Source organism: Aplidium turbinatum, chromosome 14, assembly GCF_918807975.1.
Source record: "Aplidium turbinatum chromosome 14, kaAplTurb1.1, whole genome shotgun sequence".
NCBI lineage: Eukaryota > Metazoa > Chordata > Ascidiacea > Aplousobranchia > Polyclinidae > Aplidium > Aplidium turbinatum.
Window position 1 is genome coordinate 12,185,501 of NC_137485.1, and position 72,089 is coordinate 12,257,589.

At 39.0% G+C, this 72,089-nt stretch overlaps 4 protein-coding genes across 4 annotated transcripts; 2 read left to right on the plus strand and 2 right to left on the minus strand.

Annotated features, from left to right (window-relative positions):
- The first annotated feature begins 231 nt into the window (after positions 1-231).
- Positions 232-8,761, plus strand: LOC145783377 (uncharacterized). Its single transcript, XM_082595233.1, has 5 exons — positions 232-688; positions 1,244-1,345; positions 4,579-4,783; positions 5,927-6,027; positions 6,532-8,761. The coding sequence occupies exons 1-5, from the start codon at positions 355-357 to the stop codon at positions 7,671-7,673; spliced, it is 1,884 nt and encodes a 627-aa protein (XP_082451359.1). The 5' UTR covers positions 232-354; the 3' UTR covers positions 7,674-8,761.
- A 23,799-nt stretch (positions 8,762-32,560) lies between these two features.
- LOC145783355 (carbohydrate sulfotransferase 11-like) lies at positions 32,561-51,624 on the plus strand. Its single transcript, XM_082595206.1, has 7 exons — positions 32,561-32,724; positions 33,473-33,600; positions 37,893-38,059; positions 40,195-40,319; positions 40,668-40,874; positions 47,359-47,484; positions 49,185-51,624. Exons 1-7 carry the CDS (start codon positions 32,582-32,584, stop codon positions 49,531-49,533), a joined length of 1,245 nt encoding a protein of 414 aa, XP_082451332.1. The 5' UTR covers positions 32,561-32,581; the 3' UTR covers positions 49,534-51,624.
- A 2,052-nt stretch (positions 51,625-53,676) lies between these two features.
- Positions 53,677-54,300, minus strand: LOC145782904 (uncharacterized). The gene has a single exon (XM_082594666.1). The coding sequence runs from the start codon at positions 54,298-54,300 to the stop codon at positions 53,677-53,679; it is 624 nt and encodes a 207-aa protein (XP_082450792.1).
- A 6-nt stretch (positions 54,301-54,306) lies between these two features.
- LOC145782905 (uncharacterized) lies at positions 54,307-55,176 on the minus strand. The gene has a single exon (XM_082594667.1). The coding sequence runs from the start codon at positions 55,174-55,176 to the stop codon at positions 54,307-54,309; it is 870 nt and encodes a 289-aa protein (XP_082450793.1).
- Between the last annotated feature and the right edge of the window lie 16,913 nt (positions 55,177-72,089).

A 72,089-nucleotide genomic window follows, 5' to 3' on the forward strand; every position in this document is an offset into this window, starting at 1 on the left:
AGAGGATAATTTAGGCCCAGAGCCAATATGTAGCCTACCACCTTCCCAAAAAAGACACGTCAGAAAAAGATGCATTAAATAGATGCAAGCGCATTGTTTTACTACTGAGCTTCACGTAATAAGTTGCACAATGTTTTCTTTCAACTCTATGGCGCCCTGAAATTTCCGAACATCTGAAATCCAAAAGTGCCCTTGGTTAAATGAAGCCTATCTCATTGCAGGGATAAAAAAATGTAGAGACAAAAATGCTCAGTTTTCAAAGTGTAACTACAGGCTTGATAGGTAACAATGAGTTCAATGTAAAAAAGCTGTTTTAGTCTCAATGTATTCATGTTTGATTGAAGAATTAATTTGATGGAATTAAAAACTTTTATTTTGCTGATAAGCTGTGCGCTGATATACAAAGTAATAGCGGCGCCAGTAGCAACATTGCCATACGGTGGAGACTATGATGAAATCGACTATACAACCGCAGTAGACCCATTAGAAGACAATGATTTAGTAGAAAATAGGCCAGTATACACAACTGTTTCCGTGACAACAACAGAACAACATACCAGTACATTAGCAGTATGGTTGATGGACAACAAATTTGCAAAATATTTTACATCACCTGGTCAGAAGGACACTTTCGTTGAAAATTCGAAGCAAACTTTAAAACCTGATTTAACCACAAATAGCGTTAAAGGTGAGCTGACGTAATTGGCATTGTTTAAAGTTGCTAAGATTCACTGCTTGGAAACAATAAAGTATTATTTCATAATACCGCATTAAAAATAACAAACAGACAAAGCAGTTGTAATTTTGTGTATTAAAGTAAGCAGTATTGACCGAGTGCAGCGAGCTATAATTTTTTTCCAAAATAGACAAAAGTGCATTTTTTATGGTTTTTGTTTGAGCGAATTGACCAAATGTACTTTCTAGGCTACCATCCTGTCCCTTTTTCTGGCCATTCACAACTGGCCATCGCTTTAAGGTCTGCGCACACGTTTTGTTTTCCGTAAGGTAATGATGAAACTTAGTTACGCTGCAAAAGCTTTATAGGTAGTGGGTTGATTGTTTATCGATTGTATATCTAAACCTCCATTTTGCTCTGTTTCAGGACAGTGAGCAAAGTAGGCTACAACCACACTAAAAAATACAGTGCAGGCTGAAGCAAATAGGCCTACAGCAATCTTAAGCCAAATACTTCTGTGCAATTTAATTTCGATTCTTTCAATAAAATTCTTTCCTGCGTTTTTAGATCTGATTGATTTTGGACAAAACGGAGATGATGAAAAAAAGACAAGCAGCGTTTGGAATTTTCTTGATGATATTCGTGTGAAAGAGGAAACACAAGAAGAAGGTTTGTGATTGAACAGTCTTATCAGTTATCAATAGGACAACGTACCACGATTGTGTATAATATGTTGTTATTGCAAGAGCTCCAAAATATATATAAAGCCAACTGTAAAAGACTTTTATTGCTGAAGCCGATACAAGTCCACAAAAAATAAATCGTACTATGTGGTCCTACGAAAAAACTAAGCTAAAGAAAGTTATGTAGGCTAACTGCCAGTAAGAGTGAATTGATAAGGGAGAGTGAGGTAGGCCTAAAGCACAACGTGGCAAACCAATATTCGAATTTCTCAAGGATTGCAAGAAACAGCACCATCATTTTCAACGACGTTAAAGATCGTCATACCATAGATTTTCAAGTCTCATCATCATCATTAAGTTCCTTCCTCTCGTCGAGGGTTGGAGGCAATGAGACGCCAAGTTTCTCTGTTGTAAGATTTTTCTACCGCAGTTTTGTAGTTAAGTCCTGACCAGTGTTCAATATCATTAGTCCAAATTCTTGGTGGTCTGCCCCTATTTCGTTTGCCGTTCATTTTTCCTTCTAGTAGTTGCCTTTGAATAGAATTATTGCTAATCATGTGGCCAAAATATTTCAATTTTCTTGATTTAATTGTTTGTAGAACTTCCATGTTGGTGTGTATTCTGGATAGTACATCTTTGTTTGTGATTTTATCCTTCCATGAAATTTTAAGCATTCTTCTATAAATCCACATTTCAAATGCCTCAAGTCGTTTAACCATCTGTGATGACAGTGTCCATGTTTCTGCATTGTAGAGTAGAGTAGTCCATATATAGCATTTCGCAATTCGTTTTCGAGTGTTGATGTTAACTTTGCGTGTTGTTACTGTCTTTTTCATTTTTACGAAGTTGTTTCTTGCTATTTCTATTCGTCTCAATATTTCCGTATCGCATCTGCCATTTTCAGTTATTGTGTGTCCCAGATAGGTAAAGCTTTTGACTTGCTCGACCAGCATTCCGTCAATAGTAATATTTAAACTTGGTACATTTTCTTTTCTTGTAATAATCATCGTTTTCGTCTTGTTTGTGTTGATTTTCATGTTATATTTCTTTCCAATATTGTTCACTTTTTCTATTATTGTTTGGAGAGCTTCTGCTGATTCCGCCAATTTCAAGTCTAAATTTGGAAAATTGTAAGATTAGGTTGCTGAGTTTGGATTGTTTGATGAGCTCAGTGCAGCTCTATATAAATATTTCAACCCTGTAGCTAAGATATTCTGTTTATGATTGATTTTGAGCTGCATTTAAGGAATAATTCAAACTCAAGTTAAGTTATTTTTATATTTTAATAGTCTCGTAATCTCTCTAAAACGTTTCGTAAACGTCTCATCATTTTGGTACAGAAGTCTCGTTTGAGGTAACAATACAAAGAATGCTTGCTTATTGGCTTTAAGACGAGTCGCGGTTTCAGAAAACGGGCAGGCCTAAGATTTGCAGCCGCACTCAGCTATCAACTATTCTTAGTTACCAATAATAGCTCAAATTGATTTGTTATTTCTATTGAATGAAAACGTTTTTGGAGACCCTGGTGTAGTGGTATAGGTCTAATCCAGCAAGAAATCAAACCAAAAACTATAAAGTATAATTAAAGAATAGATTAACTTCAAAGCTTCAGCAAAGTCAAGCTCAATCTATTTGCATGTTTCAAAACAATCAAATAACTTTAAAGCAAAACAAAAAATTTGCTCCGCTTTATCCCAGCCGTGGGGCAAAGTGGAACGAAAATTTTGTTTTTTTTAAATATGTTGTGTAATTAATTGTAGAAGAGACAGTGCTGAAAGAAGAGAGCTAGAAATCTGAAGAGCATCTTGTAACATTTGAAACACGGACACATTTGTTATATTTTCAAATAAAACCTTGAATTTAGTATTGATTTAAGATTTAACACTCAAGCTTTAGAAATTTACTTTCTCAAAGCTTTTAAGTTATTTTAAAGAGCTATAAAGTACATTTAGCCTACAGTTTAAATTCAAAATTTTGTCAGTTTTTATTCATTATTAGCCTTTTAACTGTTTGCATAACGGCAAGACTTGTGCATAGGCCAATAGCTATAAGTTTACTATACTGTATAGTAGTGGTTCTCAACCTTTTTGTCTTGGTGGACCCCTTTTGGTGCTTTCGAAGCGGTCGCAGACCCCTAAAAATTTCTATTTGAAATTTTGGTATATTGCGTCTCCTTATGAAATCATATGTTACATAAGTTTCGAAGCAACACACTTAGAAGAATTTGCTGAATTCGCAACGCACTTGACGTTTGATGAGATTGACGAAATTATGTTATAAGTTAACTTATGAGGTGTATGTTGGCACACAGGATCAAACATCAGTAATTTATATGCTCATTTGATGTTTTTCTATACATTTTATCAAAAGGTAATAGAATACTTGCGACCGTTATAAAGAATTTCTCCCTTTTTTCGTTTGTAATCAATATTTATTCGTTATAATCGCAGTCACATTGCAAAACTGTGAGTGGTTATAGACTGCTGACTCACGTTTGCATTTCTAAGATTGATTAACAACCTGCTGTCTCAAAAGAATTAAGTTGAACTTAGCCGACATAGCCTTAGAAAGGTTTAGAAAGAAAGTCATTTATATGATAAGTTATTTTAGTTAAGAAACCAAACCTTTGTGCCATGTCCTTTGCAATTTCAAACGACGCGCCAGTGCGTTGCGACTTCTGAAGGCTTATAGGCCTACATAAACAAAGCAAAAACAATTTTTAAATTTTGTAATTTATCAATCATGCTGAAAACTCGGAAACTTTCATGGACCCCCTGAAATCGCTTCACGGACCCCTTGGAGTCCGCGGACCCCCGGTTGAGAACCACTGCTGTATAGTATATGCTTAAGAGTATGCGGTAATGTCTTTAGCACGACACTGAATAGCACGCTGGAAGGTGGACACAAAGATTGACTTTCTTGCCTTTCGTCCACTTAATCTAAACCAGCTTCAAATATCGAGAGGATTAGGCTATAGCCTACATAAAAAACAACAAAACTGAATTTCATTCAAATAAAAATCTAAGTTGCAACTTGCAAGCAAAACCCTTTAAAGCTCTATTATAATATAAACTACGGTACGATAATTCTATCATTAGGCTAATTAACATATTTATAGTCCTAACACCTGAAAGCAAAGTTACACTTCTCTATTTGCCTTAAATAAACTGTAGACTAAACTGCATTTTTATATTGATCAATCATTGTATTTTTTGGTAGATCTGTTAGGAGTTCATCAAGTCAGTTGGGATTCTGATGTTACTGAGGTTTCAGTAGTCTTACTCACTCCATGGACTCTAATACAGATCTTTTTTGCCGACAATTGGCTTTGGATTTTCTTGGTTCTTTTATTTATTCTTCTTTGTTTCTGCATCCCGGGAATGGTTATCCAGGTTTATTGCAACAAGTACTATCATTCTTACAGGTAGGCTTCTATCAACACTATTTATCTTTTCTCACTATCTTGCTGGTGTTTGTTCTTAAAATTAATATTATTACTTTAGATCACTTTAGTAATAGGCAACGACAAAGCGCGTCTAATAAAACGTTTTTATAAGCCTACATACAGTAGACTTAAATGGCCCTTTATCAAAACCTTGTCACTTCATTGACCACGACCTGATTTTATTGTTCCATTGGTAAATAGCCTTCATCTCGATCCAATGTAGTGATTGTGAGGTTATACGTTATCAAGAAAATATCAGCAAGGATTTTAGTTCGTCGATTGACGCAAGAGGCGTTAACAGGTTGAAATTCTATAGGCCTGCTAGTTTTTGCTTAAACAGTTTCTAGGTCGATGATACTATATTTTCTTTTTTAAATGTATTTCTTTCAAGAACAGCAAAAAAACATGTCAGTTTTCAAAAAGCCCTGGCGTCAATTAAACTGTTTGATCCTTCTAGGTACATTCTCAAATCATTTGTGTTTGGCTTTACAGCGCATAAAGGCATCACTATGGCTTTGTTTACATCTGCACTATTTTGCATGTTAACTTTTTTTGTGTTGCAAGATTTTGTAAGTCAATTATCATAACGTTTTTCGACATATTCTTTGATCAGCTGATCTTACCCCATTAGATAGTCTTGATCAATACTTTATATGCTTATGGTCTCTACTTTCAAAAAATATCTTTTATTTAAAGAAAATAGGATAAGCTATGTGCATCAGGCAATATGTTTGTTCTTTCTGCTGACATTATATTTAAAACATAACAAATCAAAGATACAATGTATACTTTTTGTTTAATTCTAACCAATGGGAGATGACTTCAATAGCAAGATTTCAGATTTCATCCAGCAAGTAACTTAGTTTTAGAGGGGATAATTTCAACAAAACACAATGATGTCTAGGTCCATATGAATCCAATCTTGTAAAAACACTGTGAATATAGTTACTTTTCTGTGGTGTAGAGGGGTTCGCCCCCTTGGGTCCGCCACTGGATTCTATCAGTTCAACATAATTAAACGCTTCTCCGTGTTTTCTCCACGTTACGTTACAACTAGGGACTAACTACAACTAAGATTAGTGGTTCGATTGGTCACATTACCTTGTTCAACACACAATGCAGGAGAGAAAAGCAACAAGATGAGAAGCCAATTCCAATTGAAAAGAACAACATTTCTACAACTAACCAGAACGATCACGAAGTTGATTATCAAGAAGAAAATGGTATGAAATATAACATGTCCATTCTTTCAAAACCACATGTGTTAATTTAAAAGATGTTATTTTCTTAATTTTAGCTGCTCTCTGCGTTGGGTTCTCATTCTTCAAAACTCTACAGTGTCAGTTCACCAAGCAAAGCGCTAATCAATCTTTTTCAGCTTGTTCTCAAAAGTCTTGCGCAAACCGAATTTTAAAATTATCAAAAATAAATAAATTGGTTGTTGGATTTGAACAAAATTGTCTTATACCACTCTAGTCTATGTAAAGTTCTTAGGCTATATTCCGTATAGAATCGATTTAAGGAAGTTTAGGATCATGCATTTGATAACATTACAAGCCAGCACATTTTCGTCTTAATTGGAAAAATATTATTTAGTACTTGTGTTTACCTAATGAGTTACAGTCAAAAAAATGAAAGAGTTAATACACAAAGCAAACTCATTTCAATGAAGGCTATAGATTAGCCCAGCATACTTGTTTAATTTAAGTGAACTTGTTTTCATGTAGATTCCGCGTCGTCATTTTCACAACTAGACGAGCAAGAAAATACAGTAAAAGAGGAAAATGACAAAGATATTAACTCAACAAGATCTATATTGAATTCTGCTCAACTAATACCCGAAGAAATCATTTCTGTGATTTCGACTTGTGAATCACAGCCGGAAGAATCGCCGGCTCTCCATAAAACGGAAAAACCGTTGACACTCAACGAAACGGAAAAATCGCCGCTACCTCACTACCGGATAGATGTATATTCCGGACCGCAGGTACCAATATATGAAACGCCCCCTGCATTGATATTGCAAGAAGAGTCACCTAAAGCTCCTTCATCACTTTTTGAAACTCCTTCTGTACCATCACCTGCAACATTTCCGTCTAATTCTGGTGTGGAATACAAGCCAGTAGAAGTTTATCCCTTGCACAAGCCAAAACTTGAAAACTCAGAAAAAGACCAAAACACGCAAAATGAGAAAGCAGCTGCTATTGGAAGAGAACAAATAGTGGAAAGTAACGCTGCTTATAGTCTAGAAACAAGGCCGCCCCAGCGACAACCCAAAGAAAAAGTCAAATCCAAACCGCCGACACGTCCACCAAAGCCAAAGCAATACAAAATTCGCCCATTCACTCCTGTCGACATGCCTAAAGTAGATCACAATGACTCCTCATCAGAAGATAAGCAGCACAAACCGCGTCGGAGAAAACAAAGAAAACATCGCGAAACACAAAAACCTACTCGACAGAATCCAAAAAAACCAAAAGAAAATCAGCAAACACGAAATCGTCAGCATAAGCACAGTACAAAAGAACAAAGCAAACCATCTCCAAACAGCAAGAATCCGGAGCTCGAAAACAGTCAAATGAAACAAATCAAACGCCGAAAAGAACTACTTCGACAAATTATCCAAGGTTTGAACGAAGCCGAAATGTTGCAATGTAAACTTGAACGAACAAGAAAGTGGACACGAGATCAAAAAATACAAACCAAGAAAGACAATCAGTCTCGTAACAACAGAAATCATGAATTACACGATTTAAATAAGTCTAAACGGAGTCATAGTGAAAATAAAAGACAGCATTCTCTCAGTCACAAAAACAATGCATCTGCACCTGAAGAAACTATGAAGCCGAAGAAAGACAATAAAGCTTAAAATTGAAAAACACTAATTCGTGTCAATTTGCTTATCAAATGCTTAAGCTGTGACATGCAATGATAAAACTTTAACATTTTAATTTAACTCGCAAACTTGTTTGATGAGCTTTTCCATTGCCTCTCTTTCAACTACAAATCCCAGACAGCAAAATGCATCGTTTTTTCATTGATTTAACCTCTGCAGACGTTGATTCAATGTAAAAATGACGAATTTTGCTGTCTGGGATGTTTGTGGCCGTTCTAGAACAAAGACATGGACAAGTTACAGAGACAGTATAACAGTAGCCTATAGGCTACAATGCGTAAACAAAATGGATAGGCGTAGGCTATAGGCCTAAGTTGTATTTAATATTGTTAAAGACCCTAAGAAATCATTATTTGGGGCAGTGGATTTTAGTAGTAGCTGGTGTAGATAATGGCGCACTAGCAACGTTTGAAATCAAATCTGAGTTTCAATTGAATGTCGAAGTAAAAGTGGCTCTATCGAAAGCATGCGGCAAGCGTATAGGTGTCATGCGGCCCTTAAACAATTTGTATGCCAAAGATTCCCGGACAAAATCGGTTAGCATTTAAATGCATCTACGTTTTATAAATGCATTGCATTGCCCTAGTCAAGCCGTAAATAAATATGTTGTAGATCTACAACGTCCAAGTGCAGGTCAAATGCATTACTATTGCTAACTTGTAACAGTTGTAAGTATAGGCTGTAAGACAGTGGTTCCCAACTGTGGTAGGCCTACGCGGAAGTCCTCCAAGTGGTAGGCGAGAAATTCACTGAAGTTGATAATTAATAGTTAGTGTCATAATCAATTTTATTCTAAAGGGATTCAAGCGTTTATCATGCAACACCTAGGTCAGTGACTCTCAAACTTTTTTCGCTGCAACGCTTTTGGAAAAGTTTGTTGGACTCGCGACTCACCCAGCGATAGGAATTTCATTCGTTTTTATTCATTTGTTTATGTTTTGAGTCTTCATTTGTGTGTTGGAAAAGTGAATTATAATTACGCCATGTCATTGTTAAACCATAATCAATTGCTACGGTTTCGTAATAATGAGTTCTTATCTATTGTTGTCTAATGAGTTCACTCCTACTCGATGGAATCAAACTAAAAAAAAAGTCTTGGTAAAATACTCTGCTTTTGAAATAATTACTTTGCCTTAATTGACGACATATAATTGCCTGCTTGATGAGGTTTTAATAGGCCTAGCCTACTGCGGTAAAATTCCTTAGAATTTTTGCATGCAAAATTAGAAAACGAGTAGAAAAAAAAGTTAGGCAGCCAATAGCGTTGAGAAGGGTTTGAACCCAAGTTGAATTTAGAGGCCTGTAGGCCTAACCTTTCCACAGTGCCAGGCAACTTGAAGAAACCACCGCTTAATTTTTTGCATAGCGTATAGTGCATTTTTTTTCGGAGGTGTTTTGATATGGGCCCCCAGGATCACATTGATACCAAATTATAATCTTAACTGCCCTGGCCACAGTAGCAGCAATGAAGTTTTTTATTGTAGTCTACAACAGGGCTACTCAACTGGCGGACCGCGGTCCAAGTCTGGACCTTCTGGGTGTTGATGGTGGACCTCAGGCTTATGGAAGAATAAACTCATTGTCACGTTTTAGGGCCTCTTTTAAAAACAGATTTCTAGTGGGAAAAAGTTATTTTTCTGTGATTATCCTAGTAACTGGGGAGCTTCGCCCCACAGACCACCCAACTTTCTGTCAAAAATCCAACTCGAGTTACATTTTACCTTAAAAAAATGGTTCAGTAGCACTGATAGTTTTACTTACGTGGTTGCGTGTGAAATAACTTGTTCACCGGACCGCTAAAAACATTCAACTTGTCAAACTGGACCTTTGTTAACATTAGTTGAGTAACCCTGGTCTACAAGGATTAGATTGTTTCAAAAACTCAATGCTTGTTAACTATATTTTCATTAAAACCGATAGTTAGCTTAACTTTTAAAGCATATAGCCTAAAACAAAAAGAATTTATAACATCCTATCTTAAATCACTGTTTGAAAGCTTCAGATATTTTATCATTTGGTTGTGACAATATAGATCAGAGGTGACGAACCTGCGGGCCGCATGCGGCCCGTCAAAGAATTTTGTGCGGCCCGCAAAACAATCTGACAATCGCTCATGCATTAAAGACATCTCAAAGCTTGTTTTATGCCTTTAAATGAACGGGCGCCACAGTGCTCCGCACCTAAATATCCAGACACCACAGTGTGCGCGCCTATTTGACCAGCTCCTAACTGTCTGCGCCTAAAAGACTTGCTCCCACGATTAAGAAGTTGTGTGGATCAATAACTCATGTGTAATCGACAAAGTGGCCCGCGACCGCAAAAAGGTTCGTCACCCCTGATATAGATAGATAGTTGTTTATTGGCCGCTGCGAAAAAGATGTACAATAAATTAAAACACAATGTAGCCTACAGTAAAACTGTTGAAAAGATTACAATAAAAAAATGATGATAGCATCACAGCAGCGGGAGGCTGCGAAGTGACCGTTCAAGGTCTTCAAGTCAAGCAGCCACCCTTTAACTCATCAATGATAATTATAATTGAGACAAAGAAATAATAATAAATAAATAACGGTGAAGCTGTCCAAGATGATAACAAATTAAAAAAAAACAGTATCAAATATCAAAATAAATTCCCAAGCTTCTGACAAGGAATTCAGAAGAACGGGAATTCAACTTGGTAATGTCGACTTCCAAGAAGATGTTTAAAAAAAGTTGCCATTTTTTTTCAATTTGAAGTAGAGATGATACTTTGAGAAGTTTAAACGATGGTCATTGTCCATACAAAACTAGCCAAAAACTTGGGATTAAATGAAATTGGTTTATAACGTTTTGTGATCAACTTATCTTGCAATGGCATTTGTAGCCTAAACTTTTACGTTCTAAAACGAAACCACAGGCAGTGGCGCCGCCAGACCTTCAACATTGGGGGGGCAAAATATTGACAGTGCAAGACAGTAGCATAGTCAAAAATTTTGAAAGGGGGGGTGCTGACAGCCTGCGGGCGAAGCCCGATGGCGTGTTCGCCGAAGGCGACATGTAGCGGCGGGGGGTCTGGGGGGTCTCCCCCAGAAAATTTTGAAAAATTTCTTTCAGTTTGGTGCATTCTGAGAGCATTTTCAACAAAATTGTGGGTATGAATATTTCTGTAAAATGGTGCTGTCCGGTGGCATAGCAAAAGGATAAGATAATGTTTTCTTCGGCATTTTTCGAAAATAAAGCTAAGTCTCTATGTTTTCTTGTTGCTAATTCCAGACTGAGATATTTGAATGTTTGGTACTGGCAAAACTCGCTCTTTTAATGCAGTTTCGTTTAAAATTAGGCAAACTTTGTTTTAGAGACATAGGTTGATTGCTTTTTTTTGCGAGATTATTACAGTTTTAGTAGGTCAATTTTCTCCTTGGTTGATTCAAAAAACGATCTTATTCCGGTAAGTCACTAACTTTTATGCTCTGAAGTCAACCCAAAGTTTAGAAAATGTAGCGTCATAGAGGTCATACATCTTGATGAGTGTCAAACAAAAAGCTTTGAGACAATGAAGTTACTTTAGGCTATTTCTGATATATTCAAGTTTTGTATAACGAATAGCTGTTTAGATGTTAATCTAGATCGAACAAGCGATCTCAGCAGTTGCAGATGGCTTGCATCCTTGCACAGTTTGACGAGAAACTACATCATAGGCTACAACTTTTCTTGTAAACAATGTATTAACATCCGTAAATTCAATTTGAAAGGTTGAAACCCCCGAACCCCCTTCCCTTGGCTACGCCACTGGTGCAAGACATGCAAGACAGTGGTATATTATTTAATTTCTCTTGTTTTCTACCAGAGCTGGAAAAAATGTTTAACTTCCCGGGAATCTGTTTTTTAGAGAAAAAATTTCCCGCGGTTTACAATCACGATAATGAGAACCTTATATTTTACTGATCTCCGGAGCTGACGTAAACCTTAAAAGTCATGTCGACATATTCTTGATGCCCCCCTTATCGAAAATTGTTCTTTGTAATACCGCTTTGAAGGAGGATTACGACTATGAACAAAAGAATAAATTTTAAACTTCATTTTGAATTGAAAAGACATGACGTAATGTCTTCCAACCTTAGTTATATATTTTTTCATTACGTAACGTCTTGTAGGAATAAATTGAAAATCAGTATGATCACTCAAAATGAAAGCAATGGGACTACGAATCCTCACTAAACCAATCAATCAATGGTCTTGTTGCACTGAAGATGACAACCTTATATTTCATTGATCCCCGGAACTGACGTAAACCAGGCATAGATCTGTTGACTCAATGCAAACCCTTTGAAGGTTGGGGGGGGGGGGGGCTGTCAATTCAACTTTTTTGTATCAACAGTTGTATCTCTAAAACCACTGAGGCTGCAACTACGAAATTTCTTGACTTTTCCTAACTTTTATTCACTTCTATTGAGCTGAAATTTTGAGCGAATAAAGGTTATAAATTGAAAGATATAAGGCATTTCTCAGCACATCCTCTGAAATATTTCATATTCTATTGTGAAACATTTTCCCACCAGCTGGATGAAAGTAGCCTAATTAATTTGGCCCATGTCTCGTTAATCCTAACTGTTTCACAGCGTGAAGGGCATTGGCTGTATGTAAAATAATGTAAAAAAAATTAATCACAACATTACTATGCACGTTCTTCATTACTCTACCAAAAAATAATGTGTAAACTCACGCTACAAATTACACTCATAAGTGACCTCAACATTTCAACGTATATGAGCAGTTTTAAAATTCACATAGTTTTAATTTTCGGATATGCTCAGCGTGAATAATTTTACAAAGTGAATCACAAATTTTGAAACCATGCCAAAATAACAGAGATATCACTCCTAAAGCATAAGAAGAATTGACAGCCCCCCCCCCAAACTGAGCAAGATTCCAGGAGCCCAACCTTCTAAGGGTTAAAAGTCATGTCGACTTATTCTTGATGCCCCCCTTATCGAAAATTGTTCTTTGTAGTACCGCTTCGAAGGTGGATTACGACTATGAACAAAAGAATAAATTTTAAACTTCGTATTTGTATTGAAAATACATGACGTAATGTCTTCCAACCTTATCACATTTTTTTCATTACGTAATATTTACCACCACCAAACCACTTTTGACGATCGAATTTGTTAATTTATTATTCGGTAAAATGTTTAGATGATGTCACGTCATTACGCTGATTTGAGATATAATTTCATTCATGACGTCGTATGGATGAAAAACTTTTACAAGTTTTATACTCTGCTGAGATTAAAGAAGAAACATAAATGATAAATATTGGAGAAATTGAGTCTCCTTTACAACTTAAGAATCGAACAACGCAAAACTGCTGAAACAAAACGTTTTGTTTAAGTGAAAGAATCACTGCAAGCAACCAATGCCAAAATGCGCGCGGAAGAAGTCATGGGAGTGTGAGGGATCAAAATTTTAACAGGTTGTTATTTTTCTACATCAATGTGACGTTAGTTAAAACTTTAAAAAGTCTACATCTTTGCTTCTGTAGAAAATCTTTTAATCTACTGTACAATTTAGTCATCAAGATTTTCCATACTTTTTTTAAAGAAAGAGCTTTTACCCCCCCCCCCCCCCCCCCCCCCTTGCAACTTGAGTTGACTTACTTGAGGTTGGGATCCAAATATTAAAAAAAAATATTAATATGTATTAATAAAAAAAAAAAATTAAAAAGATGATGCCCAAAACATTGGGGGGGCAGCTGCCCGCCTGCCCCCCCCCTGCCGGCGCCACTGACCACAGGTTTGAAAAATGTTTAACTCAGCCTTTGCAGCTAAAAAATTCTGAAAATGAAAACTACGCCTTGGAGATATAAAGCATCATTCATACGTCAAGGGCGATACCCATGGAAACAGATGACCCATGTTGAATTGTTGATGCGCAATCTGCTTCAAGCGGAGATGCTGATTGAATATACTGTATATCAAAAGATAAATTTTGCAATTTTTTTGTTGTAAGTTCTATGTAACTTAAGTTTGTAAACATTATCGCACTTTAATGTGTTTGAATAAGATGATAAAAAATTGCTGTAAACTAGTTTTGGAATCGTTTTCAATGGGATAAGCCATGGGTTGCCACTTTCCGCCCCGTTAGCTCAGTGGTTACGGGCCCGGCTCAAGATCACGCGGCGCTGGTTTGACTCTCGGGGTGTGCGCAGTTGAGCAACGCATTTCAGGACTGCTCTCCATTCAGCGGCAGTGAATGGAATAATTACCCGGCAACATGACTTCAACAATCGGAAAATTTCACTCTGCCAATCTCGGTAACCGGCCCTGTGTCAAGAGGCTCTACTAGTATGCGAAACTACCAGGAATAACCTACCAAGGCTTTGTCAGTCCGAGGATAAAAATTCAAAACCAACCAAACCGTTGGTGGTGGGTGCTGGCGTTGGGGATAAGGCGCTCTCTTTTCAATCATGCGATCCTGGTTAGACACCCAGCTGAACTAGTTCTTGAAAAACTGTGCAGAGTGCAATCGTGCAGAGTAGAGTAGCCTACCTGCGCAGAGTGCAATCAATTGGGTGGGCGTATGGCTGCTGAAAAAAAGGTGGCCAAGGCTCTCACCCCCACTCTCGCCTATGCCGAGTATGTTACAAACCTTATCTTTTCATCAGCCGATTCTTGGATTAAATACGGGACTATACCTTTACCTTTTTTGTACAGTAACTGCAAAGTAACACTTCACCGGAAAGTTTGAGTAAGAACATCTGGCAGCACTTAAATTTAACACATCCTCTTCTTGGAAGGTGGTTGAACATCTGCACTGGTTTTTATGTTCGTGTGATTTGTCCATGATCTTGTCACGTTCTTGCGTTTGATGTTCAACCTTTCAAACTTAGCTTTGAAACCCATCGTGACATATTTCCATCAGCGATGCACATTTTTTCCAAAAAGTAGGCGAGCCTAAAGAGATTTGATTGGTTGGTTTTGAATCTTTATCTTCGGACAGACAAAGCCTCTGATGAGTAATTCTGGTAGTTTCGCATACTTGTAGAGGTTTGTGTGATATAGCTTATGTTACATTTTCTGCTATGGTACATTGAATTGAATGTAGAGCTAAGTAGGCTATTTCGAAAATAAATTTGACTAATTGATTTACAGAGACTGTTACCGAGACTGAAGTTTCCGTTAGTTGTTGTCGGGGAATTATTCTATTCACTTGGTGCCGCTGAATAAAGAGCAGTCTTGAAATGCGCTCAAGCGTATACCCCAAGAGCCGAACCAGCGCCACTTGATCATAAGTCGGGCACAAACCAGTGAGTTCAGTTGTTTTTATTTTTGACCATCCCAACGAAAACAATACACATCAGCATAGCAAAGGTCTAAAAAAATGTAGAAGCGGCAAAGGTCAATAGCACCCCAGAGAGTTCCGTAAGAACCAAAAAATTCAGAACATTAGAGAAAAGTTGCAACGGAATCTTGGAAGGAGCACCAGAAACCTTGCTAAAGACGCATGAGTTAGCCGCTCAACAGTCCACAGGGTGCTGATAAGAGATCTTAAGGTCAAGCTCCACCAAATTTCCAAACGACAACTTCTTTCTGATGCCACAAAGAAGAGGTTTAAAAGTACAAAGCTTCTTTTAAATAAGCTTCTTGATGGCACGCAGCCACAAGTTATAAGGACTGATGAGAAATTATTTACCGTTCAAGCTATATGCAACAGCCAAAATGATCGAAATTTGGATTAAATCTAAAGATTCACTGCCTGTTGAACGTCGAACTTCATTTCACGAAGCAAAATCCAGCTTCGGTAATGGTGTGGGCAAGAGAGCAGAGTTTGGGATGGAATGGAATGGAAGACTTTTTCTCCATTTTTTATCCTGGGATTTTCTTCCATCCCATCTTCAATTTTATCTCAAAAATGTCTTTCATCTTCCATCTGAAAATTTTGTTATTCCTGTATTGTAGCCTATATATCACAAGTAGCCTAAGCCCACGAACTAAAAGGTAAATTTGAGTTGAACATTTAACAGTAGGCTAGTATTTTTCTCAGGATTAGGCTACGTAGCTTACAGTCCGGTGTTAGAAGTTAAACTAAAAGACATGCAGTGTATACACAGTGTATACAGCAAGGGTGTCAAAACTCCGGCCAGCAGGCCAAATCCGCCCGCGATTCCTTTTTGGTATGGTCCACGCCTGTTGTTACACAAAGTGTTATTTCTGGCATGCTGACGCACAGAAATCATGCCAATTCAACGTGCGTTTTTAAGAAGATTGGAGAAGACAATACAGTACTTTTTACAGACAAAAGCCAGGCGAGAAAAGTTAGAATCATTGTTTCGTCATAATTGCAAAATCAACAATTATTGCCTGAAGAGCAGGGCCGTAGCCAGACCACAGAGCTAGGGGGGCCAACTTTTTTTAGGGGAAGGCGAAAAAATTAAATCATTATAATTGTAGCTGTTGCTCGAGAATGTTGGAATTTTGCCAGGGGGGAAGAAATTTTTTTCAGGGGGGGCGAAGCCCCCCCTGGACCCCGACTGGCTACGGGCCTGCTGAAGAGTATAGTAAAGAGTGATACGATTAAGCAGTCAATCATTTTCTTGCTAGCAATTCCAACGACCGCTTTCGAGATTGTGCCGCATTTGTAAAGGGCTTAGGTCTATTGCTATTCACCTCATTCTGCTTGAACCCTGATGAGGCTCCTCCAGCTCACCTACAGGTAATTGAGCTTCTCTGCGACGCCGAAGCCGACAGCAACATCTTTCTGTCGTGCCTTTTTACCCGCAGCAAGATAAATACAAATTTCCAGCGATGCAAAAGTTTCCTTAGAAAATCATGAGCTTTTGGCACAGAGTATTTGTGTGAGCAGACGTTCTCGGTTATGAACTTGAACAAGAGACACTTGAGATCAAAGCTGAGCGACTACTTGGTATTTTACGCTTGTCTTCCACTAACTTCGAACCAGACTTGACCTATTAGGTACTGTATAGAAATCAAGACGTCAGTTTCATCCTTCACATTAACACAGCTGTGCTTTGCAAGTTTCTGGTAGAAAACAGACAACTGATACAGCCTTACTAATGACATCCGGTGATATGTAGCCTATATAACAAAATACCTAAACCTGTATAGTGCTTTACTGTATGAAAATGACATTAAGTGTAGATAGACAATGAAACATCATCGATACTGGTTAGGCTATATGTACACTAGCGTACCTAGGGTAGGCTATGGACCGTATGGTAGGCATGGCTCGAGCCACATTGATAGGAGCGCAAACATCGCTTGGTAAAAGTTAAAATGTGTGACTTACACGTTCTTCAAAATCTAATTAGCGTACAGTAAAATGCAAAGATCAAAAAGGAGTCTTTCTTTTACTGTAGCCATTGTTAATTTGTTAAACAATGGAATTGTGACGTTGCAAAAGCAACATTGTGTCTCTCCTTGTTCATTTTGCTTTCAGTCAGCAACAATTGGAAGTTTAGTAAAGTCGCTAAGCAGCGTTTAGTTGAAGCTTAGAAGTAGTAAGCCTACCAGAACTTAGCCTACTTATTCATTTTCATAAGAATTTATAAATATAATCTGTTGTATGACTTCAATTTGGCCTGACCAGAGCACTCAGTCTGTTGTAGGAAGAAATCAGCATTAAAGTATTATTGAGCCTATACGCGTGATTAGCCATATGAAATTTTGAAACCAAGAATTGGGCTAGGTATGATTTATTTTTACGTGCTGTGCTGGCGCTGCCTATAGCACTTAGCAGTCTGACGTTTTGAAGTTTATTCACAACTTCACAAGCTGTGCTTTATGAATACATTCTAGACAGCAAATTGCTAGTATTGTACCGACTGCTGTCTTATATTCGTCACCAGCCGGTATTTTGCGGTGCAGTTCAACGTTCTCATAATTCTGTATCGTTTAGTCTACTTTCAAGTTTTAATATTTTTAGCATTGCGTCTGGCAGCACTCGCCAAGGGTGACTGATTTCGCCTATAAAACAGACTGGTGTGGTAATCTTCTTCCTTTTTCAATCAACACACTTCTGATGGAATGACGTGACGTTTCTGAATCCGCCTTGATCGCTTCAACACGTGGCGTAATACAAGATATACTTCCTGAATTCTCAAATTTAGTGTTGCTTTCAAGTCATCCAACCCAGAAACGTTACAGTATCAAGTCGTGCCAGCTTCAAATTATCACGTGCTGAAGACCTCCTGACATTCATAGTTGAATAAGGGGGTGAATGCGTCTTTCCAAATCTTCGAATTGCTTTGCAAATAATACTGACGATGGCAGTATCTATTGCAACCTGCGAGCGACCTTTCAGTAAACTAAAACTGATCCTGACATACTTCCGAGCATCATTGAGTCAGGACAGATTGTGTGATCTAGCTTTGATGAGTAGGTTATAGAAAAGGAAGAAAGCGAACACTGACTTTGATGAAATCATGGACAAATTTGCTTCGATAAAGGCACGGAAAGTGTTTTTTTTTAATTAGCATGCAAGTTGTGTTGTTTAAACAATAGCTGGATTTAATGATGTTGACAAAATTCAATGGAACAGCGTCTTTCGAGCGCCAGTAACTATCGTAATATACCACATGCAACAAATAATTTCATGTAACATACGGTACCTTCCAAACTAATTGTGTTTCATTTACAAAGAAATTGTCGTTTGCCGTTTCAATATGTTGTATGATTTTTTTGTAAGATTGTCAATTTGGCTGGCCACTACTACCGTATGATAATGTGCCTATTTGTAGATGTTATGGTCCTTGTGAATATTTTATACAATGATTTCCTTTGCTCAGAAGTTTTGCTTATTTTGTTGTTTAAACGTAATACATTTTATTGCGGTCACGGTCAATCAAGGGTTAAACCACAGTAGGCTTCCACCCTTTGTGTGGGGACAAGTAGATTGACGTGCTTTAGTTGTAGTCCGGGGCTGAAAGTGGGTTTTTGAAGTCAACCTATACTGGAATACTGAGTGGAACTTTTTTGTAGAAATAGTTACAGGGGTCCTATAGGAACAATTTTAGAAATGTTGCCACCTTCCAAACCCTGGGCAACATCCCGATTTCGTTCGGTTTCCAAAGTCAGTAAAATCGGGAAAATCTGCCAAGACAAAATTTGGAAAAAATTTCAATTGATCCAAACATAGGCATGTTACATATCATTTTAAAGGATTTTTTGTCCAGATTAATAGTATTGAGGTCTTAAAAGTTCTAATCACTTTGAATTTAAGTTATTTAAATTAACAATTCACAATTTTTTTTATAAAAAATCGTAAGAAAAAGAGGGATTTGGAGAAGCATTATTTTGAAAAACTGCTGAACTCTTCTTTTTATTTAACAAAATACATAGTCATTCTTTAGCAGATAAAAGTTCTTCGTCGCTGTCACTCTCACTCGGACTATTGCCAACATTCCATTCATTTGCGCAATCGCTGCATATACAAAAATCGGTGCAGCCAATTTTCGATTTCGAAGAGGAACATGCTTTTGTGTTACATTTCGAAGCTGAAAAAAGAAAAGAGTTTGTCTTAGAGTTTTTCATGGTCGTGATAATCCTTGTCTTTTTACAACTAAACATGGCTGTCAATCCATTCTTCTAAAAATGGATGGAGCAGCCAAACTGAAGGGTAAAACAATGAATTCCTGTATCATGTGACGTGACTATCGATCGAAAACCATCAGGTAATGAATGAAGGCATTTGTTTTTTACCAATCTCTACCGATTTATTGACATTTACTTTAGTACCAGACAGCTGACCAGTATAAATGTTGCAAAGAGCACTTTTTGGATGGTTTGAAAAATCGAGAGGATGGAGGCATGTTTCAAGAAAGTTTTGGAGCTTTACCTTGTCTGTAAGATCTGCTTTCATCCTCTTCTTTTTCTTCCTTGTGGGTTGACATTGTACATTCTTGATTCCCTCTGATGGCATCCAAAGATTGGAGTACTTCATTGCATGAGTGTTGACTTTTAGCCCAGATTTGCAAGGTTCTTGGCTTTGTTGTCTTTCCGATGATTCCATTAGGACCTTGGCCGAACTTCATGTAGGAGGTTTCAATCATCATGTCAGACCAAATACCATTCCATATGCCTTCTCTTTGGCGCAGAATATGTTCTCCCTTCAAAAACTGGTCGAGGATTGTTGGTGGTAACCTTGACATTGTCAGCAGATAACATAACCCAAACCTTGCATAATTGATATGTCCAGCAGCAAAGAAGTAAGGAATCATTTGGTGACATGCATAAAGATGTAGGGGAATTCTCCTTCTCGTTCTGCTCGTACAAACAACATCATAAGCAGAACTGACCGTATCAGATTGTTAACCCAATGCTCAGTAATCATACTCTTCTGTGCTAAAAATTCCATTCTTTTCTCCAGATCTTCAAAGGAATATACATCATCTATGAAACTCTTAAGCAATTCCATGACAGCAAAACGTAGTGCGCGCATGTTCATAGGGAACTTTTTACCAGTCATCATTTTCGGTACACTTGCAAAAGCAGATTGTAACCAAGGGACAAGACCACTGTTTTCCATTAGAACTCCAACACATCCTATGAAACTCATTAACCAGTGCACACCACCAAGTCTTGGAATTATGTGGTTCCATCGTAAAGCATCAGACCAGATAACATCTAAAGCTCCTCTGTAAAGTTGCTGATCCAATGTGAAAACAGTAAATCCTTGCCCTGATTGAACAGTGATTCTTTTAGCCTCATGCATCACAGTCAAAATTGTTGAGGGATCAGATGATGTTTTATCGATGAGTGGTAAGAAAGTTACCTTGGATTTTGGTTTTAACGAGATGCCAGATTCTCGCAGCTGCCTGCAATTATATCCATTGAAGTCAGGAGATAGGTCTGATGCATGATACTTCTTAATAAATGAAAGATCCTCGCATCTACTTCTATTCAAACTCAAAGCTTGATGACACAATATCTTCAGTGGCAGTATTTGGTATTAGCAAAATGATTCTGGCATAGGGGGTTCTTTTGCCCCTTGAAATACTTCATTTCAGTTTCTTTCAGTTCAACAATTTTTAAGATCTCTTGTTTCAGTCTCGGAATGGGTGTCTTCGACGGTTCAGATTTTGGTTTGGTTGGGCAACAATTGTTGCCATATTGTGCGTTTGTTTTAAGCCATTTTGGGAATGAATATGTGCATCGAAGTTGTCTGCAATTATTTGGATAAGACCATCTCTCGACCTAACTTCATTATCGTTGTTGTCACTTGATGCTGCTGCCGATATTTTGAAGCTTCGGAATTCTTGATTATGTAGATGTGATCCCGTACTCATGCAAGTGTTCAATCAATTTCCTGTCATTTGCTAGAAGTGAAAGTGCCAATTGTAATTTTGTGAAACGTTTTGTTACCACAGCGGTCAATATATATGTCTAATCACAGCAGCAGGTAAACTTCTTTCGAAAGTCGGAGATATATTTGACAAGAAAGTCATCAGAGTCTCGCTGCATTCATCCATGAGATTTTCGGGTTCAATAAAACTGTATTCATTCTTGGAATGTGGCAGCTTACGAATCTCTTCCTTTATTTTTTTGAAAGGACACTCATTGACGAATCAGCGTCATCGTTGTCGGTTTCAGAAACAGCCTTTACCAAATGGGACGCTTTTCGCTTCAACATCATAATGCTTGCTACTCCTGGACAAGAAAATACATAGATTTCTTCATTATTGTGATCCTTCAATTTAGTGATAAATCTTGATCGGTTTTCTTCTATCCCTCCTTGGGCCCTATACATCTCGTGAAGCTCCAAAGATGACCATGATTTGTCTGGAAGGTTTCTAATTGACCTCGAAACGTACTTGAAAGCAGAGATCTCTGGTGAATTGATAGAATTATCACGCTTTGCTGATGCGATCTCTTTGGGGTTCTGGAACAACTTTAAACATTTTTCATGATACCTGTATAAATTAAATAAACAGAGCAATGGGCAATTAAAGGCAGTTGCTTCATGTTATAAAGAAGGAATATTGCACCACACAGACAAAAACAAAGTTCAGAGAAGATCACTGTGCTACCTACCAAAAAAATGCTGTACGTTGGTAGATACCCCTATATTTCAAAAACTATAATGACTCATTAATAATAGTAACACTGATACCGCGCCTCTGCTGCATGCAAGTCGCTACATGCACCTTCTATTCTGATTCTAACTAAATCTCCAGTTGCATCACCACGTTCCAAACATTACTAAAAGAAATATTATCCAATTTTAAATATGCAAATATCTAATACTAATCACTAAATACTACTCTTTAATCTCTAATTGAACCATGGCCAAATCCCAAAGAATTAAAAAAAGTACACTCGGAGTTCATTGACTTTGTATAAAGCAAGATTTGTTTTGTAACTTGACAAAACTTTTTCCAGACAACACAAAATTCAAATGCAATTACCCATACTTGAAGAAGTAGGCTACGTCTTTAGGATAGCTTTCCCTTTCCATGATCAGCAGTTCTGCACAAGAAGCTTTTGTTCTTTTCCTATCTTTCTGGATGCTTTTATCCTTCTCAATGTCACATGCTTCCCCACATATTAGACAAATTTTCTAGAAATCAAAAAATGTACTTGAAGATCGTTTGCTATACGTTTCACATATGACGTTTCTTGATTTTTGTTCTTCCTTTTCAGATATCTCCCGATATGATTGTTTGATGTATAAGTAAGATAACAGTTTTGATGGTAATATAAGGCATTGCTTGAATCCAATGTTTCATGAAAGTGATCACCTCTTCTTTCGTTGCATTGTTTTACTTTTTCTTTACGTGTCATTGTCAATTGTGCCTCCACTAGCTTATGCGTATCAGAACAATCCAATATACTTTGAAACATACAAAGGGATTCCATACTCTGCATATTTAGACAATTTACTTTTTATTTTCTGAAAAAACGAAAAGAAATAAAATGAGAAAACAAACTCAATGCAAATATTCCAAACAAGGTTAATGAAGACATGCCATAGCAGTTTAGAATGAACTTCACAATGCAATACCATGTATTCATGTTCTATTTTTACACAATTTGCCAACAACATGAACAAATACTAATGGGAGAAAATGTGATAAACTGATCAGAGTTTTTTGTAAATAACTTAAGACCTCAATATTATTAATCTGGACAAAAAAATCCTTTAAAAATAATATATAACATGCCCAGTGGCGTACGCAGGATTTTGTCAAGGGGGGGGGGCTATTGACAGTTGCGTAGCCAGGGATTTGTAAAGGGAGGGGTTTGACAACGGCGGGCGAAGCCCGACAGCGTTTTTGCCTGAGAGGACACCCAGCGGCGAGGGGTCTGGGGGGCCTCCCCCAGTAAATTTTGAAAATTACTTTGAATTTGGTGCATTCTGAGAGCATTTTCAACAAAAATGTGGGTATAAATATTCCTGTAAAATGGTGCTGTCAGGTGGCATAGCAAAAGGATAAGATCATGTTTTCTTCTGCATTTTTCGGAAATAAAGCTAAGTCTCTATGTTTTCTTGTTGCTAATTCCTGGCTGAGATGTTTGAATGTTTGGTATTGGCAAAACTCGCTCTTTTAATGCAGTTTTGTTTAAAATTAGGCAAGTTTTTTTTAGATTGAAAGCATCATTCCCAAGCATAAAGAGACTGAATGCATGATTTTCAATATCGTGATGTCACACGCGTGCCAAAGAGGGGGTTGTAACCCCCAAACCCCCCTGGCTACGCCACTGGCCATTGATATCCCAGACATCTTCATGATATCCCAGTATGGTTTTAGTTTAGACTTTATCCATTTTTTTCTCACTATAATAGGCTTACAGAACACTACGCTACATTCGCATACCTGGGTTGGGGTTGGTGGATTGGGCTATGTATTTCGTATTAGCTTAGTCTATAGAACAACATTGTTAATTGCTCTGACAGTGCAATCCAAAACATATTAAATGCCTTAATCTACGTCGTTAACTACTAAAACATTTTTAAGGGGAAGGGGGGGCCATGGCCCAATGCCCCCCCCCCCCTGCGTACGCTAGTGAACATGCCTATGTTTGGACCAATTGAGATTTTTTCCAAATTTTGCCTTGGCAAATTTTCCGGATTTTACGGACTTCAGAAACCGAACGAAATCGGGATGTTGCCCAGGGTTTGGAAGGTGGCAACATTTCTAAAATTGTTCCTATAGGACCCCTGTAACTATTTCTACAAAAAAGTTCCACTCAGTATTCCAGTACAGGTCAACCTCACCAGCCCCGGACTATTGGTTTGTAGCGGTAGAGCCTAATCTGTATTTAAAACAAGACCAGTATGAGACACTAGCAAACAATCGACATTAACGATACATACGACAAACCAACGATATTAGCAAACAGTAGTAACTAGAACGTCATAACAAAATTATGTCCAATAATTCACTTGGTAGTGGGCTACAGTAGGCCTACAAGCTACACCGCGTCAGATGAAAAAGAAATGGGAAGCCGCGTTAGCTAGTTTTTATGTGGGAAATAACTTGGAAAGAAGGCACAAAGCACAGCATTCTTATCAAATTGATTTGCTCCGCAGAGAGAACAAAACTTGCACGACGAAACAATTTTACGTGACTGCCTTTGAACATAATAAAACGGCAATAACACATTTGTTTTCTTCGTGATGATGATGATGGCGTATGAGCGATCTTTCCAGGCTAGATTGGATGGCAGGAAATCTTCAGCCACTCAGCAGTCTCGTCATCCAGGACCCTCAAACCATGCGCACCGTGTGGAGGCCGGTGGGTTAGGCAGTGGTGGATGACATGGTCTGCGGTCTGTTCCGTGGCACCACACTCGCATTCCGATGAAGAAGCCAGGCCCCATTTGTGCATGTCCGAATGAAAGCAGCCGACGCCAGTTCGCAGGCAGTTAAGCCTGACCCACGCAAGCCTTGCGAGGGACATCCCTGGTGGACGGGGATCGGCGTCGGGTATGAAGTCACGGAGCATGGAGATGTGATTTTGCCACTCCGTGTTTTCCACATGTGGTTCGTCCAGTGTGCCGCACTTAAACCAAGTTCTTCTGCGTTCTTAAGGAGTTGTTGTGCGGCAGGTACAAAGGGGCGTCTTGATTTCAGCCGCTGCTTTATAGGGGTGGTCTCTTGAATGTTGCATGGAGAAGATGGTCCGGGTCCAAAGCGCGGCGAGCGAGAGAAATCGTGGCTCTTTTACGGCGTAGCTCAGCGGGTTGGATGCCTGCTAGGATGGGTAGGCAGTCCGTTGGAGTGGGATGCAGGCATCCAGTCACAGTACGCAGTGCGTCGTTGATGGCGGTATCAATCTGGTGGGTGTGAGAACTACGACACCAGACCGGCGCGCAGTACTGGAATGAACAAGGGCTAGGGTAGCTGTACGAAGAGTTTTAGCATCAGCTCCCCAGCCGAAACCCGCCAATCGCCTCAAAAGTGCGACGCGTGTAGATAGTTTTTTGCGCAGTGACTTCAAGTGCCGGCGATACGTGAGTGACCTGTCCAGGGTTATGCCGAGGTATGTTGGTTCGGCACAGTAGGGCAGGCGCTCCCCATCAATCTTGATGTTTATCTCACGCTGTGCCTTCCGGTTGTTAAGGTGGAAGGCCGCCGACACTGTCTTTGACTTGCTGAGCTGTAGCTTCCATTTCTGGAGGTATGCTGATAGTGTTTGCATGTCTTGGCTGAGGTTCCTCTCCACTGACTGCCAGTTTCCTGCTGAGTGCAAGAGTGCCAGGTCGTCTGCGTAAGCATATTTCCTGGAGATGGTGGGGGGCAAGTCGTAGGTGTATATGTTGAACAGGAGAGGAGCCAAGACTGAGCCCTGTGGGACGCCGTTTTTAAGTCGGCGTAGTCTGCTTCGACGACCGCTACCGGTTGTAAGGGTAAAACTGCGGTTTTGCACAAGTTCCATCATCATATGGACCATGTGTCTGTCAGGGAGCAGACGGAGTAACTTGCAGGTAAGGCTGCTATGCCATACGGTATCATAGGCAGCCGTGAGATCAACAAACACGGCGCCAGCCTTCTTCTTAACCTAGAAGCTGTCCTCAATGTCTTGGGTCGTAAGTGTGACCTGATCTACGGTTGATCGTCCGTGTCGGAAACCAGCTTGTTCACGGGGGAGCTGCGGATCTATTATTGGTTCGACACGGGCGTAGATGAGTCTCTCGAGGATCTTGAAGGGGATGCAGAGCAGTGAGATTGGACGGTAACTCTTCGGGTCCTCTGGGGGCTTTTTCGGCTTAGGGACTGCAACCACAAGGGCTCTTCTCGAGATTCTGGGAATTCTCAGGTGGCGCAAACAGCAGGAAAGGAAGTCTTTTAACCAGGAATTTAAGGAGGCAGCAGCATGGAGTATCAGCTCCGGGCATAGGTGGTCAGGGCCCGGGGCTTTACCTGGCTTTATGTGCTAGAGGGCGGCGGAAAATTCTTCCGGGGTGAACTCACCCGAGATGTTGTCCCCGTCTGGGGTTGTTACCCTCCAGAGGTCCGTCATTTCTTGCAAGACGGATCTATCTGATTTACGGTCTCTCGATTTGTATTTCCCGTTCTCCACAAGTTGTGAGGCGATGGAATTTGCTGAAACGGGACATTGTTGACTAGAGGCACGTGATCTGCCAGTTAGGTTGTTCAGTGTACTCCATGCTATGCGGCTGGAGTGCGTGAAGTCGATTGATTCAACGGCTTCTGTCCAGCGCTCCTCCCTCTTTAAGTCCAGCCTTGCCAGCAGAGCTGTGGCTGAGCTGTTGGTGTCATTGCCCTGAGGGGCGTGGAGGAAGTCGGAGTAGAGGCTTTCGCACTCCTTATCCCAGCACGGTATGTAGGTCTTTCGTCGGCCGCAGGGGATGGATTGTTTTGCCGCTAATGTTATTGCATCACAAAAGTCCTGGTAGGCTTCTTCCACGTTGTTGGTGTGAGGGAATGGGAGATACTGTGTGGCTTCATTGGTGAGGAGGCTATAGTACTCCCAGTTAGCCATTCTGAAGTTCCATCGCTTAACAGGCTTGCTCGGGACAGGCATTATAAGCGTTGGAGCCGTGATAATCGAGGGTCGATGTTGGGACCTGGGGAACTTCTCTAGCACACGTCTGTCCGGTTGGCAATTATCGGGGTCATCACTTGCGAAAGCCAGATCGGGGTTTGTAACAGTGTTTCAACGTCCGGAGAAGAAGCTCGCTGCACCCTTGGGATCGTGCAGTAGGGTGAGGTTATTATTGGCTGACCATGAGGCCAGGCTTTCTCCGTCGGTGTTGGTGGTGTTGTAGCCCCAGTCAACGTGGTGGCAATTAAAATCGCCAGCATAGAGGCTGGGTTGGGAGAACACTGGGATGGCTGTTGGTGTTAAGCGTGAGGGTTTGTCATGGCCCTGATGGGAGCCATTTTGCATACGTAGGCTACGCCACTGTATGTGTAACAGAAAATATTAGGCTAACTATTTTTCTCCACTCTTTGTCGTCGTGTGAGCCTCTGAGGCCGAGGTTTTAATCGTTTCCACCCCAGATTTGCAATGTTCGCTAGAGGGCAGCCAGGTTTGGGTTTCATCATCCTAGACACGCATGCAGACCTTCCACTCCGTTAGGTGGCTTGAAGAAGGTACAATAGTTGACGTGGTCAGCGGTTTGTTCCTTCATCAATGGACTACAGATGTTTGGGCAGTATTATTAAAAAACTAGCAAAGCAATCGATTTTTGAAGGTGGAATGCTTTTAATATTTGGGCGTTTGCAGAGATTTGCAATGATTTTTAATTTCGCAAAATCCTGTTTCCACATACTCAACGCATGAAGCAACCACTCATGGTGCTTCATGAGGTTGTTTTTTTATACCCTCTCCAGCAAGCAAAACATGCCCCATAGATCTAGCGACTTTCGTTTCGCCCACGAGGCTTGTCAGTAGGATCGTCAGTATCGCACCACTAATTCATCCCACAAGGGTATTCGACCGCCGCTTTTACCAGTCTGTTTAACTCTTATCATTGTGGGAAAAAAGAGCCAACAAGCGCCAGGGGAGGATATTGTGAAGAAGGGAGCGTTATTCATAGCTAGAGCCGCCGTGGTTCTCAACTTTTTCTGTCTTGGTGAACCCCGTTTGGTGCCCTCGAAGCGGTCGCGAACCTCTAACAAAAAAATTATCTGAAGCTTTAGTATATCGCGTCTTAGTATATAGGCTATATTTTAGTATAAATGCTGCACTGAGGAGGTCGGAAGGCCGAAACAGTGTGCACTGTCTGCAGTTATTTTAGTATAAACAAATGTTTCATAAGTTTCGAAGCAGCACATTTAAAAAAATTTGCTGAATTCGCGATGCACTTAAGAAGATTGATGGCATTGACGAAGTTATGTATGAGTAGGGCAAGTTTTTATGACCTAAAATCGAAAAATATGACTTTATTTTTTGAAATATGACAATACTGTATATAACGTAATATTTTAAACATCAAATTTATGCTAATCTCGCAACGTAATTTATGCCAGTCAATTAACACTCGCATGTACCGGTAAGTTTTCACATGTATTTTGAACAATGACATAACCGAACAACGAACAAAACAATTATTTCACTTCATAATCATTACAAGAATTCAAATGTCTAGTCTAGTGTATCGAATCAATAAGCTCAAGTACTACAATGTTTGTGTCTGCAAAATTTCTGTTTGGACGAAGCATTGATTTCAAAAGGGAAAATAATCGCTCCACATAACTTATGCTGAAGTATAGCCTGGTATTTTAGCAATTTTGATTGCAATGCTGGAGAAATATCTGGTCTACTCAGCTTTACAATTGCTTTAACATCAATTTTTTCTAATGGTTTCCCCATGTATTTTCATACTTGCACAGGGTCGTTTCCCAAATCAATGGAATTAATATCATAATAGGCCTCTTGTAGCCTAGGCTACTGTGTAGGCGTGTGTACAACTTTTTATGAATTAAGTTTTTCAGCCCACCACTGTAGCATTGGTTGATTTCTGTAAACTGACTGGCCAGCTTTTGATCATTCGCTATAGTTTTCATCTTTCTCAAAGATATAGGCTAGCCTAAGTCTTCTATTGACAAACTTTTCTTCAGCTTTTTAATAGCTGACAAGTCTGTCAGTCGGCTGCATGTACAAAAATATTTTGGATTGGGCAACTGCCCCCATTTCCCCTTGACTACACCCCTGTCCACAAATTATTAAGTTTCAATGTCTGCAGCAGTTGTTTGAACTACAACCGCAAAGATACTAGGGTTCAATCTTTACATTTTAAAGTAATAATTTAAAGTCATATTTTATAATCTAAAACAGAAAATTCAACTTTATATATACAGCTCATAACAATGTGGCTTCTTCACTATTCAGTTTCACAACTTTCTATACTACAAAAAATACGACTTTAAAATTGGACTTTAATGACTTTTACTGGTTCTAGTTATGAGCTAAATATTTGCACACAGAATCAAAAATCAGTAATCTATTATATAAGTTTTGTCGAAAAAGTAATATAATTTTTATGACTTTTTCACTTTTACCATTTATAATCAGTCATGACAAAACTGTAACTGCTATTGGAATGCTGGCTCACGTTTGTATGTCTAAATTAAGCATTGGTCAACAATCTGTTGCCTCAAAAAAATCCAGCTGAACATACATGGCCTTATAAGATTTGGCTTTTGCAAAAACTGTTATTAGTTAAAAAATCAAACTTTTGTGTGACGCCGGTGCTGCAAATTCGAAAACTTTCAAGGACCCCCAGAAAAGGCTTCGTAGATCCCTTGGGGTCCGCGGACCCCAGGTTGAGAAACGCTGCACTAGAGCACTCACTAGTTCACGAAGTTGCAGGTCATACGGATGAAGAAATGTTCTGTATTTCAACGCCGACTATTGACATGACTGAATTTGAAAATGAGTGTAAGCTATGGAGGAAATTTATTGGAAAGATGTTTGCCGTTGTTTCAAAGTGAAATTGCATACTCAAACCAAACGATCCATCAAAAATTAACAGGGTCTATTGTTTGCCCAAAGTAAATATGTGTGTGTTTATGAGCGTTGTACACTACAGCCACATAATTCATGATGACAGAGAGTTCAGTTAGCTAACAAGTATTTTTAAGTGTTGTTTTGTCGCAGCAACAACTCGGCCTGCTTCACTATTGAGTCTGCATAGACCCAAAGACCATCATAACCAGAGCGCTGTATCGCATTTAATAATTCGCTCAGCTGGTGATCACATGAAGAACACAAAGGAATCTACTAAGCCGTATACAAGGTTAGAAATGGAAGCAATCTTAAAAAACGACTTTAGACAGAAAATCTAATCGGCAACTTTGAGATGAGTTCTCTATATATTAAGCTTAGATGCTGCAAGATATTCATAAGGCAAATAACTCAGCAAAGATCACCATATGCAATTGTTGGGCTGCACTACAGAAATGATAGACCTTGCGACCATGATTATGACTCAACGGGCAGGGAATGGTTAATTTGTAGAGATCATGAGATTACAGGCAGCCCAGACGTGTTTCATTTACTGGCAGGCTTAAATTGTTTTCACTTGGTTTTAGGTGGCTTGCTTTTATAAATGTCAAATAGAAATAGTTTGCTGGCTAAGAGTAAACGTTGTTTCATCGTTACCACCAGACCTGAAATAACCTTAGATCTACGATTCCAGTTTGCGCTGTTTCTACGTTGTGAAAGGTCTGTTCTGCTTTGAACGCTTCTCAATTTAAACTTGATGACGGCTTCCCTTATAGCAGTGGTTCTCAACCTTTTTGTTTTGGAGGACCCCTTTTGGTACCTTCGAAGCGGTCGCGGACCCCCAAAAAAATTTTATCTGAAATTTTGGTATATCGATTTTTCTATAACTATAATGGAATCAAATGTTTTATGAGTTTCGAAACGACACACTTAAAAGAATTTGGTGAACTCGCGACACACTTATGACTATTGATGACATTAGAGAAATTATGTTATGAGCTTTATGTTGGCACATCAAAAATCAGTAGGCTATATAATCTATAATTATGTTGATTTGATGTTTTTCTATAAATTTTATCAAAAACCAATAGAATTTTGCGACCGTTACAAACAATTTCTTCCTTTTTTCGTTTCTAATCAATATTAATTCGTTATAATCTTTGTCATCGCAAAACTGTGAGTGGTGATAGACTGCTGACCAACGTTTGTATTTCTAAGTTAAGCATTGACCAATAGACTACTGTCTCAAAAAAATTAAGTTGAACATAGCCTTATAAAAAAATTAATTCATTTATATGATATTTTTTTAGTTAGAAACCAAACCTTTGAACTTTCAAAGGACATCGCACCGGTTCGTTGGGAAGTACAGTTTGAAAATCACGGTAGCCTAATACACAAATAAAGCACAACCAACCAATTTTTACATTTCGTAATTTATCAATCATGTTGCAAACTCGCAAGCTTTCACGGACCCCCTGAAATCGCTTCGCGGACCCCCAGTTGAGAACCACTGCCTTATAGCCTACGTGTAGGCCTACTGTAGCCTACTTCCTGTTTACATAATCATATTTTCTACGTTTATAAAACGTTAAGCAAAAACATTTGGAAACAGTTCGTTTTGCTTCAAAGTAATATTCTATGTTTTATCACGTTTAGTTTGAAATTGTTTTTTTCGCAAAGAATTTTGGTTTGTTTTATTGTGCACCGCAATATTTCGAGAAGTAGCCTAAGTCGTTCCGTTTTGAAGAGTCTTACCTCTCATTAACCGTATTTCGTGTTGTTTCGAAACATGCGATTGTGCGAAAACTGGTTTTGCGAAGGCTTCAAAGTGGTGTTAAAAAGCAAAAACTTTAAGAATCACTTGCTCTAAAATAAACGAAAGCTTTTTGAGGTTGCATTTTTATTTCTTTTACATATTTATGTGCATCAAACTCAATGGTATGCCCCTACAATTAAGTTTGATATTTAACTGCTAAAAGCAATAGTTCTGCAAATCTTTTAAGAATTCATAGGCAAATTTTCTTGCTATCGCATTTAAAAACCGTGTTGCACAATCTATCATATTTTGATTGGCACTTGGCAGAACACAGTAAAATCAGAAATATCGTATATGCTGTTTTCGATCTGTCTGGAATAATTGGAAAAATCACTAACGCGAATCGAATTTTCTCTTCATCGAGTGGATGCCTGTCAGTTATGCTATAGCAGCAGGGCTACTCAACTGGTGGACCGCGGTCCGAATTCGGACCTTCTGGATGTTGATGGTAGACTTTGAGCTTTTGAAAGAATGACCTCATTGCCACCTTTCAGGGCTTCTTTAAACAGATTTCTACTGGGAGGAAGCAATTTCTATTGTGATTATCCTAGTTGCTGGGGGAGATTCGCCCCCCAGACTCCCCAACACTTTCTCAAAAATCCAAGTCGAGTTACATTTTACCTAAGAAAGTGGTTTGGCACAGATAGTTTAATTTTCGTGGTTGCGTGTGAAATAACTTATTCATCGGACCGCTAAAAATATTCAGCTTGTCAAACTGGACCTTTGTTAACATTAGTTGAGTAACCCTGTGCTATAGGTTAGTTGTGCGGTTGTGCCAAGCAAGCAGATAGATGAGTTCAAGATAGACGCTTTGTAGCACTTGAAGAAAGGTTTATGTAGCACAAGTCAATGTAGGAATGAGAGTGAGACAAGGTAGTTTTATGTTCCTTGGTTTTATGTAGCTGGTGTTGCGCTCCTTTCAACGCAATAAAAAAATTGTTCATTAATGGTGTGGTAGCTCAGTCAACATGCATGGCTTTTACAATAGGCCTAACCTAATTCATCATGTCTTTCTGTCATGCAAATTTAGCGCTCATAAAGAGCAGTTTATGCAATGCTATGTTATGTTAGATTTTGGAACAAAGCAATAAGTAAATAAACATGTGGAATTTGTTTTATAGAAAATATATAGGCTAATTCTTACACGCCCATATGGTTGGGAACTTGAAAAGTGGCATTTATGCTTTGTGTGGACTGACTGTCGTAGCAATAGTAATCTATAGCTACAACTATGAATCATGGAGCACCTTCAGTACATCAGCTGCAGTAAACGCATTCTCGTTATCGAGCGGAAGGTACGGTATAACTGTTGACAATAATTCACTCATCTTCGAACTAAATGAAGCGACTGTGGTCATTTGTTTCGCACTGTGTTAGCAATTCCCCAAACAACAAATTTATTACAATTGAGATATTGCCAGTTACTGTAGGTGTTGAAGTTTTACAATGTGGTTAAATATTTTTTAATAATTTGTCTTTTAAGCTTTTGCTTTTGATCAAAACATGCCAAATTAAGTATGTATTGAAGTAGGCCCAACTTAGTTGTGATTCTAATGCCACCTTTGGTGTTAGTTTTACTAGAAAGACATCCCACGTCCAAGGCATGCATTTGTAATATTTGCTTATGTATCATTCATAAATAGGACTAAAGGCAATTTGTGTCAGGAAGCACCACCATCTGATAAAATACTGACGGTTTGACATACCGTACCTACTTCAGACCAGTAGCAGACCAGTAGCAGACCAGGAAAGGGCCGATTGCTCTCCCTCCCCTTAAAACACGAAAAAAGAACTTTATTTATTGCGTATTAGCAAGGCCGGGTTAATGTAAACCTACCGTACACATCATAATGTTTTGTTGAAATCCCCTCCCTCCCCTCTTAGACTTCTTGCTGAATCTGCGTCTGATGCAAATGCTGCGGTTTTTCAGTTAATTTCATCTGCACCTCTGACATCTTGAAGAACTCAGATGCTCATGGACTTAGATGCACAATAAGTTTGTGTTTTTTAGAGCGTCAAGGCTTGACTACTTATTTTTTCCAGAAATTTATCAAATGAAATACCTTTCGCTGAAGATCATCTTAGTCAGTTGTACGTCCATGAACCTTACAAGTTCGGTGAAAAAAAGAAGCAATTTCTCTTCCTCACTGACAAGGGAGCAAGTTTTTTCGGTGAGTCTCTTTTCAAGCAGGCTGTGGAGTGAGACTGAAAATAGCTTACCTGACGGCGACTTGACAGTTTTTCAAAATTCCAATCAAAGTCTAAACCATTACAAAATGTTTTTTTTTTTCATTTTAACAGTATTTCCATGACTCAATTAACAGCATGCTATCTTTTGAAGCAGGCTACAGGCTTGCATTACTGAAAGACGTAGCCTATATTTAAATACAGGGCCTTCCTTTCATAAAGTTTCACTTTCAGTTTTTTTTTTCACGCTACGTCTCCCTCCACGTAGCATGATTATTGAACAAGTTGCGTTGAAAAAAAAATTAAAAGATGGCCTAAGCCAGTGGTTCCCAACCGGGGGGAATTCCCCACTAGGGGGGGAATTTTGCAATTTTTAGGGGGGAATTTGGTTTTAGGATTGTAATCCTTTTTAAGCCTAGTAAGTTGGCCTACACTATAGCGTTAAAAAGGAAATTATTATTAGATTAACTCCCGCTTATAGCAACTGTGCACTGACATGGATGCAGGCCAGCAGGTAGGCCTACTTCTTTTTCATTCAAATACTCGATGGCTTTTAGGCTAAGAGGAAACGAAACCAAGCTAGCGTTTGAGCTCAGAAACGAGCTTAACTTATTTTTTGACCTTTAAATAAAATTGAAATTTGTTTCATTGCTGAATGATAACGGATGGATTAGATTCCTTGCTTCTTTGTTTGGTCCAATGAATAAACTAAATCTGAAAATGCAAGGGAAAAACACCAATATCCAATCGCCATCTCCGTTCAAAGCAGATTGCACATCAACATGGGTTATCTGTATTTATGAGCCATTGACATATTGATAGCCTACCATGTGAATTTACAAGCTGTAGGTTACTGCTTCCATGCTGGCTGAAGGCAGGTTGGAAGAGAGTGATTGATTAACGTCACTGTTATTAGAAGATTATCTTAAAGTAAGTTACTATAGAAGGCTCTGCTGTCCTGATCGTGGTGGGATTACGCTTTGTCTGGCCTCTACCTTTCGACCAGCCTGGCTTGGGTGCCCTTCAAGAAGCAGATGCCATACCGCTCAGCATTTAAAGATGCTTTGGAAGTTTTCACCAGCAAGCCTGATAATTGAAAAAGAAAAGTTAAAATGAACAATTGTAGGGGAGAGTGGGGCTAGTCGGAAAGATTTTTTTTTAAAGTGAAATTTAAAACAATTGGTGCATAACCTGACAACTTGAATCGGCTTAAATTATCATCTATGATGTCCTCTATCATACAACCAAAAATAAGTATTGAATCAATTCAGCTTTTAATGAAAATTTAAAATAAACAAACATAGCCTACAATTGATTTTTCAACTAACCCCATGCGTGGGGTTAGTTGAAAAACGTCAGTTTAATGCCCACTAATGAACTGGATAGGCCTACTCTTTTTTCAACCAACAAACATTTACATGGGGTTGTAAGCAAATATGTTTACTTGCTTTAAAATTAAAATGCAATGAATTCTACATCTAGCCTAATCATCGGAAAAACATTTTTTTAATAAACGCATTGTTAAAACTTGTGATGCCGCATATATAGCACTTTCCAAGTTATTCAAATTAAAATTTTACAATGTATGTCTGCTTAAAACAAGTAAGCCTACATTGGAACTTATACTACTTATTATCATACCACGACGATATACTCGTATCATACTACATAGTTATGCTGTTATTAAAACATTTTCCAACTAACCCCACCCACTATTTTCCAACTAGCCCCATTAGCATATGACAAACTATTTTCCTAAAATATTCAAGCATGGTGCATTAAACTAAAATTTGTTTATTTCTTAGTGTTGTAGAACACCTACAGCTGACACACACCAAAAAACTTCTTCCTATCTTTATCGATATCGACGCATGAGATGTTTTTATATACGCTAAAAAATTTACTTCGAAAGTAAGAAAACACAAAATTGTCAGCCAAACAAACATACCTTGACTCAACAAATCGAAACTAACATGTATTGTGTGTTTTTATAAACTACTTCACATGTTTGCAGTAAATATTTAAAAAAGTTATGGAGAGTTAAAAAAATGATCATTTTTCAACTAACCCCGCCTTCCAAGTAACTCCACTCTCCCCTACATGTTATCATGTTTAAGGAATTATCATCGGTGCTGGTTGTTGACGGCAAAGAACAAGTTCTTCCAGAGTTGGAAAAAGAATTGATTTTGTAACATCTCACGCTCATTAGAACTAGAATTCATTTGATACTTTCCTGAAGTTTATGACAATAAGCTTGATTTAATACGAAATTCATTCACATTGTTGATGGAAAACCTTCCCGATAAATTGCAGGATGAATTTTTGGAACTCAAAATGGATTCTTGCGCAAGAGACTTATTCAGAAAAAAATCAATCACTGGATTTTGGCCATTAATGTGTAATTCCTATCCCAAAGTGACAGAGAAAGCTATTCGAAATATCCTCCCGTTTGCTTTCACTTATCTATGCGCAGATTAGATGTGGAGAATGATATTCGTTATGCTCTTTCCAATACTCTTCCACCACAGTCATGAGTTGTCAAAACAAAAAATCATAAGCTTCACACAGACTGTTAAATGCATTGACTTTTATATTTTGATTGAGTGTATTCTTTGAATAAAATACGTTTCAGCACTGTTCTTCGTTAATTAAATTATTTTAGTATGAAAAGGAATATTACAGGCTAAAAAGCTTATTAGCCTACTAGCGAAAGTTTAGTTTATTTTCCAAGACTTAGATTAAAATATTAATGTAAACGAGTTTTTAACAAAATAAATTTATAGGGGGGAATTTAGATTTGAATAACTACTAAAAGGGTCCACCGGATAAAAAAGGTTGGGAACCACTGGCCTAAGCAAAAAAGCCGAGTTTTCTCAAATTTGTTCACAAAAGTTGATTGAGAAACAATAAGACCAGCGAATTAGTCCTGCAGACGCTGGATCAATGCAAATAAACAGTGCTTTTACCAGGCTGGGAATATCGAATTCTGCGTTGCTCTTCAAAAGTGTTGCCAGATGCTACTTAACTTAACATTAAGTTATAGTTTAAAGTTGTCTAATCTTGCATTTTCGTAACTATATAAAGCTGATGTTTGTGAATTATTGTTACTGTTATGATAGTTTCACATCTTACATCACATATAATGCTTTATTAAATTTTAAAACAAACATTAGCCCTATTTAACTGAACTGGCAACTTTAATATTGACCCTTCCCTGAGCAAAGCTACTAGAGGTGATTTAGTTCGGGCACTGAAAATGAAACATGACAAAGAGAAAAACGATCTTGAGAGAACGTCTGCTAAAATTCCCTCTATTGTGTCTATTCTCTTGTAATTTATTCATTTGCATACAGCCAGGCTAATAAAAGTTTTTCGAACTAAAGACACGAGATTTATCAAAATTAAATCTTCAAAGTTCTTAGAAAAAGGATATTTAATATACTGTATTGAGTGTATAATATACTGTAGTTGGCAATTTTTTACTTCTTCAAACAGATTTTTTGCGAGCTCGTGCCATTGTTGTCATTAAACTTATTTATTCTAAGGAAATGTCACAATATCCTTTAGCTTGTGAATTGTAAAAAGGACTTTTATTAACCTATTTTGTGCGAGATAAACGTTTTTTTACCTACTGACTCAAGGTTTGTTGATTCTGTTAAGTATTGAAATATGATTTCACACACGCCTACGCCCTACATGTCCTCACATTCGGCATGGTAACTGTTGTATCTACAATAAGTCACTGAAAACTAGTCAGTGAGTTTCGCATTGATTTACAACTGTTGAACAAGCTTTTCGTATAATATTAGCAAAGTGTGTTTTTATATAACTTAGCACTACCTCCATCGCAGATATGTGATGCCTTGAAAGCAGTGGTGGATCCAGGAAGGGGGGAAATCGCCCCCCCTAAAAATACTTGCTAGATGCTCCCCTGCTTGAATGAAGAAGTTTTCCATTGGTTTAAACTAAAGTTTGTGGACGCAACGTCGGCATACATCAAATCAATGTTACAAAGAACTGATTTGCTGACTGAAAGTTCTCCTCATGAAGAAAAATATGCCTGTATTCAATGTTGTGTTATTTGTTAACGTATTTATGTCTTAATCTTCTTTGTTTAAAAACACTTTCTAAAGCTTTCCGGGAGTTGCACTGTTTCTGTGCGACTCGATTTTTGTATCACTACAGTAACATTGCATTGATTGGTAATATTTTTGTCGTTTCGTCAAGAATATGAGGGTTTCAAACAGTGCATTGGAACAATACCTTTGTTCTGCAGCACATTCAAAGTCCAACCACCAGCAATTGTGGTCAAAAGAACCATACCTGAGCAGGAGAAGAGAACTTCAAGATCGCTGCAGCCAACAAAAGCCCGAACAGCTGATCGATCTGTCCCGATTTATCTATGACGACAAACATAAAGTTATAATGTGTGTCGTTCCTAAAGTAAGTTAAATTTAATTATTTAATATAAAATCGTATGTGCATAAGAGGCTCGTGGCTTCAATGAGCATGAACAAAAAAAACAAAAAGAAAGAATAATGAGAAATAAGCTCTTACGAGAACTAAATTTTCCTCAAGTGGTTCAGCTTCTCCCACGTGGGAGAGCCCATGTTTATTTTCTCTGGCTACGAGCAGACCGGATATGGTAATCAAACATACCTGTGTTACGGTCACGTGATGGAGACGTGGGCCTGCCCGGTTACCAAACTACTCTCGGTTCCAGCCACCTCACACGACGAGCCGATCGCATTGCAACTCAATATTCTAAATGCAGGCTAAGCATTTAAGCACCAGTAAAATTTGTAAACGAAATCTAAATTATTAAAAAACTGCTTGGTAAAAAGTTTGCTACCCCTTCTCCGATTTCTAGGCAGTTGTAGAGTAAACAAAACTAACAAAAGAAAGCTGGTGAATGCCCAAGACAGCAAAATCTGTAAATTTTACATTGATTGAACGTCTTAGGTATAGGCTAGCCTACAATGCAAATGTAACACATTTTAACATACAACATATTTTCAATGACAGAACTGAAGTTTGATAGAGGTGATCACATTAAACAAGAAATTTAAAATTAAGAGTCAACCACTCTAAATAATAATTTTTTGTTTTTGTAAGACTAAAAAAAACTTGTGTTGTAAGTTACAAAACCAAAGTTAATCTGGGGAGCAAGATTAAATTTCAACTAGATTGTTTTTTTTGTGTTTCTTTCTTATTTGTATGAGGGTGGCAACTGACTTCGTTGACTCGTGGTCTTTTGCTGTTATCCTAGTAACCAGCACCACATTCAAAGTATTTATTAATGTATCTGTGCGTTAACTGTTGTATGTGTGCTGTAGTACTAAAACAAATAACAAAGAATTTCAGACAAACACCTTACCTGGTCCAGATCGGGTGCGGATCTGACCAGATCTTTACCAAATCTGAACTATAAAGTGTCGGTCTGGGATCTGTTATGAAATGTTACGAGTTTTGAAATGAATTGAAAAAAATTTTCCGAAAAGAAGCAATGTTTCATTTTGGTGCAAAATTCTTTTCTTTTGGTTTCGGTTCGTGCTAAGTTTCTTAGCGGTAAAACGTCGTTTGGGCCAATTTGTTTTAAAAAATTTCAACTGCGTAATTCCAATTTAATCATTTTTCAACAAAAACTAATCAAGGATTTGTATTTAACAAATATTGCAAAATGGTTGATAAGTGTGGTCCTGTTCATTTAGCCTCTGATCCCTTTATGGTTAGGAAGGTCACACCATACGCTTGTGATAAAGAAAATGTTGGCTCGAATTAGCGTTGCCAAGACCATAATTTAAAATAGGCTGTCCCTCCGCTTTGAGGTGTGTTTGACGCCATGATAATTGCATCAGTTCTGAGTTGATAATATATTAGGCTACATACTGTTGATATTGTTATCAGTTTAATTATTTTGACGTAACACACAAATATATAAATAGTGTAAATAATGCGTTTAGTATAAAATAATACATTGCGACTTGTGGTCGCCTTCGTATGTCTAAATTCTATGAAATCTGAGACAAGACTTCTAACACCAAATCCGCTTTTAATTCCATTCTATACGCAATATGAATTGCTGTATATCTAGATTTCGAGTATTAAACTCTCTTCAGTACAGCTTGAATAGCGAATGAATAAACACTACAATGAACCAGTATATATAATGCGAAAACAACACGTAGGCAACAATGACGAAACAAATGCTTCATCATCATTGTCTACCTGGCAGGAGATTTGACAGTAGCGAAACGGTATAAGCGAACAACAGATAAAGGCCAACGGATAAAGCTACACGTTGAGAAAACTGCGTGAACAATAATATCAAAGTGGAACAGTATCACACTAGTTTAACGTCTTTTCGGACTTGTGGTAAATGCAGTAGTGTGCTTGGTTGTTATTTATCCGGCCATCGTGACGTCACAAATGTTCACATCTCCACTGTTCGTAATTCCCTCCTCCTGGCTACGTTGCAGCTGCAAAAAATAAAATTGGCCAACGCTTTCAAAAAGTTGTGGATTAATAATCCAGTATTTTAAATTTATACAAATTACATTTTTTAATGTTATTTACAGGCGGCTTGTACAACGTGGAAAAGGCACATTTGGTACTTCAATGGAAAAGTTAATAAAACTGGCATGGGAAAAGGAAACACTCGAAAGCTGAATCTTAATAGTGGATATTTGAGTCTAATGTCAAGGTATGTTAAATATGCCAGGTCCAGATATACGTTTAAACAACCAAACTTGGCAATAAATAAACCCGACTGGTTTTAATTGCAACGACGTTGACAGGATAGGACACTTGTAGTCGCATCACAAATCCACAATCACTTATATCAAAAGTTCATTAGGTCGTCCCGCAATATCAATACAAAATTCATTGTGTAAATTACTAAATTTACCATACGAGGTGCAAGATTACATTCATTGTGATCTACTTAATATATATTTTTCAATCTCTCGTCTCTGGCTACCGGAATACCGTAGAACAGAAACAATGATAAAATGTTATTGCTATGTGACACAATATGTTTACTTCAATACAGCTTGTCAAAGCCTGAAGTCTTCAAGCGGTTCTTGACATATACGTCATTCTTTGTCACAAGGCATCCATTCGAAAGGCTGGTATCCGCTCACAGCAGTAAATTTACTGAGAGGGCGCAACAAAATTACTATCGAAAAACAGTTGGGAGAGAAGTCGCCTACCGTCAGGCGAAGGAAAACTTGAAAGGAATAAAATATAAATTTACGAAGTAAGTTTGGCTGACTGTTTGACCCCTTTTGGAATCTGTAGAAGTAAGTACTATATTCAAATGAAAAAATATGTATTCTGCCATATAGTCATTACCTGATTTAGCCTTTTTAAGAAGTAGCCTAAGTCGTATCTAACAGACAAAATATCAGATTAAAAGGTTAACTTTCATCTTATGAAAGTTAAACCAAACGCATTTTACACCAGGGGAAAGTATTCTGCTCTTGAAACAGTCTATCATGTTCTGGTGAACAGTCTCATTCAACTTTCAATGCACTGAGTAAAGTTGGATATCATACTTGGATATTTCTACAATACTATAGTAGGCCTATACAGTAACCTATTATCCTACTTTCTCACTGGATTGAGGAATATCATTGGAGTCGGCAAAAATCAGATTCATAAATAAAGATCCTTGGCTCAAACAAGTTGATCAAATCCTGATCTTGACCTACACCACTGCAGTATGCAATGCCAACAACTATTAGGTCATTATGGACTCTGCCATAAAATAAAATTACTGGCCACTGCAGCCTACTGGAGTAGCCTACGATCTAGCCTACATGTAACAGCCAGAGACACCATGATGCCACATCAGGCATGATGCCAAGTGAAAGGAAACGACATGTAAACAGTAACGAACATGCAAATCTACCTGCTTATTCTACCGTACTTTCTATCATCATCACGTGTAGTATCCGATACGAAGGTTGGCTATCACTTGCTTCCACATGTCACGTTCATCCGCTACTCTTTTTGCTTCTTCGATGCTTAACAAGTCAGCCCAGTGTTTTGCATCATCTACCCAAGTTCGTATCCTTCTTCCCCTGCACCTCCTTCTTTCCAGAATATCTTCAATAACCAATTGATGTAGCTGTCCTGCCGATCCTCTCAAAATATGTTCCGCAAATTTCATCTTTTGTTTTGCCAAGTCGTTTGCCCATCTATTTTTCACTCCAATTCGTTTTCTAATTACTTCGTTTGTAATGTTTTTTTTTTTTTTTTTTTTTTTATATGATACTTTTAGTATTCTTCTGTAGCACCAGAGTTGAAAAGCATTAATTTTCTTGTGAATTTCTTTGCTGTAGGTTCAACTTTCAATTCAGTTAAGTTTATTGTTTTGATGGCGATAAACAAACAAAAAGTGCATACAAATTGAGTGTCTATCAGCACAAGCACAACATATTTCACCTCCATATGACATGACTGGTTTGATGTAACAAGATAGAAGTCTCAGTTTTAATTGTAAATCTATATCTCTTCTTAAAAATTCCTTGCATTTCCAAAATGACGCTTTTGCTTGACCGATTCTTCTTTCTACATTATTGGTGCATCTTCCATCTTGTGTATTGAGGGACCCTAGGTACGTGTACGTGGTGACCTGATCCAATTGTTCTCCTTCCAGCTTAGTTTTTATTTTTATTGCATTTTTCTATCAACAGTGTCTTTGTTTTCTTCAAATTTAGTTTCATTCCGTATTTATTACTGATTTTATTAATTTTGTCCGTACTTTCTTGCAGTTTTTCTTCTGTGTCAGCGAGAATAACAGTGTCATCTGCATATTATAATGTTGCTTACTACTTGGCCATTGAATTTGACTCCGTTTTTGTTTAGTGTTGTTGATGTTTCCTGGATTATTGCTTCGCTGTAAAAATTGACTAATATTGGTGAGAGTATGCATCCCTGCCGTACCTTGAATATTGGGAGTAGCCTACAAATTCTGTGAGAGTGCCACCACTTCGAACTGCTGTTGCTTTATGTAAGATATATGTTTTTTATAAGTCTTCTTTCGGAGAACGGGACATTAAATTTGTCGAGCAATTGTTGTAATTTGGTGTGTTTTATCCTGTCAAATCAGGGGCGTAGCCTCAATGGAAGCAAGGGAAGCTTTGCTTCCCCAGTCAATATTGAAAAAAAGAGAAGATGATATTTTTCAGTAAAACGATTTCGTAATTTCTTTACCTGAATACAAATTAGAACAGTTTCTAATTCATGTTCACGTATGATGTCAGCTCGGTTTTAATTTTAAAAAAGTTGAAAGCTTACGGAAGCAAAGATTCGTATCGCATCCCTTGCTCTCGATTTTGCTATAAGAAGAAACATGTGAGAGATCATTAAAAAGATGCTAAAGTCATAGAAAGGATCAGGCACAAAGACACTTCCTCTATGGGCAATCACAAATCTAAAGCTTTAACGAATCATTAAATGACACAAAACTCTCAAGTTTTTGCTCGAAGTCAGTCTTTATACTATCGACGACTAGCTATCTCACACACAGCATTACAATTTCATTTTACAATTTATTTGTTGCAGAACCGGTTTTCGTTCATACAGAACTAATCAGTACAACTATTAATAAATTATAATAAACATTTAGTCATTACGTTTCTTTTAACTAATCTGTTGAAGCAATATTTTAATTGCTTACCTTGTCGAAAGGTTGCCAAATTGGCCAAATTCCTCGAATTAGGCTTTTTTAAATTAACTCTTCAAAGTGCATAATAATCAATATTTCTCAAATATCGTAACCTTACCAGATAAAACCATATTCACCATTGTTCAATACATGTTCTATGCTTGTTTAATACTCCTAATGTGGCAGAGTCATAATCTGCTACAGTCCTTTTATACTTGCTATCTTTCGGGCTGCTTTCAGAATTATGTTTGCTACAATTTATTAAAATCCGCTACAAGTCATAAAATATATGAACATTTTATTATTTTTAATAGAAACAGGTAAATATATCCATTTGGCTTTTTTTTCTAATATTTTTCTTGTTTTGGCCTTTTTTGTTTTATTTTGGCTTTAAGACCTCTTTATGGTATGGCAACTTTGCTCTGTTGGATTTTGTGCCAGTGGGCTATGTAATGAGAAAATTTAAGGCGCTGTTATGGTTATGATATCGGCCTAGTAAGCAAAAGTTTGAGCCAAATGTTGGCTTTACACTGTTATCCTGGCTGGATAGACTTTGGCATAAAACAGGATAGCCTATGTGAGGTCTAGGCTAGACTTGACTGAAATGAATTCTGGCTTAAGCTACTACAGCAGTAGGTAGCTGTAACTGAGATTTTGGTGCTCTCTAATTTTGGTTACCCCCCTAGAAAACGTGCCTTCGACACGCTCTACTCCCCCACGAGTTTTATTGCTTCCCTTGCTCAACCAACCAGGATACGCCACTGTGTCAAATGCTCTGCTGTAATCTAAAGTGTATGCTGTAATCTAAAGTGTATTTTCCATTTTCTATTCTCTGTTCGCCGATTGTTCGTAAGAGGAAGATTGCATTTCTTGTTCCGGGTCCTGTTTTATATCACACTTGATTTTCATGAATTTGTTGCTGTATTATTGGGGTTATTCTTTTTTGATAATGTGTAGCAGAATTTTTCTGGCGTTTGTTATCAGACTTATAGTCCTGTGTTCTTCACATCTCATTGTTTTTGTTATTTTTTTGTATTGGGATTAAGATACTTTTAGTGAAGTCATCCGAAATTTCACCACTGTTGTAGCCTACATCTTATTTATTAGCTTCGTCATGTTCTGCAATCCCCTTTCTCCCAATTGTTTCAGAAGTTCCGCAGGAATTTCATCTATCTCATTTGATTTTCCATTTTGGAGGCTTGCTATGATGTCTCCAATTTCATCTTCCTTTATTTTTGTAGCTTCAGATTTTGCTGGAGACATTTCTATATTGTCTCGTTCATCATCATATAGGCTAGTTCTGACACATATTCTTGCCATTTGTTGGTAATTCCTTCTTGAGTTTGGATTACTTGTCCATCTTTATTGATCAGCTCCATCTTTGCGGCTGGAGGTTGAAGTTTCATTTCTTTTAGTTTGAATACAGTTTTGGCGATCTCATGTCATCTAGAATTCTAGGTGCTCAACTCTTTGTACTTTTTTTCCAGTAATCTTCTTTTGCTTCTCTGCACATTTGTCGGATCTTCTTGTTTAGTTTTTTTTTTTTTTGTTTGTACAGAAGTGTGTCTTTTACAAGCAATGGTCCTTTCAGATTTCGCCTTTCTTTCATTTTATTCAGTAGCCTATCTCTTCCGTCATCCAGTGTTGCTTTTTCTTTAACAAATTCCTCCCGCATATGTTTTCAGCAACGTATTTTATACAATTTTTCATCTTATTTCAGTCTGTTTCTAAACATTTCTTTGCAAGTTTATTGTCCAGTTCTCCTCTAAATTTTTCACGTTGTTTTGCCCAAAATTTGGACTTGCAACTACAGTAGAAAAGTAATGGTTGTTTTTCACTATGTCTTGTCGATAATACGAATATAGCCTACGATCAATAGTTCACGTCCGGAAAAAAAGAATAAGTGGAGGTACAGATAACAGCTGAATCAAAGAGTTATTCACAAAATAAGTGCACCTTCGATACTCGTCAATGTTTATTTACTGATTTATGGCGCATAATGATCAGTTTTTACGTGTGGAAACATAACAAGCAGAAGCCAACAAGCACACTTTGTTTGATTGTGCAGCAAACTTGTTTGGCGGCCGTGTTGGGCAGGCTGTTTGGTCGCTGTCACAATCATTTAAGCTGTGCCTTGTCGAATAGCCTAATTCATTTTATGTTGGGTTGATTGTATGTAGATATGGCTATTTTTTGGCTATTTTTTGGTATTTAAATGAAACACTTGCGGTCTCTTAAAACTACTTAGCAGTCACCCAAACCAAACCTTAAAAAAACCCTGGTCTGGGGTTCTCTAGCTTGTTGGTGTCCCACAATGAACGTTTCTTTGTCTTCTTCAATGCTTTCATTTTTTTTTGCACATCACCACGTTATGATCAGAATCACAGTAAGCACTTATTCGTACCTTTGCATTAATCATCTCATGTCTGTGTCGTTTGTAGTGTTTAGCTCTATTCAATAACTTAGGTAGGCTACTAGTAACTAAAATGGCTGCTGATGGCGACAGCCGTATAAAATATACGCGAACTGTAGGTCACGTGTTCTACGGATGAACACACAGGGAGGCAATACTACATCGTTTAGGCTACTCATTACAATGTAGTCTATTTGATTTTTTGTGATTTCATTTGGCGATTCCATGTATGCCTAGAGTTTGCTTTTTGTTCAAACCATGTGTTTGCTATAAACAGGTCGTTTTTTTCCAATATTCTATCAGTTTTTCGCCATTGTCGTTTTGTGTTCTAAATCCAATGGGCCCACAATTTCTTCATACGTGATATCACCAACTTTAGCGTTAAAATCCCTCAGTAGGCCTACTACCAGTTGATTTTTTGTACTTTCTTATTGTTTCCTTCAAATTTTCGTAAAAAGTTTCTTTGTTCTCCACGCTTGCATCCTCATTTGAGGCATGTGCTTGTATTAGCAATGTGTTGAAAGGGTGTGTGTTTATTTTCAGGCAAATAATTCTTTCACAAATTAGATCATAAAATATCAAGGATTTTTTTTCTATTTTGTCGCATTACGAAGCCTACACGTTTTCTGCGCTTGATCCCTCCGGAGTATATCACCTTGAAGTTTTTTGATTTTGTTGGTATGTTGGTTGTGAAATATTCTGCTTGTGAGTGTGACCAGAAAGTTTCGGAAATTCCTAATATACAGTATCCTGCTGGTTCAACTCTTCGCTTTCTTTGATCACACACACTAGCTACCCAGGTTCATTCAGCCCTCTTACATTCTAAGTTCGTAATTTCCTACAGTCAATGATTGACGATGAAGTCCTGATTATTTTTCCTCAGGTGCTCCACCGGGCTAAATTACAGTGATTCGTGTGTATCACTTGCCCTTTGTTTGCCGAGATTTGAATTATTCAACTTGTGTTTACTCATGACAATACAAAGGGGCTAGTAAGGTACATTAAACTCCCAGAACTAACTCACTTAACAGTAGGCCTACCATGTTTGGTTAAGTGCGCCAACCTTTGATCCTAATGGATTCATCCGCTTGCCGTCCTTTCCAAGCACCGTTGACGTTGGTTCTTACCGACTCACATTCATCCTCTACTTTGAATACTGACACCCTGCTACCGTGCCAGACCGTTACCCAGATAGGGATGCTATCAGGTGCTACACCTTGCCCAAGAGTGGCCTGAAAGCATACGACAGTTAAGAGGTAACTCCACTTTCCTCAATTCAGAAAAACCTGTCTTCGGATGCAGTTTTATGTCATGCTGCCCGGTACTTTATATGGTTGAAAATATTTTACTAGCACTGTAGTGCACAATGTAACCAAAATACGATAAACTAAATTAAGCTCGAAAAATGTGCTTAGTGAAAAAATTAGGTCTATCTACCGTTTGGAGGTAATTACCTACAGATTAAAAACTACTGGTTTGAACATTATTTTTGTAGTGTTAATAACAATTATTGTGCAATGTAAGTTTGTATGTGGACTAGCTCGAAACAAACACCGCCGTTGATTAACTTTTAATTCTTCACAACATTTTCCTAACCGGGAAACAAGTTTCAACTGGGTTAGAAAAACTTATCCTTGTGCTTGCGTATCATCGCAGAGGTGTTGGGGTATCAATAATCCGAAACGAAGCGTTTTTGAAGCTTGATCAGACGGAGCAAGAAGCAGCCTTGCGATACATTGAAACCATTAATAGAGGAAATATATCATTTCATCAGTTTGTAAAGTAAGATTGTTGAAATAAGATAAGATTGCTTATGAATACTTTATTGTATAAGGAAAGTCTTACATATAATTATTTTGCTTATCATTGCGTAGCCTAAATTGTGCTCAACATACATTTCTAATCTCCAGCTAATGAATACAATTTTGGTAAAGAGGTCACTTTCTTCAACCACAGACATATACAACCAAGAAACCACACGGCATTTAACATAATCCATTAAAATTGAACATAAACTATAAGCTACAAACGTTTTTGGCCATACACACGTTAGCCCTTATCAAGTAACAAAAAAAAAATTGCGTAATTTAAACGCCTCGCGTAATTTAAACGCCATGTGACGTGCCTTTCTTCTTTGCTCTGCCGTTTCATTTTATGCATTTCGTTTTTCAATTCAGTGTTTAGATCAGTTATTCATTTTCCCTGTAGATATTATTATTATTATTATTTATTTGCAATCAGACTCAAAGTCCATAGAATTCAAATTTTTAACAGTCATCACACAAAATATCAGACTAACACAACATCAAGCAGGCTACATCAAACAACGTACAAAATACTGTTGTAGTGAATATAAAATGTAGAATTAAAGTAGTAATCAGAAGACATAACATTGCGCAAAAGTGGATTAATTGATCTTTTGCAACGTTCTACAAATGCATAGCAATTTTTTCTTAATAGAGCATCAAATGTTAACACGTCGTTCTGTACCTGATACACTCTAGCACTGTCGCATCTCGACAAATTGTGGATAATTCTGTACGAGTCGTTGTAAGCAACTCGTATGCGATTTAAAGTAGAAGATTTATAGTTACACCATAGTTGCGAACCATACATTGGCATACAATATGATTGGTACATTACATTTTTAACTTCGGTAGAGCAATTTCCAAACTTGGACCTAAGCTGATTGGCAGCGACATAAAGAGATCGCACTTGCCTTTTAATATCTGCGTCATCACTGATGGTATCATCAATCAGTATACCTAAATATTTCACTTGTCCAACAAATTTAATTTGTGTATTGTACAGCCGCATGCATATGATAAGCAGTTATTTTTTTTTGTTGCTTGATGAGGGCTAACGTGTGTATGGCCGAAAACGTTTGTAGCTTATAGTTTATGTTCAATTTTCATGGATTGTGTTAAATGCCGTGTGGTTGCTTGGTTGTATATGCCAGCTAATGAACACGCCAAAACTATGTCCAGATGCAAGATATTGCTTTCACGGCTATTATTATAACAATTATGATGCTGAGAATTTTTTCTACATAGCAACATATTCGGCCATGTTGGCTACTGGTATCATTACCTTTATTTGTAGTGTGTCATTGGACTAGTTTCAGCTTGACCGATTTTCTCCAGGGAGGGATGTCTCACTTTTCGACTGGCATGCTACGCGATAAAACCAGTATGCATAATATATAGTTTAGTTCCGACTTTTTTTTTCACTGTTTTATTTTGCTTTGTCTTTAATGTAGCCACAGCAGCCTAAGTGGTGTTAACATCAGGCGGTAAACACTATAGCTTAAAAGGCTGTTGGTTTAACAAATTGGGTGGGCATATAGTTGCTGAAAGAATGGCGGCCGAGAAAGAGGAACTGGCCACCCTACTCTTGTTAGTGCCGAAGGCTAAGTATTATGAGAACCTTATCTTCTCATTCCCCAAAGCTCAATAACTGAGTATGGGACCTTTACTTTGCAGATATGTAGTAAGAAGCAAGGATCGTTATGCGCTTGACGTACACTGGCGGCCACAGGCCAGTTTGTGCAATCCTTGCCTTGTCAATTATGATTTCACTGTGCAGTTTCAAGACCTCGCTCAGGATTCTAATGTTCTTTTGGAATATTTGCAACGTGGAAAACCAGACTATGAAAAAGTATTTTTTAATACCAACTCTTCGCATGTTATCAATCGACAAAAAACATATCAAGCATTCCAGGGTATCGACAACAAAACCTTAATCGAACTAACACGGCTTTATTCGAACGATTTTAAAACCTTGGGCTATTCTTCATCGCTAAAAGACTATTTAAAGGACGAAAATAAATAACACAGTTCTGTATTACTGGTCACAGCGGTAAACCATAATCTCTTCGTGGGAAAATTGTAACATAAGATTCCCGAATCCGTTCGTCTGTATGTATCGACCGAAAAAGAAACACTCCTTGAAACGTCTATTCAATAAGTGTATTCCTGTAAAATTAGCCCGCGGCTATCGAAATGGGGTGCAACGCGATACACCACTAAAACTGTCACTACGATCACAGCGGTAAACCATAATCTCTTCGTGGGAAAATTGTAACATAAGATTCCCGAATCCGTTCGTCTGTATGTATCGACCGAAAAAGAAACACTCCTTGAAACGTCTATTCAATAAGTGTATTCCTGTAAAATTAGCCCGCGGCTATCGAAATGGGGTGCAACGCGATACACCACTAAAAACTGTCACTACGATACAGATTACTTGGATAAAAGACGGAACTTTTGTCCAGTTAGCAAGCACTAAGCAAACAGTTAAATGTGCGGCCAACTTTCAAACAATCATTTTACGAATGACCAGAATAGATAGCAATATCTCAAACTCACATATGCAGTACTGTGACGCAATAATGAAAGACAATTATGAAGTCATTCAAACAGGTGTTTAAAGCTGATGTAATATTTCCTGTTTAAACAGGTTTCAAACTGAAACAGGCCCAAACAGGTCCAAACAGGTTTGACACAAGTCTTATGAACGATGGTGCAATTTTGGCACATTTTCTAGCAACTTCCATGACGTAATATTCAGTAGACTTGAACGGTTTTTTATATGACGTTTGATTAGGTGAACCATTGTCTGGAACAATTACGCCTAGTCTTAAATTGAGAATTTGTTCTAGCCTACTCACTACAATTACTAACGTTGGTAGATCTATAGCTTTGCAGCAAGAATAGGTCTATAGAGGGTAAAATTAACTGAAATGAACCTTCACCCAACCCACATTTAATAAAATTCCGCTGTTTTTGCAATAAAACTAAAATGGAGCCCCATGTCTCTTTTTTTTACGTAAACTTTGCCTCCTGGCTTTTTGTAATTTCATCCCTACCTCATGCTATTCCACGAACGGATGCATGCAGGACCGTTGAGAGGTTAATTTGAGCCCGGTACAAAAAGATCTTCTGGCCCCAAATCAAGACACTTTTAAGCTTTTGCAAGTTTCCGGGCCCCTTGGAAAGGTTACAGGCCCCTAAAATAAAGCTTGGCCCAGGTCCAAAAGTATCCCCTGTCAACGCCACTGAATGCATGACATAGAAAAGTGTTTCAGAAAAGGAGAAGTTCATGATGATACCATCGCAAAACATACTTAGTCCTAGTAATGTAACCTAAGATGAATGCATGTGTGGGGTAACACCAGGGTTTCCAGCATCAGAAAGCAATGGCACTTTTGCACCCACTGATCACAATGTCTCATTCTACTACGGCACATTTAACTAAACTTACAGCTTAGCGGTTTGCTTGTACACTAGGCTACATTGTTACATACAGAATGAAAAATAAACTAGAGGGAGAGATGTTTAGAGAGAGAGATGCTTAGAGAGACAGAGAGAGAGAGAGAGAGAGATATTTGCCTATTTGCCTTCCTAATACAAGTGGAGAAAAAGAAACGCAATTACATAAAAATCAAAATATAGCAATAGAAAGGTCTGGTAGCACCAAACAACCTTGCGGTTAACCAGTCAAGGTGCTGCCTGACATCAGGCATCATACATTTCAGCGTCAGACATTACAAATACTACATTAGCTGAATCAATAAATAGCATGATTAAACAGTAGCTTCGAAATCGAAATGAAACATGTGAGGTTTTGTAGAAAATTGAATCATGACTATAGCTAGCAAAACATGAGCATATAGGCTAATGAATCATATCGTGGAAGAACACAAGTTACACAAATACGAGGTTACATGTAGATAAAATAATTAAACTGAACAAGTATATTTAATATGAATTTAACAAGGTAATTTTATAAAGTTTTTTAAACAAAGCAAGGTGTTTGCTTTTTATACATTCCTTCAATTCACTCCACAATTTAGTACCCCGATGTGCCAAAACATTGTGTGCCACTGATTTGTTTATTTGTGGAATAAAATACTTCATTTTATTTAGTTGTCGAGTGTTGTGCGAGTGAATAATAAGACGATCTTGCAATACAGGTGGTAGATTATTATTGGAAACTTTATGCATAAATTGGCAATTTCGAGTTTGTAAATATCTTCTCGTTGTAATGAAATAAATTGACGGCGTCAGCGTCAGCGCAAATTGCCTAATAATTTTCCTGCGTAAAGTAGCCTACTGCGTCAGGGCGTCAGCTCTTAAAGAAATTGACGGCGTCAGCGCTAATTTCTAGCGCTATTTTAGCCAGGGTCTCACAAAACGGACGTATTTCAACCAAGTTTAGACTATAACAATACAATAGCTATGAATAAAGAGCAGGTATTGTGTTTTTAGACTGTATTGTAATTAGCTGCTTAGCCTACTAGTTATTTCCTTGTAGAAACACAAGCATTTCAAAATGTTTGTCTGACAATTTGTTGCGTTTGGGACGTATAGTGTCCTTTTCAAGTGAAAACATGTGTACCACAGCATCGTTGGATGATATTGGTGTGTTGTATTGCAAAAACAAGCCTTGAAAACGTTCAGTCGGAAATGTAGGCTATCACTGTTCCAAGCGTGCTGTGATGGTTTAGCATAATTATATAAACCTTTTAACAAGGTCCACTGCAACAAAATCGCTCTTTTCAAGGGCATAGAACTCTTGAAATAAACTATCTTCAACCTCCACGATGACATTCATTGATTTTTCGCTTTCTCTCTCTGATCCCTCGTTCTCGATAGGCTACTGCTCACGATATGAATGATCACCATTTGGCGAACTTCTTCCGCTTGTATTCCAGGTAGTTATTCCAACTAAAGCGAAAGCCGGTTGTTGTGTGCGACGCGAACACAACAGGTGCGGTAGTTAATTGCGCCGGTGACGTCACGATTTTCCTAATCCACCCGGCAGGACTGAGCACTGTTAAAGCACGCCAACTTGAAGAAATCACTCGGTTTCCAATGACTGCTTCGCAGCAATGAAGTTTATACGGTTTTTCTGTCAAGAAATAACACAACATAAGACACTAGTCACAATTCAGCAAGCATAACAGTCGAACTGATAAACGTACCAAATTTGTTGACAAACAGTTCTCAATCCACTGTACGGTACACAAGTTCCACAGGTTGGCCAATGACGCACTGAATAAATAAATTCGCGATGTTACCTTACACAATTATTACGTAGGCTACCGTACCGTACAACCATAACGCTAGGTCAATAATCATTAAAAAACAAAGAAACGTGGCAATTCACTTGGCCTAGTTAAGATCGGTTTACGAGAATTAATTTCCATTAGGCTGACAAATTATTGGTCAATAATTCAGTAGTAAACATAAATCCACAATTCACGACACAAATCAATCAATCATACAATTCAGAATAACAAACATACCGGTAGTATGACCGGATCAGTAATGCCAAATGATGCACTTGTACGCGAAGGATTCTATAGTGATTGACTCTGCAATATTTAAGTTTGAAGTATTAGCCTAACAACAATTTACGCACATCAGAGATACGTTACGTTTGTTTACGGTAGACAGTCAACATTCAGTTATACAAAACATTATTACATCACAAGTACGCTCACCAGTAAGTTGAACTTTGAGAGATAGCAAGCTGCAAATATGGAATTCAGCCTACACGCAAATAAGTATTACTGTACCATAGCAGTTGTCAAAAAGTCCTGTAGAAATACATAACAGAGAAGCAGCTAACAAAGCATAAACATCAATCAATCAACTTTCAGTCACAAACTACAGTAACTAACAAGTTCGGCTAGCTGGCAAACTAGCAGCAAAAACGAAAACGTCTCGAAAGTTCCATAGACAATCTCGTGGTGAGTGTTGCCATTTGCAAAGAGCGATAACATAACAATGAAGGGGAAACGACGCTAGGTGGCGAATACACAAATTAACGGGAGTAATGCGGTAAAACGAAAGGCAGGCCTATCAAGGACCTGTTGAAAATCTAACACTCCCGGGCCAAAGAAGGGCCAAACTGGCTCGTTCTTTTCATGAATAAAAGTTTTTCAACAGTCTATTGTCATGTAACAGTTCAGTCCTTTGTCTCTTCCTCATCGCTCTGATCTTCCAGCAAAATCTCAACGGTGTCTATTGGTGTCTCATCTTCATCTGGATCATCTTCTTCCCTTTGAACAATTACACAAAGTTTGGATATTGGTCTCTTCAGAGATCCGGTTGCAGTCTTCACTTCTACGGAACGAACAACGCCGTGACGATCAGGAAATGTTTCAATTACTCTGCCTAGTGGCCATCGTTGTCTGGGAGCAGAGTCATCAATCAAAAGGACGATATCTCCTCTTCGGATATTCTCCTTTCTGTGAAGCCACTTTGCTCTTGACATCACAGATCGTGGGTATTCCTTAACCCACTGCTTCCAAAAGGTGTCTGCCAGAAACTGCACATGGCGGTATCGATCACTTGGTCGGTAGCCATCTCTGTCGCAGCTTAACATTGGCGGTAAATTCGATGAAGAATTCAACTTCAACAAGTGGTTAGGTGTCAGGGGTAAGTCGCCATCAACTTCCAGTTTCACATCGGTGAGTGGTCTTGAATTGACGATGTCTTCTACTTCAAGAAGTAATGTGTGCAATGTGTCATCATCGAGTGGTTGTTTTGGTAAGATGTTCATAAGAATTTGACGTACTGTGCGAATCATTCTCTCTCAGGCTCCGCCCATATGGCTGGCTGTTGGGGGGTTGAATGACCATTCTATTCCTTGTTGTCGAAGGCTCTGGTGGATCTGGTTCTGATTCCACTCATCGATGGCTTGCTTCAAGATTCTTTCACAACCCACAAAGTTGGTTCCATTGTCAGAGAAGATTTTCTTGATGGGGCCTCTGCGAGCTATGAAACGCCGTAGGGCATTTATGAATGCGCCAGTTGTCAGGTCTGGTGCCACTTCCAAGTGAATGGCTCTAGTTGTGAGACATGTGAAAAGGCAGCCGTATCTCTTAATGTCACTTCGTCTGTTTCGGACATTCAGCGGCCCAAAAAAGTCAACGCCAGTCTGTGAGAATGGTGGCTGTGACATTTGTAACCTTGCTTCTGGCAGTTCTGCCATGAGCTGTTGTCTAGGTTTTGCGGTCCTTCGCCGGCAAGGCAGGCATCTTGCAAGTACCCTTTTAACCGCAACTTTGGCATTAACTATCCAGTATTTTTGGTTAATATTGTTCAGTGTATGGCTTTCACCCATGTGCTTCGATTCGTTAGTATGACAATGTTCAATTATCAAGTCCGTTAAGTGGCGCTCTGGAGCTATGATAGCAGGATGTCGCGTTTCGAACGGTAAGTCGGCTCTGTCGATTAGTCCGCCAACACGTAGAACATCTTTCATTAGGACAGGGCTGAGTTTTTCGAGTGGGATCCTCTTGGATTTGGGCATGTTTGGGTGTTCTCCTTTGGATAGAGATTTGATCCAGGCAGGAAAACTCTGACGCTGCTCGTGTTTGATTAACTCAATTTCTGCCTCATCAAGTTCTGGCACACTGATTGGTCCTTTCAGTGTAATCTGGGTTTCTTTCTTCATGCGCATCAGTAAGTACAGTACGATTTGAATCTCAGGAACCAAGCTACTGATAGTTTCAGTCGGCGCAGAGATGAGAAGTAGGAGATTAACTTGTTGGTTCCTTGGCTTTCAGTCGTAGAAGCAGTAAAGGTTTCGATTTTCCTCTTTGGTTTGTAAGCAGCAAAGATATTTTCAGATTGTGGTTTCTGAGCAGTTTGATTGGGCCACTCTTCTGGGGGTTTCCTCAGAAAATCTGGACCATTGAGCCACATCCCAGAATTCATCAAGGCTTTGGCCGTCATGCCCCTTGAAGCTTGGTCAGCAGGGTTCTGCTTCGTGTCAAGGACAAGAAAATTTGAAATGTCAGATTCAGCACCGAAATTGCCTACGCCTGTTTCTTTTGGTCGAGTACCTCTAAGCAACCAGCCTAAGGGTGTCCTGACTGCATCAGGTCCTTGCTTCGGGTTAGGTGCAAAGCGGCTTTCAATGCATCGGTGGGCGACAGCATGATCATTTCCGATCAACAGTGTAACTGTACCATGGTCCAGTTGCTTCGAGTCAATGCCTTGGAGGTGCTTGTGCGTTTGCAGGTACTCCGGAGAAGGCGCTGGAGTTGGCTTGGTAGGTATCTTGTCAACGACGATCACATCTGTCAGTTCTTGCACTTCGCCGCCAACTACTGGTAAAACTTTCAACGATACAGTTGAAGAACTGAAGGAATATGGTCCACTCGAAGACAGTGTTTGCACCTGGAAGTCACCAGATGGCTCAGGTTTCAGTTCAAGCATCTCTACAAGTTTTTGTTCACAAAGGGTGCGGTTTGAACCAGAATCTAGGAGAGCATAAGTATGTATTACCTTTCCTTCTCCTGTCACACGTACTGGAACGATGTCCAAGTAAGTTGCCGAGTTGCTGGTTCTGGAATGGAAGGTTTCTACAACTTCATTTGTGTTCCTTTCTGATGGTCTTCTTCCGGGATCATCTGGCTGGCTATCCTTTCTTCTATTAGCAATGGGGTTGGGGTGTCGTCTCTGGATTTGTTCTCCAGTTGTGACCAGATACCGATGTAAGAGAGAATGATGTGATGAGCTTCCGCATTCAGTGCATTTACCTCGGCTTCTGCAGTCGGCACGTATGTGATCTGGTCCAAGACAGTTTAAGCACAATTTGTTCTTCCTTACAAATTGCTCCCGTTCAGTGACGGATTGGGCTTTGAACTCTTTGCAGTGTTGCAAATAATGTGTATTATCGCACAGGATACATTGTATGAGTCGCTTGTTGCCAATTCGGAGCTGTCCAGATCTTTCAGTAGGTTTTGTCACTACGTTAAACAGTGCAGCCTTTTGTTTCCCTTTGGTGTCAGGCTTGTTAAGTTTGTCGGCATTTGATGAAAAGAGTTTCACGCCATAGATTGAATTGGCAATCCTAGATTCGTTCGTTATGAAGTCAGCAAAATGTTGGAATCCAGCCACTTTTCCAGTGTCGTCATTGATTTTCAGAGCTTCAATTACCCACTTTTCTTTCAGAGACGCTGGCAGCTTATTTGCAAGGCAGGTGATAAACTGCACGGTATCCAAGTTCGAAGCTTCGGTGTTTGAGCTCAATGATGAACAACATCTTTTTAACAGGACGGACAACTTCTCCAATTGTTCGGGTTCGTGGTGAGAAATTCTGGTAACAGCTCTCAAGCGTTCCTCGCAAGCATGCGCAATAACGTGTGGTTGGCCATACCTCCGTTTTAATTCTTCCCACGCTTCATCATAGCAGTTGTGACCTTCGCTGCTATCGGCAAGGTGCCTTATTTGTTCACAGACTGCATCACAGCAGTGCTGCATGAGGTAAGACATCTTCCTGTCGGGTGTCAACCAATCAGAAATATGGGACTTAAAACGGTGCCAGAAAGCCCAGAAATCGAGTGGGTCACCAAAGAATTTCTTAACATCTGGTTTAGGTAGAAGTCGTTCTGAAAGATCAGGTTGTCGGCTAGTATAATAACAAGGGTAATTTACCTTTTGGTCTGGCATTCTTGCAGATGTTGCAGTTGGTTCTTGTTTGTGCCGCTCATCACCGTGACGCAGAGGTTCCAGGTGTGTGTCTTTGTGAGTGAAGGTTTGCTGTGGCAATCGTACGGGTGTCATTGATCCAATATTGATAACCGAAGAAGAATCATCTTGCCAGAGTGCGGCTTCAGTTTCGGCAGCTTTAATTTGACGCAGGTCTTCAGCTTCGGCTCTCTCACGTTCAAAGCGAGCTTTATCCTGCTCCAACCGAGCTTTATCCTGTTCCAACTGAGCGAACAAGCGAGCTTTATCCTGTTCCATCTGAGCGAACAAGCGAGCTTTATCCTGTTCCATCTGAGCTTTCTCCTGTTCCATGCGAGCGAACAAGCGAGCTTTATCCTGTTCCATCTGAGCTTTCTCCTGTTCCATGCGAACTAGTTCTTCTTCCTCTCGTCGCCTGGCATCATTCTGTTCTTTTGTCAAACGAGCTAGTTCCAATTTGGCATGTGCTTCACGTTGACGCAAACTGTACGTTGTACTCGATGACCGAATGCTTCCGGATTTGGAGCGGTGAGAATGGGTACGCAAGGACGAGTGATGTGAACGTAGTGGAGGAGTTTTAGTGTCTGTCCTCTCGCATTCCGTGAACCACTGTTTGGCTCTATCAGCAAATTCTTCTTTACCTTGAATGTAATCCCGTTTGGTTGAAAGACCTCCTGGAATTTGTTCATTGTCAGGGACATCGACACAAAGCGCCATTAAAGAGGCATAATTTTTGTCAATTTCTAACAGGATAGTCTGTACTTCTGTGAGGTTTTCACGTTTGCTCATCAGCTGTTCACCACGCTTGTAGCTGTCTCTCAAAGTATCAGCTGCTTGTTGAATAGCTTCGGCTTTGGAATTCATAACTGTGTATGCAAATCCGCTTCGTAACAGCATAAGCTAACTTCAGCAAATGAGAGATGTCACGTAACGCTGATGGGAACTTGGTAAGTAAACGCAAATTTGATCGTCAGGTTGGTGAAGATCAGCAGTTCGGTACAATTGACGAAATCAGCTTTAGTTCAAAGATGGTCAAGCTTTGATGACAAATTTGAAAAACGATGTTGTGTGCGACGCGAACACAACAGGTGCGGTAGTTAATTGCGCCGGTGACGTCACGATTTTCCTAATCCACCCGGCAGGACTGAGCACTGTTAAAGCACGCCAACTTGAAGAAATCACTCGGTTTCCAATGACTGCTTCGCAGCAATGAAGTTTATACGGTTTTTCTGTCAAGAAATAACACAACATAAGACACTAGTCACAATTCAGCAAGCATAACAGTCGAACTGATAAACGTACCAAATTTGTTGACAAACAGTTCTCAATCCACTGTACGGTACACAAGTTCCACAGGTTGGCCAATGACGCACTGAATAAATAAATTCGCGATGTTACCTTACACAATTATTACGTAGGCTACCGTACCGTACAACCATAACGCTAGGTCAATAATCATTAAAAAACAAAGAAACGTGGCAATTCACTTGGCCTAGTTAAGATCGGTTTACGAGAATTAATTTCCATTAGGCTGACAAATTATTGGTCAATAATTCAGTAGTAAACATAAATCCACAATTCACGACACAAATCAATCAATCATACAATTCAGAATAACAAACATACCGGTAGTATGACCGGATCAGTAATGCCAAATGATGCACTTGTACGCGAAGGATTCTATAGTGATTGACTCTGCAATATTTAAGTTTGAAGTATTAGCCTAACAACAATTTACGCACATCAGAGATACGTTACGTTTGTTTACGGTAGACAGTCAACATTCAGTTATACAAAACATTATTACATCACAAGTACGCTCACCAGTAAGTTGAACTTTGAGAGATAGCAAGCTGCAAATATGGAATTCAGCCTACACGCAAATAAGTATTACTGTACCATAGCAGTTGTCAAAAAGTCCTGTAGAAATACATAACAGAGAAGCAGCTAACAAAGCATAAACATCAATCAATCAACTTTCAGTCACAAACTACAGTAACTAACAAGTTCGGCTAGCTGGCAAACTAGCAGCAAAAACGAAAACGTCTCGAAAGTTCCATAGACAATCTCGTGGTGAGTGTTGCCATTTGCAAAGAGCGATAACATAACAATGAAGGGGAAACGACGCTAGGTGGCGAATACACAAATTAACGGGAGTAATGCGGTAAAACGAAAGGCAGGCCTATCAAGGACCTGTTGAAAATCTAACACCGGTAATTCGGTTGAGTCGCACTGACCAAAATACATTGTGAAACAAGATAACAAAAATTGACGCATAGCGCTTGACGCTTAAAATCGGCAAAATAGTTGACGGCGCTATCACTTCCGCCAATTAAAAAAAAAATGACGGCGCTAGCCTCAGCGTCAACAAAGAGTTGACGCCGTACAACACTGCTGCACGCGGAAGCGATCTTTTCCAGCAAGTTATCGACAGTGTGACGATTTTCGTCAAGTCGTTTTGAATTTTTTCTTTTTCGTGAGCTACCAGAGCTGCCAGCATCGATCTGAAAACCGCTAATGATATAGGCCTTCTTCTGACACACTGCTATACGGCCTCATTAAAAAATTCCCCAAACTTCTTGTCATTGCGAAGAGTTTTGACTGTTGCAAGCAGATCTTCCACTCGATCAAAGACAGATACTACATCCAAGATTTTGCTTTGGAGTTTATCTGACACTCCTTTGGTTAACGAAAGAAGGCATTTGAACGCCTAAAATGCATAGCCAATGTTAAAGGTAAGGTCCATTGAATTGGACGAAAATTTAAAGGCACGTTTCTCGAAAGTATAGTAAATAGATAACATACGAATACTAATAAAAATAAAGGAATTAATTTTTGCTTACTTTTAAGGACAGCACAAATTCAAAGTAAATGCAATGACGAAGTCCTCGTGCCTGACTGCGTATAGGACTTTTTTGTTCTAATTCATTAAGATTTCATTTAGAGTAGAAAGGATAGCAGGAAGCGTGCTGTCTGTGATAAAACTTTACTTTATTGAAAGCTTTAATTAACTTAGAAGTGAAGCATCTAAAAACACAAAGAGTTACTGAAAATATAGCACATAACTGAGAATAGAATTAGGCATCTGACTGGCAACTATAAACACTTGTAGGCTACAACAGATCGGGTTTGTAACGAACTGATTAGTAAACGCAAAAGGAATTCAGACACAGTAGGCTACAGAGAGAGTGAAACAAACATGTCAATCAACGAATACAAATGAACTCAGGCACGTTTTAGGGAAATCCACAACATTAACACCCGCTCAATACGAAACTGCGTCACCGTATCTGGTAGGGGGACCCCAAGATTAGATCGAGTGGATCTGCGTAAGGCAGGTTTACGGATGAAGTAGCCTACTGCGAGTAGACTCACCGCCAGCAACTTCCTCATGATTCTGGGCGAGTGGCTGGGTCTCTCCGTCGAGCGGTGGCATGGGACGTGGAACCTAATCCGTTCCGCTGAGTTGGTTCACACAAGGAGCCAGATCGCTGATTGAGACGTGACTCTCTCTCCCATCAGGATACAGGATACTTGCATAATGCATAGTTATGGTTGGCTTTTAGCAAGTGAACTTCTTGGACCAAGTCATCGCTTTTGTGTGTTTTTACAAAGTCACGTAACAATACTGGGCCGAAATGTGTAAGCCACGTTGGTATGGATTTTCCTGAGCAAGGGCGTCTGTCAAATTGAAAGAATAATTCGTGTGGAGTTGCATTAGTCGAGGTAGGCCTATTTAAAAAAGAGCGGGTTGCGCGAAGCGCATCTGGGAGCATTGCTTCCCAGCAAGAGATAGGAAGGTCTTTGATTTCAGAGCCAGACGAATCGACTTCCAATAAATAGGCTACCAATGTAGCGTTCGACTTGTGAATTTCCAGTCGGGTGATACGTCGATGATTTGCTATAGAAGCAATTCCACGCTTCAACAGATAATCCTTAACGATATCAGTGGGGCTGCAATAAATAGTGGGGGGAGGGCAAAGCCCGTCGCTGAATTTGCCAAAGGCGAACGACTTCGCTGGGTGGTTCCCCAGAAATTTTTTGAAAAATTGCATTAAATTTGGTGCGTTCTGAGCATGGTTTTACCCCAAATTTTGAAAAAATGCATTCAAACTTTGTTGAAAAGTTGATGTATTCCTAAGCTGTAAATTAAAAAAAAACTAACAGTATTGCTTTAGAGACAAACTTTACTGGTATTGAGCTTAGTTTTGGCTAGCCTAGACGTTGCATATAAGGTTCAAGTGGTTTTTGAGATGCCCTAGGCTGGACTAGCACTTCCTATAATCTGTTGAATACCCTAACTCTACAGCTAACACTTTTACATTCATGGCTCATCGCTACTCTGCGAAGTAAAAACTAACTTTAAAAAGTCTGTAAAGTTATTCGGTTAGGTGGGACTGTTTTCCATGCAGCCCCAACAGATTAAAAAATTGCTGTAAAATACCAAACGTGGTGGAGCTTCAAGGATAATTTTTAGCCAATCAGAGAGCTTGAAATCCAGAATCTGTGGCTACTGAGAAGTTTGGAAAAGACTAGAACATCACACGCCCAGGGCGAAAGAGAAAATTGAATTGAGTCCTGTCTTTGTCATGAGTTACCAAGGGGGGGTGGGGGGGGGACTTATATACCAGTCCCAGGTATAACCTGTCTCCCCCACCCCCCATGGTAACTCATGACAAAAACAGGACTCAATTCAATTTTCTCTTTCGCCCTGGGCGTGTGATGTTCTAGGCGTTACCGAGAAGTTTGCCCAAAATCGGTGTTGCCAAACGAAACTGTTAATATTTTAATTTTCGATCCGCAATTCTTGGATTAAAAAAGTAACCGGGTCCGACAAACACAGTAAAAAACATATTTCCCCTCTTTTATTTCTTTCAGGTGGGGCTGCAGCCCCATAGCACGAGCTTCCACTGGCTGAGTGCATATGTTCGCGAGGTCAAGCTCTGACGATATCGAAGTACAGAAAGCCCGAGTCAATGAATCAGGGGCGACGTTATTTTTCCCCTGCCTATATTTGATTGTGTAGCTATACGACGATAGTTCAAGCCGCCAGCACGTCAGGATTTTATTGTTTTTAATTTTTGTTCGTTTACGGTTGTCTAGCATGAACGCTATTACGGACCTCTGATCAGTAGGCTAACCAAAGTGAAATGTTGACGAGAAAGAAAGTGACTGAATTTTCGCACCACTTCCACAATGGCAGTAGTCTCCTTCTCCACAGCCGGATAATGTACTTCACCTCCTTGGAATGATTTATAAACGCTAGCCTACAGGTCGCCCGGCCTGATTTAAGATTGCTGAGACTGCGACCTCTGACGCATCGCATTCCACAACGAACGGTAGATCCTAATATGTGGAACGCAGTGAAGCTCTTTCGATGTCTCTCTTCAGATCCTCGAAATCTTCTAACTCGATATCATTTAACGGGAATGACTTCACTTGTTTCAAACGGGAGATTTTATCAGAAAACCGGTATATCTATTTAGCATGGTAAGCAAATAACCCTAGGGCCCTCTTTAACGACTTTGCATTTCCAGGGGGTAGAAGTTCTTTGAGGGGTCGCAATCGTTCTGGATCAGGTTTTATTATACTTTTCCCTCTGCTTTCCCTACTAAATGACCGAGAATATTAACACTATACGGACCGATGAAATTGTTTTATTTTCGTTTAGAGTCCAGTTCCGGAGTGTGAGTGCATTTCCAGTCTTTGGGGTGTGCAAACCGTGCGATCGCACAGTGCCCGCAAATTAGAGGGCCCGCAATTTACTCAGAAAATGCAGTATAAGGTAATTTTTGCCACTTCCAATGGGAAAAAAATCAATTCGATTCACAAGCAAGTATCGGTATCCTTGAAGTCAGTTGTAGCTTTAGGATGAGGCAAGTGCTGAGATTGTCGCGTCGGGCCACCTTTACAAGCTTACATGGTTTTAGGCCACCCGCAACATTTCACCATGTGCAAAATCTGGAAAAAAAGCAATCAACCTAATGTCTCTAAAACCAAGTTTGCTTAATTTTAAACGAAACTACATTAAAAGAGCGAGTTTTGCCGATACCAAACATTCAAATATCAGCCAGGAAATAGCAATAAGAAAACATAGGCTAGAGACTTAGCTTTATTTCCAAAAAAATGAAAAATATGATCTTATCTTTTTGCTATGCCACCAGACAGCACCATTTTACAATAATATTCATACCCAAATTTTTGTTAAACGTGCTTTCAGAATGCACCAAATTAAAAGTAATTTTTCAAAATTTTCTGGGGGGGTCTGAGAGGTCAGTAGCCTATTTTCTTGATTATCGTAAATATATCCTCCATCTTTGAACCGTTCTGCTAGGAGTTCCTACTAAATACTCACCTATTGGTGCACACCTGTGGAAAGGTCATTTAATACTGAATCCGATGCATATAAAATTTAAGTGGCACGTGTTGCGGATTATACTTTTATTTGAGATTTGTCGAAAGTAGCTCAGGTCCTTAGACATCTTATTATAACTAGACTGCGCTTCTCGCATTTCGATTGAAGAAATTGAAAAAAGGCGTCCTCCATTGTTAGTGTCTCAAACTCGCGTGAAAGCTGCGCTGTTAACGATAACATTTCTGAGCTGGTTGCGCTTACTTTTATTTGAGATTTGTCGAAAGTAGCTCAGGTCCTTAGACATCTTATTATAACTAGACTGCGCTTCTCGCATTTCGATTGAAGAAATTGAAAAAAGGCGTCCTCCATTGTTAGTGTCTCAAACTCGCGTGAAAGCTGCGCTGTTAACGATAACATTTCTGAGCTGGTTGCGCTTCTGCAGAAAACTAACTTGTTAACTATAATTTGAGGTTTTATTCATTTATGAAATGAATAAAAGCATGTGTTAAATTGCACAGAATTATTCATACAGTATATAATATAAAGCAAAAACACTGCGATGAGAGAGCACGTATATGATACACTGAATTCATCATTTCCAGCAGTTCAGCAGAACTCTTATTCAATTTGGCGTTACAGCTGAGCTGATGATTAGCCTATTGTAAAAATAGCAACAAACAGTTTATTACATCAAACCTAAGCGAATGATACGCTATATTATAGCGGCTATAACGTATAGCTCAACAAAATCAAAACAAATTAAATATTCATCAATACTGATGTGATGTCGAAAGGAAGTGGTTTATTGGTGTTTGAAAAGTATTGTTTTGTTAAGCGTTTTACGAACCAATTTACCTTGTATTTGCTTGCAGGTTTCCTTACCAGTGTGTTAAAACCTAAATTTTAAATAACATTTGGATACAATTTTGACTAGCGTAAAAATGTGATTATCGGTAACGGTGCATTCATACACATGATCCGTGAGATTAGTAAATATCTTGGAATGATTTATATTTCCAAGCACAGCTACCGTAATAGCTTCCACAATGCCTGGACGAAGAGGTAATTTCCCAGCTGTGGTAGTTAGTAACCGTTTAATGCATAGGCTAATTCAGTTTCCTCACAAATATATACAACACTGAAAGAAGGTTTAAAAAGTCCACTGCTATCTTTAAACGATAAGAAGCTGGGTTGAACAGGTGAAGTGTGTGAACTCAGTTCAAAGCGGCACCTTGCACATAACGTTATCTTTGCGCACATTTTGGCAGCACCAGCAATGTACGAAATTGCAGCTTTTTTGTAAACTGATAAAAAACGGAAATGTTTGGAATGTCAGCATAATGCAACGTTTTGCTACAACGGAGAAAATTGAAAGCAATCAATCTCTATTGAACAGAATCCTGGTAAAAGCTGCGGTTGTGCTGTTGCATAGAAAACTATTTGTTTTGTCAATTATTTGTTCACAACAACTGAGTTTTTTAAGAAACGCAAATATTATGAGAGAATTTCATTTTGTAGAAAGTTAAGTTGTGTTCAGTCGGGTTCTCATTGCTTTAAGAATTGGCGCTCCAGTTGTTTCAGGAACGAGGAGGCGACTGATTCTTAACTAATTCATCTACTTCTACTTGTTTTAAAGTATCAGGTTTGGTGGCCGTGCTTAACTACTGTATATTTATCGATTCATATACCGCAATATTAGATCCTTTCACGCACGTCTTAAACCATTATGGTTTTGCCACCTTTTCCTTTTGTTGGTTTTGTTCCTGTATTTCTTTTTCACAATATCATTTCTTTTGCATTCTGACAAGGAAAAATAAATTGAATTGAATTAAAAACAATGAAAATTCATTACGAGTCCCTACAAAAGCATTGACAAACGCGCGGAATAGGTAAGCTACACTAACAATGGCGGACATCTGAACGTGCTTCTTCAAAAATCGTAAACGAGAGAAGTGACGATGCGCGGTCTAGTTATAATAAGATGTCTATGGTCAGGTCGCATTTTATGCCTCGCACTTATTCACGGATAACTTTTTTAGGCGGAAAGAGGAAAGAGGAAAAAATATTTGGCCAGAATGATGGTGGTTATTTTTAAGCCTATGATCAGGGTTGCCATCGACATAGACCCCAAAATAAGGACAACCTAAAAATTAAATTTTCATACGAAAGAATACAAACGTTTTTGTTTTTCAAAGGTGATAGTTTTTGCCAGAAGCGATCTGTTCCAGTATTGTTTGTTTGTTTTGTTGTTTGTTTTATCTTTATCCTTCATTGCGGGAAAGCGGACTTGAGCGCTATGCATCGGTGTACGCCTTCCGACGTACACCTGACCCACGCTGCAGCCGACGGCAATGTCTGTTTCCGGTTGTCTACTCAACTTATGACTTAAATTTGGTACTACCCATTACTCGAAATCGATCACTGGGTAGAGGCAATTATCGTAAAGTTTCTTGCCCAGAGAAACAACAGCAAGTGCGGGTGGCTGGAGTCGAACATGCAGGCTCTCGACTGCGAGCCCAACGCGCTAACCACTCGGCCACAGATGCCGACAATGTAACGATGTAACTGATGTAACTCCTTGTTCGTAGAAAACACTTTCTGCATCTCATGACAGCTCCAGTCCAGGCTTACCTTTACATGTAGCAGTAGTAATCTGATTGATTGAACACCTGCTCCACAAACGCATTACTGACCGGAAAAGAGACGATGACGCTAACCAGCATGTAGAGCAACAGAAAATATTACTACATGTGTGCTTCTCTCTGTTTTTGTTTTTGCTATTTGTTTTTTGGGTTTTGTGGCCGTGCTAACTACTGATATATAGCCTACTACATAATTTTTCATTCAGGCACGTTTTAAACCTTTCAAGGTTTTGCCACCTTTTCCCGTTCGTTAACGTGCTGGTAGGTCTATATCGATTTTTGTAGTTAGTATCTTTTTCGTCCCGGACGCGTTAATGACGAAAAATAAAATGATTGATTGACTGATTGATCCACTTGAAAAGTGAAACAAAAGTGAAAATTGCACATAAAAAACTCCTGTTAATTCGGACAATTCTCTGCTTAATTCGGACACAGTATTTGAAGAATTACTGTACTATTTTAACCCTATATGTGTGTGTTACACAGTAATTTATTTGTTCTTCTTCTTCTTCGTTTGAACCTTCTTCGCCATTCCAAGGGTCGAGGGGCTCTGCCTTTTACCACCCTTGGGCAGTGGCGGCGACGCGGTCTAGATGTTTGGGCAGGTGTCGAGCAGCCATTCAATTGATTTGTCATCCAGTTCACGCAGACCACGCACACCATTTGGCGCATGGTAGATGGCGCAATTACAAATGGTGTGGTCTACGGTTTGTTCCTCCTTGCCACACTCACAAATCGCGGATGGAGCCATCCCCCATTTGTGCATGTTCGAGCGGAATAGTCCGACGCCAGTACGCAGGCGGTTGAGCCGCACCCAGGCCTTCCTTGGCAAATGCATTCCGGTTGGGTGGTTGCCGGTGTCGGAGATGAAACTTTGGAGTCTTGAGGAGTTCTTCTTCCACTCCGAGCTCCATTGGTGGTCCGCCCAGGTAGCCGCACTGATGGATTGGTCTTCAGCAGTTTTCATCAGGAGTTGTGCGGCACGTACAAATGGGTGTCTCGATTTCAGTCGCTGAGGTTTCTCGTTCACAGACTCATAGAGACTTGAGTAGAGCAAGTGGTTGGGGTTCGTAGCGCGACGAGAAAGAGACAGGATAGCTTCTTCGCGACGAAGCTCAGCTGGTTGGATGCCTGCAAGGACAGGGAGATTTTCCGATGGTGTAGGTCGCAGGCATCCTGTCACGATACGCAAGGCGTCATTTATGGCAGTGTCAATTTGATGGCAGTGGGCACTGCGACTCCAGACAGGTGCACAGTATTCTGCTGGAGCGTGAACTAGCGCGATGGTGGCAATGCGCAGGGTATCGACTCCGGCTCCCCAGCCTGAGCCGGCCAGACGCCTTAGCAAAGCTGTGCGTGTTGAGATCTTTTTGCGTAGTGACTCCAAATGTTGACGGTAAGTGAGCGACCTGTCCAGGACTACCCCTAGATATTTAGGGTTTGGGCAGAAGGGCAGGGTTTTTCCATCGGTGTTGATCTTGAGCTCACGCTTCGCTTCCCGGTTGTTTAAGTGGAAGGCTGTCGTCACTGTTTTGGTTTCGCTGAGCTTCAGTCTCCATCTCTGGAGGTATGCCGAAAGTGTCGACATGTCCTGGTTTAGAGTCTCTTCCAATGTATCCCATTGATTCGACAAGTGTAAAATGGCCAAATCATCGGCGTAGGCGTATTTTGCGGATACCGTGATTGGCAAGTCGTGGATGTAGATGTTAAACAGAAGGGGGGCCAGGACAGATCCCTGAGGGACGCCATTTTTAAGGCGTCGTAACCTGCTTGGTTTACCACTTCCGGTGGTGAGGGTAAAGCTTCTGTTGTAAACGAGCTCCATGATCATGCTGACCATGTGCCTGTCCGGGAGCAGGCGCAGGAGTTTGCAGGTGAGGCCTTGGTGCCATACGGTGTCGTATGCGGCTGTGAGGTCAAGGAACACAGCACCAGCCTTCTTCTTTGCCTCAAAGCAGTCTTCGATGTCTTGAGTCATGAGAGTGACTTGGTCTACAGTAGATCTTCCACGTCGAAAACCAGCTTGTTCCCGGGGCAAGAGTGGGTCTATAATTGGTTCGACTCTAGTGTAGATAAGACGTTCGAAGATTTTAAAAGGGATACAGAGAAGAGATATAGGTCGATAGCTCTTCGGATCCTCTTGTGGCTTATGAGGTTTAGGGATCGCGACTACTTTGGCTCGTCTCCAAATTTTGGGGACTTTGAGTTGGCATAAGCAGGAAGACAGAAATTTGCGCAGCCAAGACTTCATGGCGGTGCCAGCATGGAGTACAAGTTCGGGGCAGATGTTATCGGGACCAGGGGCATTTGTTGAATCCACGGGTTGAATCGCTTGGAATCGAAATACTGCACAGCAGTGGCGGCCGGTGAGCTGTGAAAGTGGTGGTGCTGCGGACGGGCGCAGCCCGGCCGCGTCTTCGCCGAAGGCGAGTAAAACGGCGGGGGGTCTGGGGGGCTCCCCCCCAGAAATTTTTGAAAAATGACACTTAATTTGGTGCATTCTGTGCGCATCTTCAGCTCTAAATTGTAATGAAAAGTTAAGATAAAACTTTCGCGATTTGAACTTTATCAAGCAGACGCAAAAAATTAAATTTCTGCACTTTACATATCTATAATTGGCTAAATCGCTGCTAGGCTATTAAAAATTACATACATACAGCTCAGAAAAAGTTAAGGACTTAGATATTTATCAACATATTCCCTGGCTAACTTCCTTTTCTCTTCCATTAAACCTTGAGGTATGTTGCCTATATTGTAGCACTATATTAAACAGAACGCCAAAAAAGAAAAAGCAGAATATATGAAGAAAAATAGAAATTTATTGTTGCAGATCTTCTACTTGTGACAGCACTCATTTCACAGTGAAATACAGTGTTTTTTATGTCTTGAAAACGTCTTGTAATTAACTCTGGAGACGTAATGAATACGACGTAGCAACTCTGCGCGGTGTGCCGAGGGTCAATTTCGTATATAACGAATGAATATCGCTGGTCCCGACTTGTCCGTTGCTTATTTATTTGCTTCAGATATATATACAATATACAATACATGTTACACATCCATGTGGTGATATAAGAAAAAAAGAAAAGAAAAATACACGTTCAGGTCAGAAAACTACAAACATAACCATAGGTGAAACAAGAGAAAATCGCTGGACGATGACACTTTACCACTACTAATGAGTAGGCTGCATGTCAGTCTTCCTTGTACAACAAATTACAAGCAACATCACAAACCTTCGATTTTTAAATGAACATCCGCATTTAGCATGGTACAAATCAGGTTATTTTCAGACTCTGGGCAGCGTTACAAAAAAAAATATATATATATACATTTTTTCTCAATATAATTGAATTCTTCACCCCTGAGAACATAGGAATAGACACTTTGTTCATCATAATTGGACAAGAAACTAGTGGTAAAAATGTAAAACTTTAAATTGCGATAACTTGAAAACGACACAAGGTATCAAAAAAATTCCAAAAGTTATGAAAATCATTCTAAATTATGTACCAAATGTGTAAAAATGAAGAAAATCTAAGAGATGGTGGTGTTCACCATTTGTTGAATTATAATGGAATGACTCTAGAGCATCAATCGTTAGTACATTACAGCGAACTTGGTGAGTGCTCACACTTTCAAATCCACATAAACCAAATACACCTCTATATAACTTGTTGTTTACAAGCAACTTTAAACTTTCTTTTCCATCTAACAGAGACATTGGTCCATAGGTGTGCGTTATTAAGAGGCATGCAATAAGCTCGAAACGTAGCTTGTTTTACATCCACACTACAATGTTTGACAAACGAAGGCACATTATTAGCGGCACAATACAAAGCTCAGATTTGTTTTTTTACATCACTATTGTCACACAACATGTAATCAATAAGCACACCAATATATTTGGTTGACTGCACAAACTCAACGTGTTGACCTTGAAGGGTCACAACAGAATCACATTGTAAGTTCATGCGTTTGTTACTAAAGCAAATGCAATGTGTCTTTGATGCATTAAACATAATATCATGAGATTTAGCATATTCGGAACAAAGTGACAAAATAGCTTGGAGACCTTTCAAACTCCGGGCAAAACAACACATATCGTCAGCAAACATAAGATTGTTTACATCAAATATAGTTATTAGGCTACTATCTGAATACTTAACAGCCTGTTTCACCTCAAACGGATCATCAGAAGAGTCTTATTCAAATATAATCTTTCTATAATAGATTCTATTTGAATAGGACTCTTCTGATGATCCGTTTGAGGTGAAACAGGCTGTTAAGGATTCAGATAGTAATAAGTATATTTGATTTAATTTGCTCTGCTTTGCTTTTTTGCTTAGCATTGAGCACTTTTGTAGTATTAATAGTTTTCATTGTTTTAAGATTGTTTAAACATGCATGACCGATGTAGCAGCCTATTGATAATGCATTTAGTCGCTTTGTCAAGTCATCTACATAAACAGCAAAAAGATAAGGGCTTAGGATTTCACCCTGTCTGACGCCGTGAGTAACTGTACAGTGTTCATGAATCAGGGAAGGTAGATCCCCAATGTTCTATTCGCATGTGCTGGTTGTGGAACCAGTAACTTACATGCAAGTTCTACTGTACAGTGTACACTGTACAGTATATCCAAGGTATGGTTTGTGACGGTGAGTGCATTACGTAGGTACAGGTACATTCACGCACTACGTCCTCAACATCAAGTCGATATCTTTTCTTGCTTTCAGTTTGTAATAGAGAAGGAAATCCTGATACGCAAACTCACTCAGACACGAAAAGAAATAAGAATGTGAAGAGCTTTTCTGTTGTTGCTGAAAAGAATCTTTCTAATCCAGAACTGTGGAAATATAAATTCCTCCAATAAACTTTTTAAATTCCTCCTTGGTTACGTTTAAGTATAAAAGTGGTATTCGGATACTGTACTCATGATTCCGATATCCATCCAACTTCCAAAGTTCTTGAATTCACTCCAAATCCAGAAAAATTAGTATGATGGCATGCGTGTCAAGTTATTAGCATGTAGGCCTACTACATCTATGACAAAATAGAGAAAATGTTAATGCATATTGAAATTGTGCAGCAGATCAAAAACGAACCAGAGTTTTATCAAAATTCACTGCACAAAAAAATTGCTTCTTTTGTAAGTCCTGTACGTTTCGTTTATTAGAGCAGCCCCTATTGCCTAGCTTACAATTTATAAACAGTTGAACAGCTTTGTGACCTGCATACAATAATTTAACAAACAATAAGAAATTTACTTGCCACATATACTGTACAAAAAACTGTATGACAATAATAGCTTAATCTGCTGCTCAGCTTTCGTATCAACTCTAGCTAATTAGGTTGATCAACCTTAAAATTTACAGTTAATCAACAATGGTTTAGCAGCCTAATGCGGTCCCACGAATTACCCATAAGCCCCATAAGCACCATAAGTACCCATAAGCCCCATAAGTCGCGTCGAATTACCCATAAGTACCCATAAGTAGCGTCGAATTACCCATACGCCCCATAAGTCGCGTCGAATTACCCATACGCCCCGTAAGTCGCGTCGAATTACCCATAAGCCCCATAAGTCGCGTCGAATTACCCATATGCACCATAAGTAGCATTGAATTACCTAGAAGTAACGTCAAATTACCCATAAGCCTGTATAGTGTAGAGTGTAGTCTATAGCCGTCTAGAAGCCTAGTAGTCGGCTGCATACCCGAGTGGTGAGGAGCACGGGCTGGGCGTTCCAAAATATAGTTCGACACCGCTCAAGAGCAGGACACTTGAAGGCATGCCTAAAGGTGGACACAAAGATTGGCTTCGTTGCCTTCCCGTCCGCTTATGTGTAATCTGCAGTTTGCTGCAGCAGATGGAGTGTTTTGTCCGATAAAACACCTTAA

What these genes read in the sequence shown, in the direction of transcription:
- LOC145783355 (XM_082595206.1), top strand. Translation starts at nt 32,582, where the DNA reads ATGGTTGGGAACTTGAAAAGTGGCATTTATGCTTTGTGTGGACTGACT. An exon ending in TAATGTGTGTCGTTCCTAAA is followed by an intron (nt 38,060 to 40,194) that starts GTAAGTTAAATT and finishes TGTTATTTACAG; the next exon opens with GCGGCTTGTACAACGTGGAA. An exon ending in TATTTGAGTCTAATGTCAAG is followed by an intron (nt 40,320 to 40,667) that starts GTATGTTAAATA and finishes ACTTCAATACAG; the next exon opens with CTTGTCAAAGCCTGAAGTCT.
- LOC145782904 (XM_082594666.1), bottom strand. Translation starts at nt 54,300, where the DNA reads ATGATTCGCACAGTACGTCAAATTCTTATGAACATCTTACCAAAACAA.
- LOC145783377 (XM_082595233.1), top strand. Translation starts at nt 355, where the DNA reads ATGGAATTAAAAACTTTTATTTTGCTGATAAGCTGTGCGCTGATATAC. An exon ending in AGAGGAAACACAAGAAGAAG is followed by an intron (nt 1,346 to 4,578) that starts GTTTGTGATTGA and finishes ATTTTTTGGTAG; the next exon opens with ATCTGTTAGGAGTTCATCAA. An exon ending in TGATTATCAAGAAGAAAATG is followed by an intron (nt 6,028 to 6,531) that starts GTATGAAATATA and finishes GTTTTCATGTAG; the next exon opens with ATTCCGCGTCGTCATTTTCA.
- LOC145782905 (XM_082594667.1), bottom strand. Translation starts at nt 55,176, where the DNA reads ATGCGCATGAAGAAAGAAACCCAGATTACACTGAAAGGACCAATCAGT.